A 72,089-nucleotide genomic window follows, 5' to 3' on the forward strand; every position below is an offset into this window, starting at 1 on the left:
GACCCGGGATATGGCCAGACCCTGAAAAACGAGGAAAATTAAAAACTCACACTGAAGGATACCTAATACTGCCAGAAAACCAGAAAAAGGAGGAAAATGAGAATAATCACACTGAAGGACAGAGAATATGCTGATAAAACCTGAAAAAAAACTTGGAAATTTTAAAATACAAGCTGTAGGACCAAGAATATGGCGAGAAACCCTGAAAAGGGTGGAAAATGAGAAAATCAACACTGAAGGACCCAGAATTACGAAAAAACTTGAAAAACGTGGAAAATGAGAAAATCACACTGCAGGACCCAGAATATTGTCAGAAACCCAGAAAAAACGTGAAAATTAAAAATTCACACTGTCGGACACAGAATATGTCGAGAAGCCCTGAAAAAAAGTAGAAAATTAAAAACTCACAGTGAAGGAAAAAATCACAAAAATCACACTGTAGGACCCATAATATGACGAATAAATCTTAAAAGCGTGGAAAATTAAAAATTCACAGTGAAGGGACCAGGAATATGGCAAGAAAACCTGAAAAACGAGGAAAATTAAAAACTTACACTGTAGGACCCAGAATATGGCGAGAAAACCTGAAAAAGGTGAAAATAAGAAAATCACACTGTAGGACCCAGAATTGCTAAAAAACTTGTAAAAAGTGGAAAATGAGAAAATCACACTGTCGGACCCAGAATATTCCGAGAAACCCTGAAAAACGTGAAAATTAAAAATTCACACTGTCGGGCCCAGAATATGGCGAGAAACCATGAAAAAAGTGGAAAATTAAAATTCACACTGTATTACCGAGAATATGGCGAGAAATACTGAAAAACGTGGAAAATTAAAAATTCACACTGAAGTTCCCAGAATATGGCAAGAAAACCTGAAAAAAAGTGGAAAAATAGAAAATCACATGTAGGACCCAGAATTGCGAAAAAAAACTTGAAAAAGTTGGAAAATGAGAAAAATCACACTGTAGGACTTGGAATATGGTGAGAAACCCTGAAATAATCGAAAAATGAGAAAATCACGCAGTAGGACCTGGAATTTGGTGAGAAATACTGAAAAAGGTCTTAAAATAAGAAAATAAGGCTGTAGTACCTGAATACGGTGAGAACCACTGAAAAAGCCTTAAAATGAGAAAATCACACTGTAGGAGATGGAATATGGTGAGAAACCCTGAAAAAGTCAAAAAATGAGAAAAATTCACAGAGGTAGTACATGGAATATGTTGAGAAACTCTGAAAAAGTCGAAAAAAGCAAAAATCACACTCTAGAGACTTGGAATATGGTGAGAAACCCTGACAAATGTCAAAAAATGAGAAAAATCACACTGTAGTACCTGGAATATGGTGAGAAGCACTAAAAAAGTATTAAAATGAGAAAATCACACAGTAGGACCTGGAATATGGTGAGAAAACCCTGAAAAAGTCAAAAAATGAGAAAATCACACTGTAGGACCCAGGAATATGGTGAGGAAACCCTGAAAAAGTCAAAAAAATGAGAAAAATAACACTGTAGTACATGGAATAGAGTGAGATACTCTTAAAACGTCGAAAAATTAGAAAAATCACACTCTAGGAGATGGAATAAAATGAGAATCCCTAAAAAAGTCAAAAAATGAGAAAATCGCACTGTAGGACTTGGAATAAGATGAGAAACCCTGAAAAAGTCAAAAAATGAGAAAATCACACTGTAGGACTTGGAATATGGTGAGAAACCCCTGAAAAAAGTCGAGAAAATGAGAAAATCACACTGTAGGACCTGGAATATGGTGAGAGAAACCCTGAAAAAAGTCTTAAATGAGAAAATCACCCAGTAGGACCTGGAATATGGTGAGAAACTCTGAGAAAGTCGAAAAATAAGTTATTCACACTTGTAGGACCTGCAATATGGTGAGAAACACTGAAAAAGTCAAAAAATGAGAAAATTACACTGGTGGACCTGGAATATGGTGAGAAACCCTTTAAAAGTCGAAAAAAAGAGAAAATCACCCTGTAGGACTTGGAAAATGATGAGAAACCCTGAAAAAAGTCAAAAAATGAGAAAATAACACTGTAGTACCTGGAATATGGTGAGAAAACACTGAAAAAGTCTAAAAATGAGAAAACCACGACAGTCGGACCTGGAATATGGTGAGAAACCCTGAAACAGTCAAAAAATAAGAAAAGCAAACTTGTAAGTACCTGCAATATGGTGAGAAATCCTGAAAAAGTCGAAAAAATGAGAAAATCACACTATAGGACATGGAATAAATGAGAAACCTTGAAAAAGTCAAAAAAATGAGAAAAATACACTGAAGGAGCTGGAATATGGTGAGAAACCCTGAAAAAGTTGAAAAATAAGAAATTCACACTTGTAGGATCTGCAATAGGGGTGAAAAATTTTGAAAAAGTAAAAAAATGAGAAAATCACACTGTAGGACTTGGAATATGGTGAGAAACACTGGAAAAGTCAAAAAATGAGAAAATCACACTCTAGGACTTGGCATATGGTGAGAAACTCTGAAAATGTCGAAAAATGAGAAAATCACACAGTAGGACCTGGAATTTGGTGAGAAACACTGAAAAAGTCTTAAAATAGAAAATCACACTGTAGGACTTGGAATATGGTGAGAAACACTGAAAAAGTCTTAAAATGAGAAAATCACACTGTAGGACCTGGAATATGGTGAGAGAACCCTGAAAAAGTCAAAAAAATGAGAAAAATCACACTGTAGTACATGGAATATGGTGAGAAACTCTGAAAAATTTGCAAATTAGAAAATGACAGTGTGAGGACCTGGAATATGTTGAGAAAACCTTAATATTCAAAAAAATGAGAAAATGACAATGTAGAACCTGGAATACCGTAAGAAACCCAGAAAAAGTTAAAAAATGAGAAAATCACACTCTAGGACCTGGAATATTATGAGAAACACTGAAAAAGTCAAAAAATGAGAATATCACACTCTAGGACTTGGAATATGGTGAGAAACCCTGAAAAAGTCGAAAAATGAGAAAATCATGTAGTAGGACCCAGAATATGGTGAGAAACCCTGAAAAAAGTCAAAAAATAAGAAAATCACGCAGTAGGACCTGGAAGCTGGTGAGAAACCCTGAAAAAGTCGAAAAATGAGAAAATGAAACTGTAGGATCTGGAATATGTTGAGAAACCCTGAAAAATTCGAAAAAAGCAAAAAATCACACTCTAGGACTTGGAATATGGTGAGAAACCCTGAAAATGTCAAAAAATGAGAAAATCACACTGTAAGTACCTGGAATATGGTGAGGAAGCACTAAAAAAGTATTAAAATGAGAAAATCACACAGTAGGACCTGGAATATGGTGAGAAACCCTGAAAAAGTCAAAAAAATGAGAAAATCACACTGTAGGACCAGGAATATGGTGAGAAACCCTGAAAAAGTCAAAAATGAGAAAAATCACGCTGTAGTACATGGAATAGGGTGAGATACTCTTAAAACGTCGAAAAATTAGAAAAATCACACTCTAGGAGTTGGAATAAAATGAGAATCCCTAAAAAAGTCAAAAAATGAGAAAATCGCACTGTAGGACTTGGAATAAGATGAGAAACCCTGAAAAAAGTCAAAAAATGAGAAAATCACACTGTAGGGACTTGGAATATGGTGAGAAACCCTGAAAAAGTCGAAAAATGAGAAAATCACACTGTAGGACCTGGAATATGGTGAGAAACCCTGAAAAAGTCTTAAAATGAGAAAATCACCCAGTAGGACCTGGAATATGGTGAGAAACTCTGAGAAAGTCGAAAAATAAGTTATTCACACTTGTAGGACCTGCAATATGGTGAGAAACACTGAAAAAGTCAAAAAATGAGAAAATTACACTGGTGGACCTGGAATATGGTGAGAAACCCTTTAAAAGTCGAAAAAAGAGAAAATCACCCCTGTAGGACTTGGAAAATGATGAGAAACCCTGAAAAAAGTCAAAAAATGAGAAAATAACACTGTAGTACCTGGAATATGGTGAGGAAAACACTGAAAAAGTCTAAAAATGAGAAAAATCACACAGTCGGACCTGGAATATGGTGAGAAACCCTGAAACAGTCAAAAAATAAGAAAAGCAAACTTGTAGTACCTGCAATATGGTGAGAAATCCTGAAAAAGTCGAAAAATGAGAAAATCACACTATAGGACATGGAATAAATGAGAAACCTTGAAAAAGTCAAAAAATGAGAAAAATACACTGAAGGAGCTGGAATATGGTGAGAAACCCTGAAAAAGTTGAAAAATAAGAAAATCACACTTGTAGGACCTGCAATAGGGTGAAAAATTTTGAAAAAGTAAAAAAATGAGAAAATCACACTGTAGGACTTGGAATATGGTGAGAAACACTGGAAAAGTCAAAAAATGAGAAAATCACACTCTAGGACTTGGCATATGGTGAGAAACTCTGAAAATGTCGAAAAATGAGAAAATCACACAGTAGGACCTGGAATTTGGTGAGAAACACTGAAAAAGTCTTAAAATAGAAAATCACACTGTAGGACTTGGAATATGGTGAGAAACACTGAAAAAGTCTTAAAATGAGAAAATCACACTGTAGGACCTGGAATATGGTGAGAAACCCTGAAACAGTCGAAAAATAAGGAAATCAAACTTGTAGTACAAGCAATATGGTGACAAACCCTGAAAAAGTCGAAAAATGAGAATATCACACTCTAGGACTTGGAATATGATGAGAAACCCTGAAAAAGTCAAAAAATGAGAAAATCACACTGTAGGACTTGGAATATGATGAGAAACCCTGAAAAAGTCGAAAAATGAGGAAATCACAATGTAGGACTTGGAGTATGGTGAGAAACCCAAAAAGTCGAAAAATGAGAAAATTATGCACTAGGACCCAGAATATGGTGAGAAACACAGAAAAAGTCTTAAAATGAGAAAATCACACTGTAGGACCTGGAATATGGTAAGAAACCCTGAAAATGTCGAAATATAGGAAAATGACACTGTAGCAGCTGGAATATGGTGAGAAACTCTGAAAAAGTAAAAAAAAAAAATAAGAAATACACACTTGTAGGACCTGCAATATCGTTAGAGACCCTGAAAAAGTCTTAAAATGAGAAAATCACACTGTAGGACTTGGGATATGGTGAGAAACCGTGAAAAAGTCGAAAAATTAGAAAATCTAACTTTAGGAACTGGAATACACTGAGAATCCCTGAAAAATTCAAAAAATGCGAAAATCACACCCTAGGACTTGGAATATGATGAGAAATGCTGAAAACTTCAAAAAATGAGAAAAATCACACTGTAGTACCAGGAATATGGTGAGAAACACTAAAAAGGTAATAAAATGAGAAAATCACAGAGTAGGACCTGGAATATTACGAGAAACCCTGAAACAGTCGAAAAATAAGAAAATTAAACTTGTAGTACATGCAATATGGCGAGAAACATTGAAAAAGTCGAAAAATGAAAATATCACACTCTAGGACTTGGAATATGATTAGAAACCCAGAAAAAGTCAAAAAATGAGAAAATCACACTGTAGGACTTGGAATATGAGGAGAAACCCTGAAAAAGTAAAAAAATGAGAAAATCACACTGTAGGACTTGGGATAAGGTAAGAAACCCTGAAAAAGTAGAAAAATTAGAAAATCAAACTGTAGGAACTGGAATATGCTGAGAATCCCTGAAAAATTCGAAAAATGCGAAAATCACACTCTAGGACTTGGAATAAGATGAGAAACCCTGAAAAAGTCAAAAAATGAGAAAATCACACTGTAGTACCTGGAATATGGTGAGAAACACTGAAAAAGTCTAAAAATAAGATAAAACTTGTAGTACCTGAAATATGGTGAGAAACCCTGAAAAAGTCGAAAAATGAGAAAATCACACTGTAGGACTAAGAATATGATGAGAAAACGTGAAAAAGTAAAAAAATGAGAAAAATACACTGTAGGAGCTGGAATATGGAGAGAAACCCTGAAAAGGTTAAAAAATTAGAAATTCACACTTGTAGGACCTCCAATATGGTGAGAAACCCTGAAAAACTCGAAAAATGAGAAAATCACACTGTAGGACCTGGAATATGGTGAGAAACACTGAAAAAGTCAAAAAATGAGAAAATCACACAGGAGGACCTGCAATATGGTGAGAAACCGTGAAACAGTCGAAATATAAGAAAATCAAACTTGTAGTACCTGCAATATGGTGAGACACCCTGAAAAAGTCGAAAAATGAAAAAATCACTCTGTAGGATTTGGAATATGATGAGAAACCCTGAAAAAGTCAAAAAATGAGAAAAATATACTGTAGGACCTGGAATGTGGTGAGAAACACTGAAAAAGTCGAAGAATAAGAAAATCACACAAGTAGGACCTCCAATATGGTGAGAAACCCTGAAAAGTCGAAAAATGAGAAAATTACAGAGTAGGACATGGAATATGGTAAGAAACCCTTTAAAAGTCGGAAAAGAAAATCACACTGTAGGATTTGGAATATGATGAGAAAACCTGAAAAAGTCAAAAAATGAGAAAATCATACTGTAGGACCTGCAATAGGGTGAGAAATTCTGAAAAAGTCAAAAAATGAGAAAATCACACTGTAGGACTTGGAATATGATGAGAAAACCTGAAAAAATCGAAAAATGAGAAAATCACACTGTAGGAGCTGGAATATGGTGAGAAACCCTGAAAAGTCAAAAAATGAGAAAAATCACACTGTAGGACCTGGAATATGGTGAGAAAACATGAAAAAGTCAAAAAAGGAGAAAATCACACTCTAGGACTTGGAGTATGATGAGAAAACCTGAAAAAGTCAAAAAATGAGAAAAATCACACTGTAGTACATGGAATATGGTGAGAAACTCTGAAAAAGTCGCAAATTAGAAAATGATAGTGTAGGACCTGGAATATGTTGAGAAAACCTGAAATATTCGAAAAATGAGAAAATGACAATGTAGAACCTGGAGTACGGTAAGAAACCCTGAAAAAGTTTAAAAAAAGAGAAAATCACACTGTAGGACTTGGAATATGGTGAGAAACACTGAAAAAGTCAAAAAATGAGAATATCACACTCTAGGACTTGGAATATGGTGAGAAACGCTGAAAAAGTCAAAAAATGAGAAAATCATGCGGCAGGACCCAGTATATGGTGAGAAACCCTGAAATAAGTCGAAAAATGAGAAAATCACACAGTAGGACCTGGAAGCTAGTGAGAAACCCTGAAAAAGTCGAAAAATGAGAAAAATCCAACTGTAGGACCTGGAATATATTGAGAAACCCTGAAAAATTCGAAAAAAGCAAAAATCACACTCTAGGACTTGGAATATGATGAGAAAACCTGAAAAAGTAAAAAAAAATGAGAAAATCACACTGTAGTACCTGGAATATAGTGAGAAACACTAAAAAAGTATTAAAATGAGAAAATCACACAGTAGGACCTGGAATATGGTGATAAACTCTGAAATAGTCAAAAACATGAGAAAATCACGCAGTAGTACCTGGAATATGGTGAGAAACCCTGAAAAAGTCGAAAAATGAGAAAATCACGCAGTAGGACCTGGAATATGGTGAGAAACTCTGAAAAAGTCGAAAAATAAGAAATTCACACTTGTAGGACCTACAATATTGTGAGAAACCCCGAAAAAGTCCAAAAAAGAGAAAATCACACTCTAGGACTTGGAATATGATGAGAAAACCTGAAAAAGTCAAAAAATGAAAAAATCACACTGTAGTACCTAGAATATGGTGAGAAATACTGAAAAAGTCTTAACGTGAGAAAATCACACAGTAGGACCTGGAATATGGTGAGAAACCCTGAAACATTTGAAAAATAAGAAAATCAAACTTGTAGTACCTGCAATATGGTTAGAAACCCTGAAAAAGTCGAAAAATGAGAAAATCACACTGTTCGACTTTGAATAAGATGAGAGACCGTGAAAATTTTAAAAAATGAATAAAATACACTGTAGTAGTTGGAACATGGTGAGAAACCCTGCAAAAGTCGAAAAATAAGAAATACACACTTGTAGGACCTGCAATATGGTGAGAATCACTGAAAAACTCGAAAAATGAGAAAATCACACTCTAGGACTTGGAATATGATGAGAAACCCTGAAAAAGTCGAAAAATGAGAAAATTACACTGGTGGACCTGGAATATGCTGAGAAACCCTTTAAAAGTCGAAAAAAGAGAAAGTTACCCTGTAGGACTTGGAATATGATGAGAAAACCTGAAAAAGTCAAAAAATGAGAAAATAACACTGTAGTACCTTGAATATTGTGAGAAAACACTGAAAAAGTCGAAAAATGAGAAAATCACACAGTAGGACCTGGAATATGGTGAGAAACCCTGAAGCAGTCGAAAAATAAGAAAATCAAATTTGTCGTATCTGCAATATGGTGAGAAACCCTGAAAAAGTCAAAAAAGAGAAAAATACACTGAAGGAGCTGGAATATGGTGAGAAACCCTGAAAAAGTCAAAAAATAAGAAATTCACACTTGTAGGACCTGCAATAGGGTGAGAATCCCTGAAAAACTCGAAAAATGAGAAAATCACACTCTAGGACTTGGAATATGATGAGAAACCCTGAAAAAGTCGAAAAATGAGAAAATCACACAGTAGGACCTGCAATATGGTGAGAAACCCTGAAACAGTCGAAAAATAAGAAAATCAAACTTGTAGTACCTGCAATATGGTGAGAAACCCTGAAAAATTCGAAAAATGAGAAAATCACACTGTAGTACTTGGAATAAGATGAGAAATCATGAAAAAGTCAAAAAATGAGAGAAATACACTGTTGGAGCTGGAATATGGTGAGAAACCCCGAAAAAGTCGAAAAATAAGAAAATTACACTTGTAGGACCACCAATATGGTGAGAAACACTGAAAAAGTCGAAAAATGAGAAAAATCACACTGTAGTACATGGATAATGGTGATATAATCTGAAGAAGTCAAAAAATTAGAAAAATCACACTCTAGGACTTGGAATAAGATGAGAAACCCCGAAAAGTCAAAAAATGAGAAAATCACACTGTAGGACTTGGAATATGATGAGAAACCCTGAAAAAGTCCAACATTAAGAAATTCACACTTGTAGGACCTGCAATATGGTGAGAAACCCATAAAAGTCAAAAAATGAGAAAATCACACTGTAGGACTTGGAGTAAGATGAGAAAACCTGAAAAAGTCAAAAAATGAGAAAATCACCATATAGGACTTGGAATATGGTGAGAAACCCTGAAAAAGTAAAAAAATGAGCAAAATATGCAGTAGGACCTGGAATATGGTGAGAAACACTGAAAAAGTCTTAACATGAGAACAATCATACTGTAGGACCTGGAATCTGGTCAGAAACACTGAAAATGTCTAAAAATGAGAAAATCACACATTAGGACCTGGAATATGGTGATAAACTCTGAAAAAGTCAAAAAATGAGAAAATTACACTGTAGGACCTGGAATTTTTTTTGAGAAACCCTGAAAAAGTCCGAAAAAGAGAAAATCACACTCTAGGACTTGGAATAGGATGAGAAAACCTGAAAAAGTCAAAAAATGAGAAAATCACAAAAAATGAGAAACACTGAAAAAGTCTTAACGTGAGAAAATCACACAGTAGGACCTGGAATATGGTGAGAAACCCTGAAACATTTGAAAAATAAGAAAATCAAACTTGTAGTACCTGCAAAAGGTCGAAAAATGAGAAAATCACACTGTTCGACTTTGAATAAGATGAGAGACCGTGACAATTTTAAAAAATGAGAAAAATACACTGTAGTAGCTGGAACATGGTGAGAAACCCTGCAAAAGTCGAAAAATAAGAAATTCACACTTTTAGGACCTGCAATATGGTGAGAATCCATGAAAAAGTCGAAAAATGAGAAAATCACACTCTAGGACTTGGAATATGATGAGAAACTCTGAAAAAGTCGAAAAAATGATAAAATCACACAGTAGGACCTGCAATATGGTGAGAAACCCTGAAACAGTAGAAAAATAATAAAATCAAACTTGTAGTACCTGCAATATGGTGAGAAACCCTGAAAAAAGAAAGAAAGAAAGAAAGAAAGAAAGAAAGAAAGAAAGAAAGAAAGAAAGAAAGAAAGAAAGAAACCAAAAAGAATAAAAAGTTTTTATAAAAGTTTTATAAAAAGTGTTAAAGTTTTTAAAAATTAAAAAAAAAAATTACCAGATCACCATCAAGCACACACAGCATTGGCTGTCTTCAGGTGTATCCTTTCAGCCTCCGAAACAAAAAGCAATGGCTGTCTGTCTTCAGGTGTATCCTATTCTCGAGTCTTACTTCCAACCTGAGTGCTGGGCTGAGCTGCCTCATTATGTAATTGTAAACCTTCCTTGGTTTGTCTTTTCCATTTCTAAGACTAACAGGCCTTTTTCTATTTAGAGAATATGCTCATGACTGTCCTTTAGATATAGTAAATATAACTGTTGCTCATAAAACTTGTTTTCTAGGAATTTTTAAAGGGCAATGGCAGAGTTTATTTATAAAAAATATTTTTCATTTATTTATTTGTGTGAGTGATGAAGCTCAGGTCTTCAAACTCGTCAGGAGTTATGATTACCTCCCCTCTCTCTCACCCCCTCTTTCTCCTCTCTCTCAATGATCAATTTTATTTTTAGTGTAAGAATGTTTTGCATGTGTATGCTGTGCCCACAGACTCCAGAACAGAGTATTAGATCCCCTGGAACTGGAGATGGGCCACCATATATATATACTGGTAATTGAGCCCAGGTTCTCTGGAAGAGGAGACAATGCTCTTAATTGTTGAGCCCTCTCTGTAGCCACATCTTTCATTCTTTTTTTTTTTTTTGAGTATATGTGAGGCTGTGTATATATACATCATATGCAGACAATAAGAATGATTTAGATTCTTCAGCATCTGACACACTCTTCTGGAGTGTCTGAACATAGCTACAGCATACTTAAATATAATAAATAAATAAATCTTTAAAAAGAAAAGGAAAAGTAAAAAAAAAAGAACAGGCCTGCCATATGCATATTCATAGAGGAAAATGGAAGAGACCCCAATCTAACCTCAGCAGGGTGCTTCCTTCTGGATGGTAGCTCACAGTTTCATCCCAGCAAGACAGGCAAATCACTGAGTTCAAGGACAGTAAGGTTCAGGACAGCCAAGGTTAGGAAGGAAAAGGGTCTATGTTGAGAATACAAACCGACAAAACAACGACTAGGAAAAAGAAGTGACAATGTAACTTGGGGTAGGGTACCAACAAGAGAAAGCTTTCTGTTACCACTTACAAACACCAGTAGCCTTGCACCCTTCTGCCCAGGTCCCTGCCTTCCTTTCTAGGAATTCTAAGGATGCCAGGGGGTGGGGGAATCCAGATTAACTTTTTAAAAACAAAGACTTGGTCTTTGATGTCTATAGGAAGCCCTTCTCAGTGCCTTTAACTACCACTGAACTTTCAGGGCTGTGACTCAACTGTAACAAGGAACAGGGCTAAGAACCTGCAGCCTTTGAAAACAACTATTTTTTTAAAGAGGGGGACACAAATCAGCAGTAGAACCCCTCAGGTTCAGCCATAATACTTGTTAGGGAAAGAGCCTCAATGTCCGGAGCTGAGGTCTCATGGGTGAACTGCTTCAAGCTCTGATTATCATTGAAAGAAAGAAAAGATATCATGTGGTTGCTTAATTTATTTATTTAATTATTTCTATTTTTTGTTTTCTTTTGTTTTGTTTTAGAAAAGGCCTCAGTCTGTAGCTATGGCTGACCAAGGACAGACTACATGTGTTAATTAGGGTTTCACAGCTGAGAAACAGAGCATACCTATGTAAGACTTAGAAAACCCAACAGTCAGTGGTGGCTCGAGCTCTTAATGAGAGCACTCTGGAGGCAGAGGCAGTCAGTTTCTGAGTTTGAGGCCAGCCTGGTTAAAGACAGGGATAGGCAGAGATAGGCAAGGCAGGGCTAGGCTAGGCAAGGGGCTAGGCTAGGCTAGGCAAGAGGCTAGGCTAGGCTAGGCAAGGGGCTAGGCTAGGCTAGGCTAGGCAAGGGGCTAGGCAAGACAGAAAGACAAGTATGGCAGTCCTGGTGGTTTTTCTTTCTTTCTTATCCCTTTTAAAAAAATGTTTATTTATTTATTTATTTATTTATTTATTTATTTATTTATTTATTTATTTATTTATGTATTAGATATAAGTACACTGTAGCTGTTCAGACACTCCAGAAGAGGGTGTCAGATTCTGGAGAATCTAAATCCCTCTTATGATCTGCATATGATGTACATAAACACAGCCTCACATATACTTCTAAAAATATAAAGAAGGGTGGGGCCACTCTAAAAGCTCAACAATTAACAGCATTGTTTCCTCTTCCAGAGTACCTGGGATCAACTACCAGCAACTATATGGTGGCCCATCTGCAGTTCCAGGGGATCAGACAGACAGACATACAGACAGTGATAAGGATGGCAGGCCTGCCTGGTCTTTCTTTCTTTCTTATCCTTTTTAAAAAAATGTTTATTTATATATTTATTTATGTATTTATTAGATATAAGTACACTGTAGCTGTCTTCAGACACTCCAGAAGAGGGTGTCAGATTCTGGAGAATCTAAATCCCTCTTATGGTCTGCATATGATGTACATAAACACAGCGTCACATATACTTCTAAAAATTTAAAGATGTGTGGGGCCACTGAGAGGGCTAAACAATTAACAGCATTGTCCCCTCTTTCAGAGAACCTGGGATAAACTACCAGCACCTTATGTTGGCCCATCTCCAGTTCCAGTGGATCAGACAGACAGACAGACAGAGAGACAGAGATAAGGATGGCAGGCCTGCCTGGTCTTTCTTTATTTCTTATACTTTTTAAAAAAATGTTTATTTATTTATTTATTTATTTACTTATTTATTTATTAGATATAAGTACACTGTAGCCGTCTTCAGACACTCCAGAAGAGGGTGTCAGATTCTAGAGAATCTAAATCCCTCTTATGGTCTGAATATGATGTACATAAACACAGCCTCACTTATACTTCTAAAAATTAAAAATGGGTGGGGCCACTGAAAGGGCTCAACAATTAACAGCATTGTCTCCTCTTCCAGAGAACCTGGGATCAACTACCAGCACCTACAAGGTGGCCCATCTCCAGTTCCAGGGGATCAGACAGACAGACAGACAGACAGAGATAAGGATGGCAGGCCTGCCTGGTCTTTCTTTCTTTCTTATCCTTTTTAAAAAATATTTATTTATTTATTTATTTATTTATTTATTTATTTATTTATTTATTTATTTATTTCTTAGATATAAGTACACTGTAGCTTTCTTTAGACACTCCAGAGGAGGGTGTCAGATTCTGGAGCATGTAAATCCCTCATATGATCTGCATATGATGTACATAAACACAGCCTCACATATTCTTCTAAAAATTAAAAGATGTGTGGGGCCACTGAAAGGGCTCAACAATTAACAGCATTGTCTCCTCTTATAGAGAACCTGGGATCAACTACCAGCAACTATATGGTGGTCCATCTCCAGTTCCAGGGGATCAGACAGATAGACAGACAGACAGTGATAAGGATGGCAGGCCTGCCTGGTCTTTCTTTCTTTCTTATCCTTTTTTTAAAAAAATGTTTATTTATTTATTTATTTATTTATTTGTTTGTTTGTTTGTTTATTTATTTATTTATGTATGTATTTATTAGATATAAGTACACTGTAGCTGTTCAGACACTCCAGAAGAGGGTGTCAGATTCTGGAGAATCTAAATCCCTCTTATGGTCTGCATATGATGTACATAAACACAGCCTAATATACTTCTAAAAATTAAAAGATGTGTGGGGCCACTGAAAGGGCTCAACAATTAACAGCATTGTCTCCTCTTATAGAGAACCTGGGATCAACTACCAGCAACTATATGGTGGTCCATCTCCAGTTACAGGGGATCAGACAGACAGACAGACAGACAGACAGTGATAAGGATGGCAGGCCTGCCTGGTCTTTCTTTCTTTCTCATCCTTTTTTAAAAATAATGTTTATTTATTTATTTATTTATTTATTTATTTATTTATTTATTTATTTATGTATGTATTAGATATAAGTACACTGTAGCTGTTCAGACACTCCAGAATAGGGTGTCAGATTCTGGAGTATCTAAATCCCTCTTATGGTCTGCATATGATGTACATAAACACAGACTCACATATAGTGAGCTGAGGTGTCACAGGCCAACTGCTGGAATTTCTGAGTACCACCTAGATAGAGAAAAGCTATGCTGTGGTTGCTTAATTTATGTATTTTATTATTTCTATTTGTTGTTTTGTTTTGTTTTATTTGTTTTTAGAGAAGTCCTCAGTCTGTAGCTCTGGCTGACCCAGGACTGCCTACTTGTGTTAATTTGGGTTTCACAGCTGAGAACAGACACCAAGAGCAAGATAAGGCTTAGAAAACCCTACATTCAGTGGTGGCTCAAGCTCTTAATGAGAGCATTCTGTAGGCAGAGGCAATCAGTTTCTGAGTTCGAGGCCACCCTGGTTAAAGACAGGGTTAGGCAGGGCTAGGGTAGGGGCTAGGGTGAGAGAGAGAAAGAGAGAGAGATAGAAAGAAATAAAGAAAGGAGAATAAAAAGTTTTTATAAAAGTTTTATAAAAAGTGTTAAAGTTTTTAAAAATTAAAAAAAAAAATACCAGATCACCATCACACAGCATTGGCTGTCTTCAGGTGTATCCTTTCAGCCTCCAAAACAAAAAACAATGGCTGGCTGTCTTCAGGTGTATCCTATTCTCGAGTCTTATTTCCAACCTTAGAGCTGGGCTGAGCTGCCTCATTATGTAATTGCAAACCTTCCTTGGTTTGTCTTTTCCATTTCTAAGACTAACAGGCCTTTTTCTATTTATTGAATATGCTCATGACTGTCCTTTAGATATAGTAAATATAACTTTTGCTTATAAAACTTGTTTTCTAGGAATTTTTAAAGGGCAATGGCAGAGTTTATTTATAAAAAAATATTTTGCATTTATTTATTTGTGTGAGTGATGAAGCTCAGGTCTTCAAACTCATCAGGAGGTATGATTACCTCCCCTCTCTCTCAACCCCTCTCTCTCCTCTCTCAATGATTGTGTAAGAATGTTTTGCATGTGTATGCTGTGCCCACAGACTCCAAAACAGAGTATTAGATCCCCTGGAACTGGAGATGGGCCACCATATATAATACTGGTAATTGAGCCCAGGTTCTCTGGAAGAGGAGACAATGCTCTTAATTGTTGAGCCCTCTCTGTAGCCACATCTTTCTTTTTCTTTTTCTTTTTTTTTTGAGTATATGTGAGGCTGTGTTTATATACATCATATGCAGACAATAAGAATGATTTAGATTCTTCAGAATCTGACACCCTCTTCTGGACTGTCTGAAGATAGCTACAGCATACTTAAATATAATAAATAAATAAATCTTTAAAAAGAAAAGGAAAAGTAAAAAAGAAAGAACAGGCCTGCCATATGCATGTTCATAGAGGAAAATGGAAGAGACCCCAATCTAACCTCAGCAGGGTGCTTCCTTCTGGATGGTAGCTCACAGTTTCATCCCAGCAAGACAGGCAAATCACTGAGTTCAAGGACAGTAAGGTTCAGGACAGCCAAGGTTAGGAAGGAAAAGGGTCTATGTTGAGAATAAAAACCGACAAAACAACAACTAGGAAAAAGAAGTGACAGTGTAACTTGGGGTAGGGTACCAACAAGAGAAAGCTTTCTGTTACCACTTACAAACACCAGTAGCCTTGCACCCTTCTGCCCAGGTCCCTGCCTTCCTTTCTAGGAATTCTAAGGATGCCAGGGGGTGGGGGAATCCAGATTAACTTTTTAAAAACAAAGACTTGGTCTTTGATGTCTACAGGAAGCCCTTCTCAGTGCCTTTAACTACCACTGAACTTTCAGGGCTGTGACTCAACTGTAACAAGGAACAGGGCTAAGAACCTGCAGCCTTTGAAAACAACTATTTTTTTAAAGTGGGGGACACAAATCAGCAGCAGAACCCCTCAGGTTCAGCCATAATACTTGTTAGGGAAGGAGCCTCAATGTCCGGAGCTGAGGTCTCATGGGTGAACTGCTTCAAGCTCTGAGTATCACTGAAAAAAAGAAAAGATATCATGTGGTTGCTTAATTTATTTATTTTATTATTTCTATTTTTTGTTTTCTTTTGTTTTGTTTTAGAAAAGGCCTCAGTCTGTAGCTATGGCTGACCTAGGACAGACTACATGTGTTAATTACGGTTTCACAGCTGAGAAACAGACCATACCTATGTAAGACTTAGAAAACCCAACAGTCAGTGGTGGCTAGAGCTCTTAATGAGAGCACTCTGGAGGCAGAGGCAGTCAGTTTCTGAGTTCGAGGCCAGCCTGGTTAAAGAAAGGGATAGGCAGGGCTAGGCAAGGCAGGGCTGGGCTAGGCTAGGCTGGCAATGGGCTGGGCTAGGCAAGGCAAGGGGCTAGGCTAGGCTACTCAAGGGGCCAGGCAAGACAGACAGACAGAGAGAAAGACAGACAAGGATGGGAGGCCTGCCTGGTTTTTCTTTCTTTCTTATCCCTTTAAAAAAATGTTTGTTTATTTATTTATTTATTTATTTATTTATTTATTTATGTATTTATTAGATATAAGTACACTGTAGCTGTCTTCAGACACTCCAGAAGAGGGTGTCAGATTCTGGAGAATCTATGTCCCTCTTACGGTCTGCATATGATGTACATAAACACAGCCTCGCATTTACTTCTAAAAATCTAAAGATGTGTGGGGCCAATGAAAGGGATCAACAATTAACAGCATTGTCTCCTCTTATAGAGAACCTGGGATCAACTACCAGCAACTATATGGTGGCCCATCTCCAGTTCCAGGGGATCAGACAGACAAACAGACAGACAGACAGAGATAAGAATGGCAGGCCTGCTGGTCTTTCTTTTTTTCTTATCCTTTTTAAAAAACGTTTATTTATTTATTTATTTATTTATTTATTTATTTATTTATTTATTAGATATAAGTACACTGTAGCTGTCTTCAGACACTCCAGAAGAGGGTATCAGATTCTGGAGAATCTAAATACCTCTTATGGTCTGCATATTATGTACATAAACACAGCCTCACATATATTTCTAAAAATTTAAAGATGTGTGGGGCCACTGAAAGGGCTCAACAATTAACAGCATTGTCTACTCTTCCAGAGAACCTGGATCAACTACCAGCAACTATATGGTGGCCCATCTCCAGTTACAGGGGATCAGACAGACAGACAGACAGACAGAAAGTGATAAGGATGGCAGGCCTGCCTGGTCTTTCTTTCTTTCTTCTCCGTTTTTTAAAAAAAATGTTTATTTATTTATTTATATTTATTTATTTTTTTCATGTATTTATTAGATATAAGTACACAATAGTTGTCTTCAGACACTCCAGAAGAGGTTGTCAGATTCTGGAGAATTTAAATCCCTCTTATGGTCTGCATATGATGTACATAAACACAGCCTCACATATACTTCTAAAAATTTAAAGATGGGTGGGGCCACTAAAAGGGATCAACAATTAACAGCATTGTCTCCTAATCCAGAGAACCTGGGATCAACAACCAGCAATTATATGGTGGCCTATCTCCAGTTCCAGCGGATCAGACAGACACACAGACAGACAGACAAAGATGAGGATGGCAGGCCTGCCTGGTCTTTCTTTCTTTCTTATCATTTTAAAAAAGGTTTATTTATTTATTTATTTATTTATGTATTTATTAGATATAAGTACACTGTAGCTATCTTCAGACACTCCAGAAGAGGGTGTTAAATTCTGGAGAATGTAAATCCCCCTTATGGTCTGCATATGATGAACATAAACACAGCCTCACATATTCTTCTAAAAATTTAAAGATGGTTGGGGCCACTGAAAGGAACCAACAATTAACAGCATTGTCACCTCTTCCAGAGAACATGGGATCAACTACCAGCAACTATATGGTGGCCCATCTCCAGTTACCTGGGATCAGACAGACAGAGAGATAGACAAGGATAAGGATGGCAGACATGCCTGGTCTTTCTTTCTTTCTTATCCTTTTTAATAAATGTTTATTTAATTATTTATATATTTATTTATTTATTTATTTTATGTATTTATTAGATATAAGTACACTGTAGCTGTCTTCAGACACTCTAGAAGAGGGTGTCAGATGCTGGAGAATTTAAATCCCTCTTATGGTCTGCATATGATGTACATAAACACAGACTCACATATACTTCTAAAAATTTAAAGATGGGTGGGGCCACTGAAAGGGCTCAACAATTAACAGCATTGTCTCCTCTTTCAGAGAACCTGGGATCAATTACCAGCAACTATATGTTGGCCCATCTCCAGTTACAGGGGATGAGACAGACCGACAGACAGACAGAAAGTGATAAGGATGGCAGGCCTGCCTGGTCTTTCTTTTTTTATTCTCCGTTTAAAAAAAAATGTTTATTTATTTATTTATTTATATTTATTTTTTTCATGTATTTATTAGATATAAGTACACAATAGTTGTCCTCAGACACTCCAGAAGAGGGTGTCAGATTCTGGAGAATCTAAATCCCTCTTATGGTCTGCATATGATGTACATAAACACAGCCTCACATATACTTCTAAAAATTTAAAGATGGTTGGTGCCACTAAAAGGGATCAACAATTAACAGCATTGTCTCCTCTTCCAGAGAACCTGGGATCAACAACCAGCAATTATATGGTGGCCCATCTATAGTTCCAGGGGATCAGACAGACACACAGACAGACAGACAGAGATAAGGATGGCAGGCCTGCCTGGTATTTCTTTCTTTCTTATCCTTTTTAAAAAATGTTTATTTATTTATTTATTCATTTATTAGATATAAGTACACTGTAGCTGTCTTCAGACACTCCAGATGAGGGTGTTAGATTCTGGAGAATCTAAATCCCCCTTATGGTCTGCATATAATGTACATAAACACAGCCTCACATATACTTCTAAAAATTTAAAGATGGTTGGGGCCACTGAAAGGTACCAACAATTAACAGCATTGTCTCCTCTTCCAGAGAACATGGGATCAACTACCAGCAACTATATGGTGGCCCATCTCCAGTTACCGGGGATCAGACAGACAGACAGACAGACAGACAGACAAGGATAAGGATGGCAGACATGCCTGGTCTTTCTTTCTTTCTTATACTTTTTAAAAAATGTTTATTTATTTATATTTATTTATTTATTTATTTATTTATTTACTTTTTTATGTATTTATTAGATATAAGTACACTGTAGCTGTCTTCAGGCACTCCAGAAGAGGGTGTCAGATTCTGGAGAATCTAAATCCCTCTTATGGTCTGCATATGATGTACATAAACACAGCCTCACATATACTTCTAAAAATTTAAAGATGTGTGGGGCCACTGAAAGGGCTCATCAATTAACAGCATTGTCTCCTCTTCCAGATAACCTGGGATCAACTACCATCACCTATATGGTGGCCCATATCCAGTTCCAGGGGATCAGACTGACAGACAGACAGACAGAGATAAGGATGGCAGGCCTGCCTGGTCTTTCTTTCCTTCTTATCCTATTTAAAATATGTTTATTTATTTGTTTATTTATTTGTTTATTTATTTATTTATTTATTTATTTATTTATTTATTTATTTATTAGATATAAGTACACTGTAGCTGTCTTCAGACACTCCCGAAGAGGGTGTCTGATTCTTGAGACTCTAAATCATTCTAATGGTCTGCATATGATGTACATAAACAGAGACTCACATATACTTCTAAAAATTTAAAGATGGGTCAGGCCACTGAAAGGGCTCAACAATTAACAACATGGTCTCCTCTTCCAGAGAACCTGGGATCAACTACCAGCAAATATATGGTGGCCCATCTCAAGTTGTATGGGATCAGACAGACAGACAGTCAAACAGACAGACAAGGATGGCAGGCCTGCCTGGTCTTACTTTCTTTCTTATCCTTTTTAAAAAATGTTTATTTAATAATTTATTTATTACATATAAGTACACTGTAGCTGTCTTCAGACACTCTACAAGAGGGTGTCAGATTCTGGAGAATCTATATCCCTCTTATGGTCTGCATATGATGTACATAAACACAGCCTCACATATACTTCTAAAAATTTAAAGATGTGTGGGGCCACTGAAACGGCTCAACAATTAACAGCATTGTCTCCTCTTCCAGAGAACCTGGGATCAACTACCAGCAACTATATGGTGGCCCATCTCCAGTTACAGGGGATCAGACAGACAGACAGACAGACAGACAGAAAGTGATAAGGATGGCAGGCCTGCCTGGTCTTTCTTTCTTTCTTCTCCGTTTTTTAAAAAAAAATGTTTATTTATTTATTTATATTTATTTATTTTTTTTCATGTATTTATTAGATATAAGTACACAATAGTTGTCTTCAGACACTCCAGAAGAGGTTGTCAGAATCTGGAGAATCTAAATCCCTCTTATGGTCTGCATATGATGTACATATACACAGCCTCACATATACTTCTAAAAATTTAAAGATGGGTGGGGCCACTAAAAGGGATCAACAATTAACAGCATTGTCTCATCTTCCAGAGAACCTGGGATCAACAACCAGCAATTATATGGTGGCCTATCTCCAGTTCCAGCGGATCAGACAGACACACAGACAGACAGACAAAGATGAGGATGGCAGGCCTGCCTGGTCTTTCTTTCTTTCTTATCATTTTAAAAAAGGTGTATTTATTTATTTATGTATTTATTAGATATAAGTACACTGTAGCTGTCTTCAGGCACTCCAGAAGAGGGTGTCAGATTTGGAGAATGTAAATCCCCCTTATGGTCTGCATATGATGTACATAAACACAGCCTCACATATTCTTCTAAAAATTTAAAGATGGTTGGGGCCACTGAAAGGAACCAACAATTAACAGCATTGTCTCCTCTTCCAGAGAACATGGGATCAACTACCAGCAACTATATGGTGGCCCATCTCCAGTTACCTGGGATCAGACAGACAGAGAGATAGACAAGGATAAGGATGGCAGACATGCCTGGTCTTTCTTTCTTTATTATCCGTTTTAATAAATGTTTATTTAATTATTTATATGTTTATTTATTTATTTATTTATTTTATGTATTTATTAGATATAAGTACACTGTAGCTGTCTTCAGACACTCCAGAAGTGGGTGTCAGATGCTGGAGAATCTAAATCCATCTTATGGTCTGCATATAATGTACATATACACAGCCTCACATATACTTCTAAAAATTTAAAGATGGGTGGGGCCACTAAAAGGGATCAACAATTAACAGCATTGTCTCATCTTCCAGAGAACCTGGGATCAACAACCAGCAATTATATGGTGGCCTATCTCCAGTTCCAGCGGATCAGACAGACACACAGACAGACAGACAAAGATGAGGATGGCAGGCCTGCCTGGTCTTTCTTTCTTTCTTATCATTTTAAAAAAGGTTTATTTATTTATTTATGTATTTATTAGATATAAGTACACTGTAGCTGTCTTCAGGCACTCCAGAAGAGGGTGTCAGATTCTGGAGAATCTAAATCCCTCTTATGGTCTGCATATGATGTACATAAACACAGCCTCACATATACTTCTAAAAATTTAAAGATGTGTGGGGCCACTGAAAGGGCTCATCAATTAACAGCATTGTCTCCTCTTCCAGATAACCTGGGATCAACTACCATCACCTATATGGTGGCCCATATCCAGTTCCAGGGGATCAGACTGACAGACAGACAGACAGAGATAAGAATGGCAGGCCTGCCTGGTCTTTCTTTCCTTCTTATCCTATTTAAAATATGTTTATTTATTTGTTTATTTATTTATTTATTTATTTATTTATTTATTTATTTATTTATTTATGTATTTATAAGATATAAGTGCACTGTAGCTGTCTTCAGACACTTCCGAAGAGGGTGTCTGATTCTGGAGACTCTAAATCATTCTTATGGTCTGCATATGATGTACATAAACAGAGACTCACATATACTTCTAAAAATTTAAAGATGGGTCAGGCCACTGAAAGGGCTCAACAATTAACAACATGGTCTCCTCTTCCAGAGAACCTGGGACCAACTACCAGCAACTATATGGTGGCCCATCTCAAGTTGTATGGGATCAGACAGACAGACAGTCAAACAGACAGACAAGGATGGCAGGCCTGCCTGGTCTTTCTTTCTTTCTTATCCTTTTTAAAAAATGTTTATTTAATTATTTATTTATTACATATAAGTACACTGTAGCTGTCTTCAGACACTCTACAAGAGGGTGTCAGATTCTGGAGAATCTAAATCCCTCTTATGGTCTGCATATGATGTATATAAACACAGCCTCACATATACTTCTAAAAATTTAAAGATGGGTGGGTTCACTGAAAGGGCTCAACAATTAACAGCATTGTCTCCTCTTCCAGAGATCCTGGGATGAACTACCAGCAACTATATGGTGGCCCATCTTCAGTTCCAGGGGATCAGACAGACAGACAGACAGACAGAATAAGGATGGCAGGCCTGCCTGGTCTTTCTTTCCTTCTTATCCTATTTAAAATATGTTTATTTATTTATTTATTTATTTATTTATTTATTTATTTATTTATTTATTTATGTATGTATGTATTTATTAGATATAAGTACACTGTAGCTGTCTTCAGACACTCCTGAAGAGGGTGTCTGATTCTGGAGACTCTAAATCATTCTTATGGTCTGCATATGATGTACATAAACAGAGACTCACATATACTTCTAAAAATTTAAAGATGGTTCGGGCCACTGAAAGGGCTCAACAATTAATAGCATTTTCTCCTCTTCCAAAGAACCTGGGATCAACTACCAGCAACTATATGGTGGCCCATCTCCAGTTCCAGGGGATCAGACAGACAGACAGACATACAGAGATAAGGATGGCAGGCCTGTTGGTCTTTCTTTTTTTCTTATCCTTTTTAAAAAATGTTTATTTATTTATTTATTTATTTATTTATTTATTTATTTATTTATTTATTTATTTATTAGATATAAGTACACTGTAGCTGTTTTCAGACACTCCAAAAGAGGGTGTCAGATTCTGGAGAATCTAAATACGTCTTATGGTCTGCATATGATGTACATACACACAGCCTCACATATATTTCTAAAAATTAAAAGATGTGTAGCGCCACTGAAAGGGCTCAACAATTGACAGCATTGTCTCCTCTTCCAGAAAACCTGGGATCAACTACCAGCAACTATATGGTGGCCCATCTCCAGTTCCAGGGGATCAGCAGACAGACAGACAGAGATAAGGATGGCAGGCCTGCCTGGCCTTTCTTTCTTTCTTATCGTTTTAAAAAATGTTTATTTATTCATTTATGTATTTATTAGATATAAGTACACTGTAGCTGGATCAGACACTCCAGAAGAGGGTGTCAGATTCTGGAGTATCTAAATCCCTCTTATGGTATGCATATGATGTACATAAACACAGCCTCACATTTACTTCTAAAAATTTAAAGATGGGTGGGGCCAATGAGAGGGCTCAACAATTAACAGCATTGTCTCTTCTTCCAGAGAATCTAGGATCAACTACCATCAACTATATGGTGACCCATCTCCAGTTCCAAGGGATCAGATAGACAGACAGACAGACATACAGACAGACAGAGATAAGGATGGCAGGCCTGCCTGGTCTTTCTTTCTTTCTTATCCTTTTTTAAAAATGTTTATTAATTTAAGTATGTATTTATTACATATAAGTACACTGTAGCTGTCTTCAGACACTCCCGAAGAGGGTGTCAGATTCTGGAGAATCTATAATCCCTCTTATGGTCTGCCTATGATGTACATGAACACAACCTCACATATACTTCTAAAAATTTAAAGATGGGTGGGGCCACTGAAAGGGCTCAACAATTAACAGCACTGACTCCTCTTCCAGAGAACCTGGGATCAACTACCAGCATTTATATGGTGGCCCATCTCCAGTTCCAGGGGATCAGACAGACAGACAGACAGACAGACAAGGATGGCAGGCCGGCCTGGTCTCTCTTTCTTTATTATCCTTTTTTAAAAATGTTTATTTGTTTATTTATCAATTTATTAGATATAAGTACACTGTAGCTGTCTTCAGACACTCCAGAAGAGGGTGTCAGATTCTGGAGAATCTAAATCCCTCTTATGGTCTGCATATTCGGTACATAAACACAGCCTCGCATATACTTCTAAAATTTTAAAGATGGGTGGGGCACTGAAAGGGCTCAACAATTAACAGCATTGTCTCCTCTTCCAGAGAACCTGGGATCAACTACAAGCAACTCTATGGTGGCCCATCTTCAGTTCCAGAGTATCCGACAGACAGACAGACAGACAGAGATAAGGATGGCATGCCTACCTGGTCTTTCTTTCTTTCTTATCGTTTTTAAAAAATGTTTATTTATTTATTTATGTATTTATTAGTTATAAGTACACTGTATCCGTCATAGACACTCCAAAAGACGGTTTCAGATTCTGGAGAATATAAATCCCTCTTATGGTCTGAATATGATGTACATAAACACAGCATCACATTTACTTCTAGAAATTTAATGATGGGTGGGGCCACTGAAAGGGCTGAACAATTAACAGCATTGTCTCCTCTTCAGAAGACATGGGATCAACTACCAGCAACAAAATGGTGGCCCATCTCCAGTTCCAGGAGATCAGACAGACAGACAGAGATACAGACAGACAGACAAAGTTAAGGATGGCAGTCCTGCCTGGTTTTTCTTTCTTTCTTATCCTTTTTAAAAAATGTTTATTTATTTATTTATTTATTTATTTATTTATTAGATATAAGTAAACTGTAGCTGTCTTCAGACACTCCAGAAGAGGGTATCAGATTCTGGAGAATATAAATCCCTCTTATGGTCTACATACAATGTACATAAACACAGCCTCACATATACTTCTAAAAATTTAAAGATGGGTGGGTCCACTGAAATGGCTCAACAATTAACAGCATTGTCTCCTCTTCCAGAGAGCCTGGGATCAACTACCAGCAACTATATGGTGGCCCATCTCCAGTTCCAGGGTATCAAACAGACAGACAGACAGACAGAGTTAAGGATGGAGGCCTGCCTGGTTTTTCTTTCTTTCTTAACCTTTTTATAAATATTTATTTTTTATATATGTATTTATTAGATATAAGTACACTGTATCTGTCTTCAGACACTGCAGAAGAGGGTGTCAGATTCTGGAGAATCTAAATCCCTCTTAGGGTCTGCATATAATGTACATATATACAGCCTCACATATACTTCTATAAATTTAAAGATGTGAGGGGCCACTGAAAGGGCTCAACAATTAACAGCATTGTCTCCTCTTCCAGAGAACCTGGGATAAACTACCAGCAACACTATGGTGGCCCATCTCCAGTTCCAGGGTATCAGACAGACAGACAGACAGACAGACAGACAGAGATAAGGGTGGCAGGCCTGCCTGGTCTTTCTTACTTTCTTATCCTATTTTAAAAAATGTTTATTTATTTATTTATTTATTTATTTATTTATTTATTTATTTATTTATTTATGTATTTATTAGATATAAGTACACTGTAGCTGTCTTCAGACACTCCAGAAGAGGGTGTCAGATTCTAGAGAATCTAAATCCCTCTTATGGTCTGCATATGATGTACATAAACACAGCCTCACATTTTCTTCTAAAAATTTAAAGATGGGTGGGGCCCCAGAAATGTCTCAACAATTAACAGCATTGCCTCCTCTTCCAGAGAACCTTGGATAAACTACCAGCAACTATATGGTGGCCCATCACCAGTTCCAGGGTATCAGACAGTCACACAGAGAGACAGAGATAAGGATGGAGGCCTGCCTGTTCTTTCTTTCTTTCTTATACTTTTAAAAAATATTTATTTATTTATTTATTTATTTATTTATTTATGTATTTATTAGATATAAGTACACTGTAGCTGACTTCAGACACTCTAGAAGAGGGTGTCATCTTCTTGAGAATCTAAATCCCTATTATGGTCTGCATATGATGTACATATATCTGACAGACAGACAGAGATAAGGATGGCAGTCCTGCCTGATTTTTCTTTCTTTCTTATCCTTTTAATAAATGTTTATTTATTTATTTATTCATTTATTCATTTATTTATTTATTTATTTATTTATATATTTATTACATATAAGTACACTGTAGCTGTCTTCAGACTCTCCAGAAGAGGGTGTCAGATTCTGGAGAATCTATATCCCTCTTATGGTCTGCATATGATGTACATAAACTCAGCCTCACATATACTTCTAAAAATTTAAAGATGGGTGGGGCCACTGAAAGGGCTCAACAATTAACAGCATTGTCTCCTCTTCCAGAGGACCTGGGATCAACTACCAGCAACTATATTGTGGCCCATCTCCAGTTCCAGGGGACCTGACAGACATACGTACAGACAGACAGACAAGGATTGCAGGACTGCCTGGTTTTTCTTTCTTTCTTATACATTTTAAAAATTTTTATTTATTTATTTATGTATTTATTAGATATAAGTACACTGTAGCTGTCTTCAGACACTCCAGAAGAGGGTGTCAGATTCTGGAGAATATAAATCCCTCTTATGGTCTGCATATGATGGACATAAACACAGATTCACATACACTTCTAAAAATTTAAAGATGGGTGGGGCCACTGAAAGGGCTCAACAATTAACAGCATTGTCTCTTCTTCCAGAGAACCTGGGATCAACTACCAGCAACTATATGTTGGCCCATCTCCAGTTCCAGGGGATCAGACAGACAGACAGACAGACAGAGATAAGGAGGTCAGGCCTGCCTGGTCTTTCTTTCTTTCTTATCCTTTTAAAATAATGTTTATTTATTTATTTAGTTATTTATTTATGTATTTATTTATTTATGTATTTATTAGATATAAGTACACTGTAGCTATCTTCAGACACTCCAGAAGAGGGTGTCAGATTCTGGAGAATCTATATCCCTCTTATGGTCTGCATATGATGTACATAAACACAGCCTCACATATACTTCTAAAAATTTATAGATGTGTGGGGCCACTTAAAGGGCTCAACAATTAACAGCATTGTCAACTCTACCAGAGATCCTGGGATCAACTACCAGCAACTATATGGTGGCCCATCTCCAGTTCCAGGTGATCAGACAGACAGACAGACAGACAAGGATAAGGATGGCAGGCCTACCTGGTCTTTCTTTCTTTCTTATCTTTTTAAAAAAATGTTTATTTATTTATTTATGTATTTATTAGTATAAGTAAAATGTAGCTGTCTTCAAACAATCCAGGAGAGGGTGTCAGATTCTGGAGAATCTAAATCCCTCTTATGGTCTGCATATGATGTACATAAACACAGCCTCAACTTTACTTCTAAAAATTTAAAGATGGGTGGGGCCACTGAAATGGCTCAACAATTAACAGCATTGTCTCCTCTTCCAGAGAACTTGGGATCAACTACCAGCAACTATATGGTGGCCCATCTCCACTTCCAGGGTATCAAACAGACAGATAGACAGACAGAGTTACGGATGGAGGCCTGCCTGGTCTTTCTTTCTTTCTTATCCTTTTTAAAAATATTTATTTCTTATATATGTATTTATTAGATATAAGTACACTGTATCTGTTTCAGACACTGCAGAAGAGGGTGTCAGATTCTGGAGAATCTAAATCCCTCTTAGGTTCTGCATATAATGTACATAAATACAGCCTCACATATACTTCTAAAAATTTAAAGATGTGTGGGGCCACTGAAATAGATCAACAATTAACAGCATTGTCTCCTCTTCCAGAGAACCTGGGATAAACTACCAGCAACTATATGGTGGCCCATCTCCAGTTCCAGGGTATCAGACAGACAGACAGACAGACAGATAGAGATAAGGGTGGCAGGCCTGCCTGGTCTTTCTTACTTTCTTATCCTTTTAAAAAAATGTTTATTTATTTATTTATTTATTTATTTATTTATGTATGTATTTATTAGATATAAGTAAACTTTAGCTGTCTTCAGACACTCCAAAAGAGGGTGTCAGATTCTGGAGAATCTAAATCCCTCTTATGGTCTGCATATGATGTACATAAACACAGCCTCACATATACTTCTAAAAATTTAAAGATGGGTGGGCCCACTAAAAGGGCTCAACAATTAACATGATTGTCTCCTCTTCCTGACAACGTGGGATCAACTACCAGCAACTATATGGTGGCCCATCTCAAGTTGCAGGGGATCAGACAGACAGATAGACAGACAAAGATAAGGATGGCAGGACTGCCTGATTTTTCTTTCTATCTTATCCTTTTTAAAAATGTTTATTTATTTATTTATTTATTTATTTATTTATTTATTTATTTATTAGATATAAGTACACTGTAGCTGTCTTCAGACTCTCCAGAAGAGGGTGTCAGATTCTGGAGAATCTATATCCCTCTTATGGTCTGCATATGATGTACATAAACACAGCCTCACATATACTTCTAAAAATTTAAAGATGGGTGGGGCCACTGAAAGGGCTCAACAATTAACAGCATTGTCTCCTCTTCCAGAGGACCTGGGATCAACTACCGTCAACTATATTGTGGCCCATCTCCAGTTCCAGGGGATAAGACAGACATACAGACAGACAGACAGACAAGGATTGCAGGCCTGCCTGGTTTTTCTTTCTTTCTTATACATTTTAAAAATGTTTATTTATTTATATATGTATTTATTAGATATAAGTACACTGTAGCAATCTTCAGACACTTCAGAAGTGGGTGTCGTATTCTGGAGAATCTAAATCCCTCTTATGGTCTACATATGATGTACATAAACACAGCCTCACATATACTTGTAAAAATTTAAAGATGTGTGGGGCCACTGAGAGGGCTCAACAATTAATAGCATTGTCTCCTATACCAGAGAACCTGGGATCAACTATCAGCAACTATATGGTGGCCCATCTCCAGTTCCAGGGGATCAGACAGACAGACAGACAGACAAGGATTGCAGGCCTGCCTGGTTTTACTTTCTTTCTTATCCCTTTAAAAAAATGTTTATTTATTTATTTATTTATTTATTTATTTATTTATTTATTTATGTATTTATTATATATAAGTACACTGTAGCTGTCTTCAGACACTCCAGAAGAGGGTGTCAGATTCTGGGGAATCTAAATCCCTCTTATGGTCTGCATATGATGTACATAAACACAGCCTCACATATACTTCTAAAAATTTAAAGATGTGTTGGGCCACTGAGAGGGCTCAACAATTAACAGCATTGTCTCCTCTACCAGAGAACCTGGGATCAACTACCAGCAACTATATTGTGGCCCATCTCCAGTTCCAGGGGATCAGACAGACAGACAGACAGACAGACAGAGATCAGGAGGGCAGGCCTGCCTGGTTTTTCTTTCTTTCTTATCCTTTTAATATAATGTTTATTTATTTATTTATTTATTTATTTATTTATTTATTTATTTATGTATTTATTAGATATTAGTACACTGTAGTTGTCTTCAGACACTCCAGAAGAGGGTGTCAGATTCTGGAGAATCTAAATCCCTCTTATGGTCTGCATATGATGTACATAAACACAGCCTAACATATACTTCTAAAAATTTAAAGATAGGTGGAGCCACTGAAAGGGCTCAACAATTAACAGCATTGTCTCCTCTTCCAGAGAACCTGGAATCAACTAACAGCAACTATATGGTGGCCCATCTTCAGTTCCCAGGGATCAGACAGACAGACAGACAGACTGAAAGAGATAAGGATGGAGGCCTGCCTGGTCTTTCTTTCTTTCTTATATTTTTAAAAAATGTTTAATTATTTATTTATTTATTTATTTATTTATTTATTTATTAGATAAAAGTACACTGTAGCTGTCTTCAGACACGATAGAAGAATGTGTCATCTTCCGGAGAATCTAAATCCCTCTTATGGTCTGCATATGAGGTACATAAACACAGCCTCACATATACTTCTAAAAATTTTAAGATGGGTGGGCCCTCTGAAAGGGCTCAACAATTAACAGCATTGTCTCTTCTTCCAGAGAACGTGGGATCAACTACCAGCAACTATATGGTGGCCCATCTCAAGTTCCAGGGGATAAGACAGACAGACAGACAGACAGACATAAGGATGGCAGGCCTGCCTGATTTTTCTTTCTTTCTTATCCTTTTTAAAAAATGTTTATTTATTTATTTATTTATTTATTTATTTATTTATTTATGTATGTATTAGATATAAGTACCCTGTACCTATCTTCAGACTCTCCAGAAGAGGGTGTCAGATTCTGGAGAATAAATATCACTCTTATGGTCTGCATATGATGTACATGAACACAGCCTCACATATACTTCTAAAAATTTAAAGATGGGTGGGGCCACTGAAAGGGCTCAACAATTAACAGCATTGTCTCCTCTTCCAGAGAACCTGGGAACAACTACCAGGAACTATATGGTGGCCCATCTCCAGTTCCAGGGTATCTGACAGATGGACAGACAGACAGACAGACAGACAGACAGACAGACAGACAGACAAGGTGGCAGGCCTGCCTGGACTTTCTTTCTTTCTTATTCTTTTTAAAAAATGTTTATTTATTTATTCATGTATTTATTAGATATAAGTGCACTGTAGCTGTCTTCAGACACTCTAGAAGAGGGTGTCATATTCTGGAGAATCTAAATCCCTCTTATGGTCTACATATGATGTACATAAACACAGCCTCACATATACTTCTAAAAATTTAAAGATGGGTGGGCCCACTGAAAGGGCTCAACAATTAACACCATTGTCTCCTCTTCCGGAAAACTTGGGATCAACTACCGGGAACTATATGGTGGCCCATCTCAAGTTGCAGGGGATCAAACAGACAGACAGACAGACAGAGATAAGGATGGCAGGCCTGCCTGATTTTTCTTTCTTTCTTATCCTTTTAAAAAATGTTTATTTATTCATTTATTCATTCATTTATTTATTTATTTATTTATTTATTTATTTATTAGATATAAGTACACTCTAGCTGTCTTCAGACTCTCCAGAAGAGGGTGTCAGATTCTGAAGAATCTAAATCCCTCTTATGGTCTGCATATGATGTACATAAACACAGCCTCACATATACTTCTAAAAATTTAAAGATGGGTGGGCCCACTGAAAGGGCTCAACTATTAACAGCATTGTCTCTTCTTCCAGAGAACGTGGGATCAACTACCAGCAACTATATGGTGGCCCATCTCAAGTTCCAGGGGATAAGACAGACAGACAGACAGACAGACAGAGATAAGGATGGCAGGCCTGCCTGATTTTTCTTTCTTTCTTATCCTTTTAAAAAATGTTTATTTATTTATTTATTTATTTATTTATCCATTTATTCATTTATTTATTTATTTATGTATTTATTAGATATAAGTACACTGTAGCTGTCTTCAGACACTTCAGAAGAGGGTGTCATATTCTGGAGAATCTAAATCCCTCTTATGGTCTGCATATGATGTACATAAACACAGCCTCAACTTTACTTCTAAAAATTTAAAGATGGGTGGGGCCACTGAAATGGCTCAACAATTAACAGCATTGTCTCCTCTTCCAGAGAACTTGGGATCAACTACCAGCAACTATATGGTGGCCCATCTCCACTTCCAGGGTATCAAACAGACAGATAGACAGACAGAGTTACGGATGGAGGCCTGCCTGGTCTTTCTTTCTTTCTTATCCTTTTTAAAAATATTTATTTCTTATATATGTATTTATTAGATATAAGTACACTGTATCTGTTTCAGACACTGCAGAAGAGGGTGTCAGATTCTGGAGAATCTAAATCCCTCTTAGGTTCTGCATATAATGTACATAAATACAGCCTCACATATACTTCTAAAAATTTAAAGATGTGTGGGGCCACTGAAATAGATCAACAATTAACAGCATTGTCTCCTCTTCCAGAGAACCTGGGATAAACTACCAGCAACTATATGGTGGCCCATCTCCAGTTCCAGGGTATCAGACAGACAGACAGACAGACAGATAGAGATAAGGGTGGCAGGCCTGCCTGGTCTTTCTTACTTTCTTATCCTTTTAAAAAAATGTTTATTTATTTATTTATTTATTTATTTATTTATTTATTTATGTATTTATTAGATACAAGTAAACTTTAGCTGTCTTCAGACACTCCAAAAGAGGGTGTCAGATTCTGGAGAATCTAAATCCCTCTTATGGTCTGCATATGATGTACATAAACACAGCCTCACATATACTTCTAAAAATTTAAAGATGGGTGGGCCCACTAAAAGGGCTCAACAATTAACACGATTGTCTCCTCTTCCAGACAACGTGGGATCAACTACCAGCAACTATATGGTGGCCCATCTCAAGTTGCAGGGGATCAGACAGACAGATAGACAGAAAAAGATAAGGATGGCAGGCCTGCCTGATTTTTCTTTCTATCTTATCCTTTTTAAAAATGTTTATTTATTTATTTATTTATTTATTTATTTATTTATTTATTTATTTATTTATTTATTAGATATAAGTACACTGTAGCTGTCTTCAGACTCTCCAGAAGAGGGTGTCAGATTCTGGAGAATCTATATCCCTCTTATGGTCTGCATATGATGTACATAAACACAGCCTCACATATACTTCTAAAAATTTAAAGATGGGTGGGGCCACTGAAAGGGCTCAACAATTAACAGCATTGTCTCCTCTTCCAGAGGACCTGGGATCAACTACCGTCAACTATATTGTGGCCCATCTCCAGTTCCAGGGGATAAGACAGACATACAGACAGACAGACAGACAAGGATTGCAGGGCTGCCTGGTTTTTCTTTCTTTCTTATACATTTTAAAAATGTTTATTTATTTATATATGTATTTATTAGATATAAGTACACTGTAGCTATCTTCAGACACTTCAGAAGTGGGTGTCGTATTCTGGAGAATCTAAATCCCTCTTATGGTCTACATATGATGTACATAAACACAGCCTCACATATACTTGTAAAAATTTAAAGATGTGTGGGGCCACTGAGAGGGCTCAACAATTAATAGCATTGTCTCCTATACCAGAGAACCTGGGATCAACTATCAGCAACTATATGGTGGCCCATCTCCAGTTCCAGGGGATCAGACAGACAGACAGACAGACAAGGATTGCAGGCCTGCCTGGTTTTACTTTCTTTCTTATCCTTTTAAAAAAATGTTTATTTATTTATTTATTTATTTATTTATTTATTTATTTATTATATATAAGTACACTGTAGCTGTCTTCAGACACTCCAGAAGAGGGTGTCAGATTCTGGGGAATCTAAATCCCTCTTATGGTCTGCATATGATGTACATAAACACAGCCTCACATATACTTCTAAAAATTTAAAGATGTGTGGGGCCACTGAGAGGGCTCAACAATTAACAGCATTGTCTCCTCTACCAGAGAACCTGGGATCAACTACCAGCAACTATATTGTGGCCCATCTCCAGTTCCAGGGGATCAGACAGACAGACAGACAGACAGACAGACAGACAGAGATCAGGAGGGCAGGCCTGCCTGGTTTTTCTTTCTTTCTTATCCTTTTAATATAATGTTTATTTATTTATTTATTTATTTATTTATTTATTTATGTATTTATTAGATATTAGTACACTGTAGTTGTCTTCAGACACTCCAGAAGAGGGTGTCAGATTCTGGAGAATCTAAATCCCTCTTATGGTCTGCATATGATGTACATAAACACAGCCTAACATATACTTCTAAAAATTTAAAGATAGGTGGAGCCACTGAAAGGGCTCAACAATTAACAGCATTGTCTCCTCTTCCAGAGAACCTGGAATCAACTAACAGCAACTATATGGTGGCCCATCTTCAGTTCCCAGGGATCAGACAGACAGATAGACAGACTGAAAGAGATAAGGATGGAGGCCTGCCTGGTCTTTCTTTCTTTCTTATATTTTTAAAAAATGTTTAATTATTTATTTATTTATTTATTTATTTATTTATTTATTTATTAGATAAAAGTACACTGTAGCTGTCTTCAGACACGATAGAAGAATGTGTCATCTTCCGGAGAATCTAAATCCCTCTTATGGTCTGCATATGAGGTACATAAACACAGCCTCACATATACTTCTAAAAATTTTAAGATGGGTGGGCCCTCTGAAAGGGCTCAACAATTAACAGCATTGTCTCTTCTTCCAGAGAACGTGGGATCAACTACCAGCAACTATATGGTGGCCCATCTCAAGTTCCAGGGGATAAGACAGACAGACAGACAGACAGACATAAGGATGGCAGGCCTGCCTGATTTTTCTTTCTTTCTTATCCTTTTTAAAAAATGTTTATTTATTTATTTATTTATTTATTTATTTATTTATTTATTTATGTATGTATTAGATATAAGTACCCTGTACCTATCTTCAGACTCTCCAGAAGAGGGTGTCAGATTCTGGAGAATAAATATCACTCTTATGGTCTGCATATGATGTACATGAACACAGCCTCACATATACTTCTAAAAATTTAAAGATGGGTGGGGCCACTGAAAGGGCTCAACAATTAACAGCATTGTCTCCTCTTCCAGAGAACCTGGGAACAACTACCAGGAACTATATGGTGGCCCATCTCCAGTTCCAGGGTATCTGACAGATGGACAGACAGACAGACAGACAGACAGACAGACAGACAGACAGACAAGGTGGCAGGCCTGCCTGGACTTTCTTTCTTTCTTATTCTTTTTAAAAAATGTTTATTTATTTATTCATGTATTTATTAGATATAAGTGCACTGTAGCTGTCTTCAGACACTCTAGAAGAGGGTGTCATATTCTGGAGAATCTAAATCCCTCTTATGGTCTACATATGATGTACATAAACACAGCCTCACATATACTTCTAAAAATTTAAAGATGGGTGGGCCCACTGAAAGGGCTCAACAATTAACACCATTGTCTCCTCTTCCGGAAAACTTGGGATCAACTACCGGGAACTATATGGTGGCCCATCTCAAGTTGCAGGGGATCAAACAGACAGACAGACAGACAGACAGAGATAAGGATGGCAGGCCTGCCTGATTTTTCTTTCTTTCTTATCCTTTTAAAAAATGTTTATTTATTCATTTATTCATTCATTCATTTATTTATTTATTTATTTATTTATTTATTTATTTATTTATTTATTAGATATAAGTACACTCTAGCTGTCTTCAGACTCTCCAGAAGAGGGTGTCAGATTCTGAAGAATCTAAATCCCTCTTATGGTCTGCATATGATGTACATAAACACAGCCTCACATATACTTCTAAAAATTTAAAGATGGGTGGGCCCCCTGAAAGGGCTCAACTATTAACAGCATTGTCTCTTCTTCCAGAGAACGTGGGATCAACTACCAGCAACTATATGGTGGCCCATCTCAAGTTCCAGGGGATAAGACAGACAGACAGACAGACAGACAGAGATAAGGATGGCAGGCCTGCCTGATTTTTCTTTCTTTCTTATCCTTTTAAAAAATGTTTATTTATTTATTTATTTATTTATCCATTTATTCATTTATTTATTTATTTATGTATTTATTAGATATAAGTACACTGTAGCTGTCTTCAGACACTTCAGAAGAGGGTGTCATATTCTGGAGAATCTAAATCCCTCTTATGGTCTGCATATGATGTACATAAACACAGCCTCACATATACTTATAAAAATTTAAAGATGGGTGGGGCCACGGAAAGGGATCAACAATTAACAGCATTGTCTCCTCTTCCAGAGGACATGGGATCAACTAGCAGCAACTATATTGTGGCCCATCTCCAGTTCCAGGGGATAAGACAGACATACAGACAGACAGACAGACAAGGATTGCAGGCCTGCCTGGTTTTTCTTTCTTTCTTATACATTTTAAAAATGTTTATTTATTTATATATGTATTTATTAGATATAAGTACACTGTAGCTATCTTCAGACACTTCAGAAGTGGGTGTCGTATTCTGGAGAATCTAAATCCCTCTTATGGTCTGCATATGATGTACATAAACACAGCCTCACATATACTTCTAAAAATTTAAAGATGGGTGGGCCCACTAAAAGGGCTCAACAATTAACACGATTGTCTCCTCTTCCAGACAACGTGGGATCAACTACCAGCAACTATATGGTGGCCCATCTCAAGTTGCAGGGGATCAGACAGACAGATAGACAGACAAAGATAAGGATGGCAGGCCTGCCTGATTTTTCTTTCTATCTTATCCTTTTTAAAAATGTTTATTTATTTATTTATTTATTTATTTATTTATTTATTTATTTATTTATTTATTTATTAGATATAAGTACACTGTAGCTGTCTTCAGACTCTCCAGAAGAGGGTGTCAGATTCTGGAGAATCTATATCCCTCTTATGGTCTGCATATGATGTACATAAACACAGCCTCACATATACTTCTAAAAATTTAAAGATGGGTGGGGCCACTGAAAGGGCTCAACAATTAACAGCATTGTCTCCTCTTCCAGAGGACCTGGGATCAACTACCGTCAACTATATTGTGGCCCATCTCCAGTTCCAGGGGATAAGACAGACATACAGACAGACAGACAGACAAGGATTGCAGGCCTGCCTGGTTTTTCTTTCTTTCTTATACATTTTAAAAATGTTTATTTATTTATATATGTATTTATTAGATATAAGTACACTGTAGCTATCTTCAGACACTTCAGAATTGGTTGTCGTATTCTGGAGAATCTAAATCCCTCTTATGGTCTACATATGATGTACATAAACACAGCCTCACATATACTTGTAAAAATTTAAAGATGTGTGGGGCCACTGAGAGGGCTCAACAATTAATAGCATTGTCTCCTATACCAGAGAACCTGGGATCAACTATCAGCAACTATATGGTGGCCCATCTCCAGTTCCAGGGGATCAGACAGACAGACAGACAGACAAGGATTGCAGGCCTGCCTGGTTTTACTTTCTTTCTTATCCTTTTAAAAAAATGTTTATTTATTTATTTATTTATTTATTTATTTATTTATTTATTTATTATATATAAGTACACTGTAGCTGTCTTCAGACACTCCAGAAGAGGGTGTCAGATTCTGGGGAATCTAAATCCCTCTTATGGTCTGCATATGATGTACATAAACACAGCCTCACATATACTTCTAAAAATTTAAAGATGTGTGGGGCCACTGAGAGGGCTCAACAATTAACAGCATTGTCTCCTCTACCAGAGAACCTGGGATCAACTACCAGCAACTATATTGTGGCCCATCTCCAGTTCCAGGGGATCAGACAGACAGACAGACAGACAGACAGACAGACAGAGATCAGGAGGGCAGGCCTGCCTGGTTTTTCTTTCTTTCTTATCCTTTTAATATAATGTTTATTTATTTATTTATTTATTTATTTATTTATTTATTTATTTATGTATTTATTAGATATTAGTACACTGTAGTTGTCTTCAGACACTCCAGAAGAGGGTGTCAGATTCTGGAGAATCTAAATCCCTCTTATGGTCTGCATATGATGTACATAAACACAGCCTAACATATACTTCTAAAAATTTAAAGATAGGTGGAGCCACTGAAAGGGCTCAACAATTAACAGCATTGTCTCCTCTTCCAGAGAACCTGGAATCAACTAACAGCAACTATATGGTGGCCCATCTTCAGTTCCCAGGGATCAGACAGACAGACAGACAGACTGAAAGAGATAAGGATGGAGGCCTGCCTGGTCTTTCTTTCTTTCTTATATTTTTAAAAAATGTTTAATTATTTATTTATTTATTTATTTATTTATTTATTTATTAGATAAAAGTACACTGTAGCTGTCTTCAGACACGATAGAAGAATGTGTCATCTTCCGGAGAATCTAAATCCCTCTTATGGTCTGCATATGAGGTACATAAACACAGCCTCACATATACTTCTAAAAATTTTAAGATGGGTGGGCCCTCTGAAAGGGCTCAACAATTAACAGCATTGTCTCTTCTTCCAGAGAACGTGGGATCAACTACCAGCAACTATATGGTGGCCCATCTCAAGTTCCAGGGGATAAGACAGACAGACAGACAGACAGACATAAGGATGGCAGGCCTGCCTGATTTTTCTTTCTTTCTTATCCTTTTTAAAAAATGTTTATTTATTTATTTATTTATTTATTTATTTATTTATTTATGTATGTATGTATTAGATATAAGTACCCTGTACCTATCTTCAGACTCTCCAGAAGAGGGTGTCAGATTCTGGAGAATAAATATCACTCTTATGGTCTGCATATGATGTACATGAACACAGCCTCACATATACTTCTAAAAATTTAAAGATGGGTGGGGCCACTGAAAGGGCTCAACAATTAACAGCATTGTCTCCTCTTCCAGAGAACCTGGGAACAACTACCAGGAACTATATGGTGGCCCATCTCCAGTTCCAGGGTATCTGACAGATGGACAGACAGACAGACAGACAGACAGACAGACAGACAGACAGACAAGGTGGCAGGCCTGCCTGGACTTTCTTTCTTTCTTATTCTTTTTAAAAAATGTTTATTTATTTATTCATGTATTTATTAGATATAAGTGCACTGTAGCTGTCTTCAGACACTCTAGAAGAGGGTGTCATATTCTGGAGAATCTAAATCCCTCTTATGGTCTACATATGATGTACATAAACACAGCCTCACATATACTTCTAAAAATTTAAAGATGGGTGGGCCCACTGAAAGGGCTCAACAATTAACACCATTGTCTCCTCTTCCGGAAAACTTGGGATCAACTACCGGGAACTATATGGTGGCCCATCTCAAGTTGCAGGGGATCAAACAGACAGACAGACAGACAGACAGAGATAAGGATGGCAGGCCTGCCTGATTTTTCTTTCTTTCTTATCCTTTTAAAAAATGTTTATTTATTCATTTATTCATTCATTCATTTATTTATTTATTTATTTATTTATTTATTTATTTATTAGATATAAGTACACTCTAGCTGTCTTCAGACTCTCCAGAAGAGGGTGTCAGATTCTGAAGAATCTAAATCCCTCTTATGGTCTGCATATGATGTACATAAACACAGCCTCACATATACTTCTAAAAATTTAAAGATGGGTGGGCCCACTGAAAGGGCTCAACTATTAACAGCATTGTCTCTTCTTCCAGAGAACGTGGGATCAACTACCAGCAACTATATGGTGGCCCATCTCAAGTTCCAGGGGATAAGACAGACAGACAGACAGACAGACAGAGATAAGGATGGCAGGCCTGCCTGATTTTTCTTTCTTTCTTATCCTTTTAAAAAATGTTTATTTATTTATTTATTTATTTATCCATTTATTCATTTATTTATTTATTTATGTATTTATTAGATATAAGTACACTGTAGCTGTCTTCAGACACTTCAGAAGAGGGTGTCATATTCTGGAGAATCTAAATCCCTCTTATGGTCTGCATATGATGTACATAAACACAGCCTCACATATACTTATAAAAATTTAAAGATGGGTGGGGCCACGGAAAGGGATCAACAATTAACAGCATTGTCTCCTCTTCCAGAGGACATGGGATCAACTAGCAGCAACTATATTGTGGCCCATCTCCAGTTCCAGGGGATAAGACAGACATACAGACAGACAGACAGACAAGGATTGCAGGCCTGCCTGGTTTTTCTTTCTTTCTTATACATTTTAAAAATGTTTATTTATTTATATATGTATTTATTAGATATAAGTACACTGTAGCTATCTTCAGACACTTCAGAAGTGGGTGTCGTATTCTGGAGAATCTAAATCCCTCTTATGGTCTACATATGATGTACATAAACACAGCCTCACATATACTTGTAAAAATTTAAAGATGTGTGGGGCCACTGAGAGGGCTCAACAATTAATAGCATTGTCTCCTATACCAGAGAACCTGGGATCAACTATCAGCAACTATATGGTGGCCCATCTCCAGTTCCAGGGGATCAGACAGACAGACAGACAAGGATTGCAGGCCTGCCTGGTTTTACTTTCTTTCTTATCCCTTTAAAAAATGTTTATTTATTTATTTATTATTTATTTATTTATTTATTTATTTATGTATTTATTATATATAAGTACACTGTAGCTGTCTTCAGACAATCCAGAAGAGGGTGTCAGATTCTGGGGAATCTAAATCCCTCTTATGGTCTGCATATGATGTACATAAACACAGCCTCACATATACTTCTAAAAATTTAAAGATGTGTGGGGCCACTGAGAGGGCTCAACAATTAACAGCATTGTCTCCTCTACCAGAGAACCTGGGATCAACTACCAGCAACTATATTGTGGCCCATCTCCAGTTCCAGGGGATCAGACAGACAGACAGACAGACAGACAGACAGACAGAGATCAGGAGGGCAGGCCTGCCTGGTTTTTCTTTCTTTCTTATCCTTTTAATATAATGTTTATTTATTTATTTATTTATTTATTTATTTATTTATTTATGTATTTATTAGATATTAGTACACTGTAGTTGTCTTCAGACACTCCAGAAGAGGGTGTCAGATTCTGGAGAATCTAAATCCCTCTTATGGTCTGCATATGATGTACATAAACACAGCCTAACATATACTTCTAAAAATTTAAAGATAGGTGGAGCCACTGAAAGGGCTCAACAATTAACAGCATTGTCTCCTCTTCCAGAGAACCTGGAATCAACTAACAGCAACTATATGGTGGCCCATCTTCAGTTCCCAGGGATCAGACAGACAGACAGACAGACTGAAAGAGATAAGGATGGAGGCCTGCCTGGTCTTTCTTTCTTTCTTATATTTTTAAAAAATGTTTAATTATTTATTTATTTATTTATTTATTTATTTATTTATTAGATAAAAGTACACTGTAGCTGTCTTCAGACACGATAGAAGAATGTGTCATCTTCCGGAGAATCTAAATCCCTCTTATGGTCTGCATATGAGGTACATAAACACAGCCTCACATATACTTCTAAAAATTTTAAGATGGGTGGGCCCTCTGAAAGGGCTCAACAATTAACAGCATTGTCTCTTCTTCCAGAGAACGTGGGATCAACTACCAGCAACTATATGGTGGCCCATCTCAAGTTCCAGGGGATAAGACAGACAGACAGACAGACAGACATAAGGATGGCAGGCCTGCCTGATTTTTCTTTCTTTCTTATCCTTTTTAAAAAATGTTTATTTATTTATTTATTTATTTATTTATTTATTTATTTATGTATGTATGTATTAGATATAAGTACCCTGTACCTATCTTCAGACTCTCCAGAAGAGGGTGTCAGATTCTGGAGAATAAATATCACTCTTATGGTCTGCATATGATGTACATGAACACAGCCTCACATATACTTCTAAAAATTTAAAGATGGGTGGGGCCACTGAAAGGGCTCAACAATTAACAGCATTGTCTCCTCTTCCAGAGAACCTGGGAACAACTACCAGGAACTATATGGTGGCCCATCTCCAGTTCCAGGGTATCTGACAGATGGACAGACAGACAGACAGACAGACAGACAGACAGACAGACAGACAAGGTGGCAGGCCTGCCTGGACTTTCTTTCTTTCTTATTCTTTTTAAAAAATGTTTATTTATTTATTCATGTATTTATTAGATATAAGTGCACTGTAGCTGTCTTCAGACACTCTAGAAGAGGGTGTCATATTCTGGAGAATCTAAATCCCTCTTATGGTCTACATATGATGTACATAAACACAGCCTCACATATACTTCTAAAAATTTAAAGATGGGTGGGCCCACTGAAAGGGCTCAACAATTAACACCATTGTCTCCTCTTCCGGAAAACTTGGGATCAACTACCGGGAACTATATGGTGGCCCATCTCAAGTTGCAGGGGATCAAACAGACAGACAGACAGACAGACAGAGATAAGGATGGCAGGCCTGCCTGATTTTTCTTTCTTTCTTATCCTTTTAAAAAATGTTTATTTATTCATTTATTCATTCATTCATTTATTTATTTATTTATTTATTTATTTATTTATTTATTAGATATAAGTACACTCTAGCTGTCTTCAGACTCTCCAGAAGAGGGTGTCAGATTCTGAAGAATCTAAATCCCTCTTATGGTCTGCATATGATGTACATAAACACAGCCTCACATATACTTCTAAAAATTTAAAGATGGGTGGGCCCACTGAAAGGGCTCAACTATTAACAGCATTGTCTCTTCTTCCAGAGAACGTGGGATCAACTACCAGCAACTATATGGTGGCCCATCTCAAGTTCCAGGGGATAAGACAGACAGACAGACAGACAGACAGAGATAAGGATGGCAGGCCTGCCTGATTTTTCTTTCTTTCTTATCCTTTTAAAAAATGTTTATTTATTTATTTATTTATTTATCCATTTATTCATTTATTTATTTATTTATGTATTTATTAGATATAAGTACACTGTAGCTGTCTTCAGACACTTCAGAAGAGGGTGTCATATTCTGGAGAATCTAAATCCCTCTTATGGTCTGCATATGATGTACATAAACACAGCCTCACATATACTTATAAAAATTTAAAGATGGGTGGGGCCACGGAAAGGGATCAACAATTAACAGCATTGTCTCCTCTTCCAGAGGACATGGGATCAACTAGCAGCAACTATATTGTGGCCCATCTCCAGTTCCAGGGGATAAGACAGACATACAGACAGACAGACAGACAAGGATTGCAGGCCTGCCTGGTTTTTCTTTCTTTCTTATACATTTTAAAAATGTTTATTTATTTATATATGTATTTATTAGATATAAGTACACTGTAGCTATCTTCAGACACTTCAGAAGTGGGTGTCGTATTCTGGAGAATCTAAATCCCTCTTATGGTCTACATATGATGTACATAAACACAGCCTCACATATACTTGTAAAAATTTAAAGATGTGTGGGGCCACTGAGAGGGCTCAACAATTAATAGCATTGTCTCCTATACCAGAGAACCTGGGATCAACTATCAGCAACTATATGGTGGCCCATCTCCAGTTCCAGGGGATCAGACAGACAGACAGACAAGGATTGCAGGCCTGCCTGGTTTTACTTTCTTTCTTATCCCTTTAAAAAATGTTTATTTATTTATTTATTATTTATTTATTTATTTATTTATTTATGTATTTATTATATATAAGTACACTGTAGCTGTCTTCAGACAATCCAGAAGAGGGTGTCAGATTCTGGGGAATCTAAATCCCTCTTATGGTCTGCATATGATGTACATAAACACAGCCTCACATATACTTCTAAAAATTTAAAGATGTGTGGGGCCACTGAGAGGGCTCAACAATTAACAGCATTGTCTCCTCTACCAGAGAACCTGGGATCAACTACCAGCAACTATATTGTGGCCCATCTCCAGTTCCAGGGGATCAGACAGACAGACAGACAGACAGACAGACAGAGATCAGGAGGGCAGGCCTGCCTGGTTTTTCTTTCTTTCTTATCCTTTTAATATAATGTTTATTTATTTATTTATTTATTTATTTATTTATTTATTTATTTATGTTTTTATTAGATATTAGTACACTGTAGTTGTCTTCAGACACTCCAGAAGAGGGTGTCAGATTCTGGAGAATCTAAATCCCTCTTATGGTCTGCATATGATGTACATAAACACAGCCTAACATATACTTCTAAAAATTTAAAGATAGGTGGAGCCACTGAAAGGGCTCAACAATTAACAGCATTGTCTCCTCTTCCAGAGAACCTGGAATCAACTAACAGCAACTATATGGTGGCCCATCTTCAGTTCCCAGGGATCAGACAGACAGACAGAAGGACTGAAAGAGATAAGGATGGAGGCCTGCCTGGTCTTTCTTTCTTTCTTATATTTTTAAAAAATGTTTATTTATTTATTTATTTATTTATTTATTTATTTATTTATTTATTAGATAAAAGTACACTGTAGCTGTCTTCAGACACGATAGAAGAATGTGTCATCTTCCGGAGAATCTAAATCCCTCTTATGGTCTGCATATGAGGTACATAAACACAGCCTCACATATACTTCTAAAAATTTTAAGATGGGTGGGCCCTCTGAAAGGGCTCAACAATTAACAGCATTGTCTCTTCTTCCAGAGAACGTGGGATCAACTACCAGCAAATATATGGTGGCCCATCTCAAGTTCCAGGGGATAAGACAGACAGACAGACAGACAGACAGACATAAGGATGGCAGGCCTGCCTTATTTTTCTTTCTTTCTTATCCTTTTTAAAAAATGTTTATTTATTTATTTATTTATTTATTTATTTATTTATTTATGTATTAGATATAAGTACCCTGTACCTATCTTCAGACTCTCCAGAAGAGGGTGTCAGATTCTGGAGAATAAATATCACTCTTATGGTCTGCATATGATGTACATGAACACAGCCTCACATATACTTCTAAAAATTTAAAGATTGGTGGGGCCACTGAAAGGGCTCAACAATTAACAGCATTGTCTCCTCTTCCAGAGAACCTGGGAACAACTACCAGGAACTATATGGTGGCCCATCTCCAGTTCCAGGGTATCTGACAGATGGACAGACAGACAGACAGACAGACAGACAGACAGACAAGGTGGCAGGCCTGCCTGGACTTTCTTTCTTTCTTATTCTTTTTAAAAAATGTTTATTTATTTATTCATGTATTTATTAGATATAAGTGCACTGTAGCTGTCTTCAGACACTCTAGAAGAGGGTGTCATATTCTGGAGAATCTAAATCCCTCTTATGGTCTACATATGATGTACATAAACACAGCCTCACATATACTTCTAAAAATTTAAAGATGGGTGGGCCCACTGAAAGGGCTCAACAATTAACACCATTGTCTCCTCTTCCGGAAAACTTGGGATCAACTACCGGGAACTATATGGTGGCCCATCTCAAGTTGCAGGGGATCAAACAGACAGACAGACAGACAGAGATAAGGATGGCAGGCCTGCCTGATTTTTCTTTCTTTCTTATCCTTTTAAAAAATGTTTATTTATTCATTTATTCATTCATTTATTTATTTATTTATTTATTTATTTATTTATTTATTTATTAGATATAAGTACACTCTAGCTGTCTTCAGACTCTCCAGAAGAGGGTGTCAGATTCTGAAGAATCTAAATCCCTCTTATGGTCTGCATATGATGTACATAAACACAGCCTCACATATACTTCTAAAAATTTAAAGATGGGTGGGCCCCCTGAAAGGGCTCAACTATTAACAGCATTGTCTCTTCTTCCAGAGAACGTGGGATCAACTACCAGCAACTATATGGTGGCCCATCTCAAGTTCCAGGGGATAAGACAGACAGACAGACAGACAGACAGAGATAAGGATGGCAGGCCTGCCTGATTTTTCTTTCTTTCTTATCCTTTTAAAAAATGTTTATTTATTTATTTATTTATTTATCCATTTATTCATTTATTTATTTATTTATGTATTTATTAGATATAAGTACACTGTAGCTGTCTTCAGACACTTCAGAAGAGGGTGTCATATTCTGGAGAATCTAAATCCCTCTTATGGTCTGCATATGATGTACATAAACACAGCCTCACATATACTTATAAAAATTTAAAGATGGGTGGGGCCACGGAAAGGGATCAACAATTAACAGCATTGTCTCCTCTTCCAGAGGACATGGGATCAACTAGCAGCAACTATATTGTGGCCCATCTCCAGTTCCAGGGGATAAGACAGACATACAGACAGACAGACAGACAAGGATTGCAGGCCTGCCTGGTTTTTCTTTCTTTCTTATACATTTTAAAAATGTTTATTTATTTATATATGTATTTATTAGATATAAGTACACTGTAGCTATCTTCAGACACTTCAGAAGTGGGTGTCGTATTCTGGAGAATCTAAATCCCTCTTATGGTCTACATATGATGTACATAAACACAGCCTCACATATACTTGTAAAAATTTAAAGATGTGTGGGGCCACTGAGAGGGCTCAACAATTAATAGCATTGTCTCCTATACCAGAGAACCTGGGATCAACTATCAGCAACTATATGGTGGCCATCTCCAGTTCCAGGGGATCAGACAGACAGACAGACAGACAAGGATTGCAGGCCTGCCTGGTTTTACTTTCTTTCTTATCCCTTTAAAAAATGTTTATTTATTTATTTATTTATTTATTTATTTATTTATGTATGTATTATATATAAGTACACTGTAGCTGTCTTCAGACACTCCAGAAGAGGGTGTCAGATTCTGGGGAATCTAAATCCCTCTTATGGTCTGCATATGATGTACATAAACACAGCCTCACATATACTTCTAAAAATTTAAAGATGTGTGGGGCCACTGAGAGGGCTCAATAATTAACAGCATTGTCTCCTCTACCAGAGAACCTGGGATCAACAACCAGCAACTATATTGTGGCCCATCTCCAGTTCCAGGGGATCAGACAGACAGACAGACAGACAGACAGACAGACAGAGATCAGGAGGGCAGGCCTGCCTGGTTTTTCTTTCTTTCTTATCCTTTTAATATAATGTTTATTTATTTATTTATTTATTTATTTATTTATTTATTTATTTATGTTTTTATTAGATATTAGTACACTGTAGTTGTCTTCAGACACTCCAGAAGAGGGTGTCAGATTCTGGAGAATCTAAATCCCTCTTATGGTCTGCATATGATGTACATAAACACAGCCTAACATATACTTCTAAAAATTTAAAGATAGGTGGAGCCACTGAAAGGGCTCAACAATTAACAGCATTGTCTCCTCTTCCAGAGAACCTGGAATCAACTAACAGCAACTATATGGTGGCCCATCTTCAGTTCCCAGGGATCAGACAGACAGACAGAAGGACTGAAAGAGATAAGGATGGAGGCCTGCCTGGTCTTTCTTTCTTTCTTATATTTTTAAAAAATGTTTAATTATTTATTTATTTATTTATTTATTTATTTATTTATTTATTAGATAAAAGTACACTGTAGCTGTCTTCAGACACGATAGAAGAATGTGTCATCTTCCGGAGAATCTAAATCCCTCTTATGGTCTGCATATGAGGTACATAAACACAGCCTCACATATACTTCTAAAAATTTTAAGATGGGTGGGCCCTCTGAAAGGGCTCAACAATTAACAGCATTGTCTCTTCTTCCAGAGAACGTGGGATCAACTACCAGCAAATATATGGTGGCCCATCTCAAGTTCCAGGGGATAAGACAGACAGACAGACAGACAGACATAAGGATGGCAGGCCTGCCTGATTTTTCTTTCTTTCTTATCCTTTTTAAAAAATGTTTATTTATTTATTTATTTATTTATTTATTTATTTATTTATTTATTTATGTATGTATTAGATATAAGTACCCTGTACCTATCTTCAGACTCTCCAGAAGAGGGTGTCAGATTCTGGAGAATAAATATCACTCTTATGGTCTGCATATGATGTACATGAACACAGCCTCACATATACTTCTAAAAATTTAAAGATGGGTGGGGCCACTGAAAGGGCTCAACAATTAACAGCATTGTCTCCTCTTCCAGAGAACCTGGGAACAACTACCAGGAACTATATGGTGGCCCATCTCCAGTTCCAGGGTATCTGACAGATGGACAGACAGACAGACAGACAGACAGACAGACAGACAAGGTGGCAGGCCTGCCTGGACTTTCTTTCTTTCTTATTCTTTTTAAAAAATGTTTATTTATTTATTCATGTATTTATTAGATATAAGTGCACTGTAGCTGTCTTCAGACACTCTAGAAGAGGGTGTCATATTCTGGAGAATCTAAATCCCTCTTATGGTCTACATATGATGTACATAAAAACAGCCTCACATATACTTCTAAAAATTTAAAGATGGGTGGGCCCACTGAAAGGGCTCAACAATTAACACCATTGTCTCCTCTTCCGGAAAACTTGGGATCAACTACCGGGAACTATATGGTGGCCCATCTCAAGTTGCAGGGGATCAAACAGACAGACAGACAGACAGAGATAAGGATGGCAGGCCTGCCTGATTTTTCTTTCTTTCTTATCCTTTTAAAAAATGTTTATTTATTCATTTATTCATTCATTTATTTATTTATTTATTTATTTATTTATTTATTTATTAGATATAAGTACACTCTAGCTGTCTTCAGACTCTCCAGAAGAGGGTGTCAGATTCTGAAGAATCTAAATCCCTCTTATGGTCTGCATATGATGTACATAAACACAGCCTCACATATACTTCTAAAAATTTAAAGATGGGTGGGCCCACTGAAAGGGCTCAACTATTAACAGCATTGTCTCTTCTTCCAGAGAACGTGGGATCAACTACCAGCAACTATATGGTGGCCCATCTCAAGTTCCAGGGGATAAGACAGACAGACAGACAGACAGACAGAGATAAGGATGGCAGGCCTGCCTGATTTTTCTTTCTTTCTTATCCTTTAAAAATTGTTTATTTATTTATTTATTTATTTATTTATTTATTTATTTATCCATTTATTCATTTATTTATTTATTTATGTATTTATTAGATATAAGTACACTGTAGCTGTCTTCAGACACTTCAGAAGAGGGTGTCATATTCTGGAGAATCTAAATCCCTCTTATGGTCTGCATATGATGTACATAAACACAGCCTCACATATACTTATAAAAATTTAAAGATGGGTGGGGCCACGGAAAGGGATCAACAATTAACAGCATTGTCTCCTCTTCCAGAGGACATGGGATCAACTAGCAGCAACTATATTGTGGCCCATCTCCAGTTCCAGGGGATAAGACAGACATACAGACAGACAGACAGACAAGGATTGCAGGCCTGCCTGGTTTTTCTTTCTTTCTTATACATTTTAAAAATGTTTATTTATTTATATATGTATTTATTAGATATAAGTACACTGTAGCTATCTTCAGACACTTCAGAAGTGGGTGTCGTATTCTGGAGAATGTAAATCCCTCTTATGGTCTACATATGATGTACATAAACACAGCCTCACATATACTTGTAAAAATTTAAAGATGTGTGGGGCCACTGAGAGGGCTCAACAATTAATAGCATTGTCTCCTATACCAGAGAACCTGGGATCAACTATCAGCAACTATATGGTGGCCCATCTCCAGTTCCAGGGGATCAGACAGACAGACAGACAGACAAGGATTGCAGGCCTGCCTGGTTTTACTTTCTTTCTTATCCCTTTAAAAAATGTTTATTTATTTATTTATTTATTTATTTATTTATTTATTTATGTATTTATTATATATAAGTTCACTGTAGCTGTCTTCAGACACTCCAGAAGAGGGTGTCAGATTCTGGAGAATCTATATCCCTCTTATGGACTGCATATGATGTACATAAACACAGACTCACATTTTCTTCTAAAAATTTAAAGATGGGTTGGGCCCCAGACATGGCTCAACAATTAACAGCATTGCTTCCTCTCCCAGAGAACCTTGGATAAACTACCAGCAACTATATGGTGGCTCATCTCCTGTTCCAGGGTATCAGAGAGTCAGACAGAGAGACAGAGATAAGGATGGAGGCCTGCCTGGTCTTTCTTTCTTTCTTATACTTTTAAAAAATATTTATTTATTTATTTATTTATTTATTTATTTATTTATTAGATATAAGTACACTGTAGCTGTCTTCAGACTCTCTAGAAGAGGGTGTCATCTTCTGGAGAATCTAAATCACTCTTATGGTCTGTATATGATGTACATAAACACAGCCTCACATATACTTCTAAAAATTTAAAGATGGGTGGGCCCACTGAAAGGGCTCAACAATTAACACCATTGTGTCCTCTTCCAGAGAACGTGGGATCAACTACCAGCAACTATATGGTGGCCCATCTCAAGTTGCAGGGGATCAGACAGACAGACAGACAGACAGAGATAAGGATGGCAGTCCTGCCTGATTTTTCTTTCATTCTTATACATTTTAAAAATGTTTATTTATTTATTTATTCATTTATTCATTTATTTATTTATTTATTTATTTATTTTTATGTATTTATTAGATATAAGTACACTGTAGCTGTCTTCAGACTCTCCAGAAGAGGGTGTCAGATTTTGGAGAATCTATATCCCTCTTATGGTCTGCATATGATGTACATAAACACAGCCTCACATATACTTCTAAAAATGTAAAGATAGGTGGGGCCACTGAAACGGCTCAACAATTAACAGCATTGTCTCCTCTTCCAGAGGACCTGGGATCAACTACCAGCAACTATATTGTGGCCCATCTCCAGTTCCAAGGGATCTGACAGACATACATACAGACAGACAGACATGGATTGCAGGACTGCCTGGTTTTTCTTTCTTTCTTATACATTTTAAAAATGTTTATTTATTTATATATGTATTTATTAGATATAAGTACACTGTAGCTGTCTTCAGACACTTCAGAAGAGGGTGTCATATTCTGGAGAATCTAAATCCCTCTTATGGTCTGCATATGATGTATATAAACACAGCCTCACATATACTTCTAAAAATTTAAAGATGTGTGGGGCCACTGAAACGGCTCAACAATTAAACAATTAACAGCATTGTCTCCTCTACCAGAGAACCTGGGATCAACTAGCAGCAACTATATTGTGGCCCATCTCCAGTTCCAGGGGATCAGACAGACAGACAGACAAGGATTGCAGGCCTGCGTGGTTTTACTTTCTTTCTTATCCTTTTTAAAAAATGTTTATTTATTTATTTATTCATTTATTTATTTATTTATTTATGTATTTATTATATATAAGTACACTGTAGCTGTCTTCAGATACTCCAGAAGAGGGTGTCAGATTCTGGAGAATCTAAATCCCTCTTATGGTCTGCATATGATGTACATAAACATAGCCGCACATATACTTTTAAAAATTTAAAGATGTGTGGGGCCACTGAAAGGGCTCAACAATTAACAGCATTGTCTCCTCTACCAGAGAACCTGGGATCAAATACCAGCAACTGTATGGTGGCCCATCTCCAGTTCCAGGGGATCAGGCAGACAGACAGACAGACAGAGATAAGGATGGCAGGCCTGCCTGGTCTTACTTTCTTTCTTATTCTTTTAAAAAAATGTTTATTTATTTATTTATTTATTTATTTATTTATTTATTTATTAGATATAAGTACACTGTAGCTGTCTTCAGACACTCCAGAAGAGGGTGTCAGATTCTGGAGAATATAAATCCCTCTTATTGTCTGCATATGATGTACATAAACACAGCCTAACATATACTTCTAAAAATTTAAAGTTAGGTGGAGCCACTGAAAGGGCTCAACAATTAACAGCATTGTCTCCTCTTCCAGAGAACCTGGGATCAACTAACAGCAACTATATGGTGGCCCATCTCCAGTTCCAAGGGATCAGACAGACTGACAGACAGACAGACTGACAGAGATAAGGATGGCAGGCCTGCCTGGTGTTTCTTTCTTTCTTATCCTTTTTAAAAAATGTTTATTTATTTATTTATATGTTTATTAGATGTAAGTACACTGTAGCCGTCTTCAGACACTCCAGAAGAAGGTGTCAGATTCTGGAGAATCTAAATCCCTCTTATGGTCTGCATATGATGTACATAAACACAGCCTCACATTTACTTATTAAAATTTAAAGGTGGGGGGGCAATGAAAGGGCTCAGCAATTAACAGCATTGTCTCCTCTTCCAGAGAACCTGGGATCAACTACCAGCACCTATATGGTGGCCCATCTCCAGTTCCAGGGGATCAGAACGACAGACAGACAGAAGACAGACAGAGTTAAGGATGGCAGGCCTGCCTGGTATTTCTTTCTTTCTTATCTGGTTTAAATAATGTTTATTTATTTATTTATTTATTTATTTATTTATTTATTTATGTATTTATTAGATATAAGTACACTGTAGCTGTCTTCAGACACTCCAGAAAAGGGTGTCAGATACTGATGAATCTAAATCCCTCTTCTGGTCTGCATATGATGTACATAAACACAGCCTCACATACACTTCTAAAAATTTAAAGATGGGTAGGGCCACAAATAGGGGTCAACAATTAACAGCATTGTCTCCTCTTCCAGAGAACCTGGTATCAACTACCAGCAACTATATGGTAGCCTGTCTCCAGTTCCAGGGGATCAGAAAGACAGACAGACAGACAGACAAGGCTAAGGATGGCAGGCCTGCCTGGTCTTACTTTCTTTCTTATCGTTTTTAAAAAATGTTTATTTATTTATTTATTTATTTATTTATTTATTTATTATATATAAGTACACTGTAGCTGTCTTCAGACACTCCAGTAGAGGGTGTCAGATTCTGGAGCATCTAAATCCTCTTATAATCTGAATATGATGTACATAAACACAGCCTCACATATACTTCTAAATATTCAAAGAAGTGTGGGGCCACTGAAAGGGCTCAACAATTAACAGCATTGTCTCCTCTTCCAGAGAACGTTGGATCAACTACCAGCAACTATATGGTGGCCCATCTCCAGTCCAGGGGATCAGACAGACAGACAGACAGACAGACAGAGATAAGGAGGGCAGGCCTGCCTGGTCTTACTTTCTTTCTTATCCTTTTTAAAAAATGTTTATTTATTTATTTATTTATTTATTTATTTATTTATTTATTTATTTATGTATTTATTATATATAAGTACACTGTAGCTGTCTTCAGACACTCCAGTAGAGGGTGTCAGATTCTGGAGAATCTAAATCCTCTTATAATCTGAATATGAGGTACATAAAAAGGCCTCAGATATACTTCTAAATATTTAAAGAAGTGTGAAGCCACTGAAAGGGCTCAACAATTAACAGCATTGTCTCCTCTTCCAGACAACCTTGGATCAACTACCAGCAAATATATGGTGGCACATCTCCAGTTCCCGGGGATCAGATAGACAGACAGACAGACAGACAGAGATATGGATGGCAGGCCTGCCTGGTCTTTCTTTCTTTCTTATCCTTTTTAAAAAATGTTTATTTATTTATTTATTTATTTATTTATTTATTTATTTATTTATCTATTTATTTATTAGATATAAGTACACTGTAGCTGTCTTCAGACACTCCAGAAGAGGGTGTCAGATTCTGGAGAATCTAAATTCCTCTTATGGTCTGCATATGATGTACATAAACACGGCCTCACATATACTTCTAAATATTTAAAGATGGGTGGCGACACTGAAAGGGCTCAACAATTAACAGCATTGTCTCCTCTTCCAGAGAACCTGGGATCAACTACCAGCAACTATTCTTGGCCCATCTCCAGTTCCCAGGTATCAGATTGACAGACAGACAGACAGAGATATGGATGGCAGGCCTGCCTGGTCTTTCTTTCTGTCTTATCCTTTTTTAAAAATGTTTATTTATTTATTTATTTATTTATTTATTTATTTATTTATTTATGTATTTATTATATATAAGTACACTGTAGCTGTCTTCAGACACTCCAGTAGAGGGTGTCAGATTCTGGAGAATCTAAATCCTCTTATAATCTGAATATGATGTACATAAAAAGGCCTCACATATACTTCTAAATATTTAAAGAAGTGTGAGGCCACTGAAAGGGCTCAACAATTAACAGCATTGTCTCCTCTTCCAGAGAACCTTGGATCAACTACCAGCAACTATATGGTGGCCCATCTCCAGGTCCCGGGTATCAGATAGACAGACAGACAGACAGACAGAGATATGGATGGCAGGCCTGCCTGGACTTTCTTTCTTTCTTATCCTTTTTTAAAAATGTTTAATTAATTATTTATTTATCTATTTATTTATTAGATATAAGTACACTGTAGCTGTCTTCAGACACTCCAGAAGAGGGTGTCAGATTCTGGAGAATCTATATCCCTCTTATGGACTGCATATGATGTACATAAACACAGACTCACATTTTCTTCTAAAAATTTAAAGATGGGTTGGGCCCCAGACATGGCTCAACAATTAACAGCATTGCTTCCTCTTCCAGAGAACCTTGGATAAACTACCAGCAACTATATGGTGGCTCATCTCCAGTTCCAGGGTATCAGAGAGTCAGACAGAGAGACAGAGATAAGGATGGAGGCCTGCCTGGTCTTTCTTTCTTTCTTATACTTTTAAAAAAATATTTATTTATTTATTTATTTATTTATTTATTTATTTATTTATTAGATATAAGTACACTGTAGCTGTCTTCAGACTCTCTAGAAGAGGGTGTCATCTTCTGGAGAATCTAAATCACTCTTATGGTCTGTATATGATGTACATAAACACAGCCTCACATATACTTCTAAAAATTTAAAGATGGGTGGGCCCACTGAAAGGGCTCAACAACTAACACCATTGTCTCCTCTTCCAGAGAACGTGGGATCAACTACCAGCAACTATATGGTGGCCCATCTCAAGTTGCAGGGGATCAGACAGACAGACAGACAGACAGAGATAAGGATGGCAGTCCTGCCTGATTTTTCTTTCATTCTTATACATTTTAAAAATGTTTATTTATTTATTTATTCATTTATTCATTCATTTATTTATTTATTTATTTATTTATTTTTATGTATTTATTAGATATAAGTACACTGTAGCTGTCTTCAGACTCTCCAGAAGAGGGTGTCAGATTTTGGAGAATCTATATCCCTCTTATGGTCTGCATATGATGTACATAAACACAGCCTCACATATACTTCTAAAAATGTAAAGATAGGTGGGGCCACTGAAACGGCTCAACAATTAACAGCATTGTCTCCTCTTCCAGAGGACCTGGGATCAACTACCAGCAACTATATTGTGGCCCATCTCCAGTTCCAGGGGATCTGACAGACATACATACAGACAGACAGACAAGGATTGCAGGACTGCCTGGTTTTTCTTTCTTTCTTATACATTTTAAAAATGTTTATTTATTTATATATGTATTTATTAGATATAAGTACACTGTAGCTGTCTTCAGACACTTCAGAAGAGGGTGTCATATTCTGGAGAATCTAAATCCCTCTTATGGTCTGCATATGATGTACATAAACACAGCCTCACATATACTTCTAAAAATTTAAAGATGTGTGGGGCCACTGAAACGGCTCAACAATTAAACAATTAACAGCATTGTCTCCTCTACCAGAGAACCTGGGATCAACTAGCAGCAACTATATGGTGGCCCATCTCCAGTTCCAGGGGATCAGACAGACAGACAGACAAGGATTGCAGGCCTGCGTGGTTTTACTTTCTTTCTTATCCTTTTTAAAAAATGTTTATTTATTTATTTATTCATTTATTTATTTATTTATTTATTTATTTATTTATTTATTTATTATATATAAGTACACTGTAGCTGTCTTCAGATACTCCAGAAGAGGGTGTCAGATTCTGGAGAATCTAAATCCCTCTTATGGTCTGCATATGATGTACATAAACATAGCCGCACATATACTTTTAAAAATTTAAAGATGTGTGGGGCCACTGAAAGGGCTCAACAATTAACAGCATTGTCTCCTCTACCAGAGAACCTGGGATCAAATACCAGCAACTGTATGGTGGCCCATCTCCAGTTCCAGGGGATCAGGCAGACAGACAGACAGACAGAGATAAGGATGGCAGGCCTGCCTGGTCTTACTTTCTTTCTTATTCTTTTTAAAAAATGTTTATTTATTTATTTATATTTATTTATTTATTTATTTATTTATTTATTTATTTATTTATTTATTAGATATAAGTACACTGTAGCTGTCTTCAGACACTCCAGAAGAGGGTGTCAGATTCTGGAGAATATAAATCCCTCTTATTGTCTGCATATGATGTACATAAACACAGCCTAACATATACTTCTAAAAATTTAAAGATAGGTGGAGCCACTGAAAGGGCTCAACAATTAACAGCATTGTCTCCTCTTCCAGAGAACCTGGGATCAACTAACAGCAACTATATGGTGGCCCATCTCCAGTTCCAAGGGATCAGACAGACTGACAGACAGACAGACTGACAGAGATAAGGATGGCAGGCCTGCCTGGTGTTTCTTTCTTTCTTATCCTTTTTAAAAAATGTTTATTTATTTATTTATATGTTTATTAGATGTAAGTACACTGTAGCCGTCTTCAGACACTCCAGAAGAAGGTGTCAGATTCTGGAGAATCTAAATCCCTCTTATGGTCTGCATATGATGTACATAAACACAGCCTCACATTTACTTATTAAAATTTAAAGGTGGGGGGGGCAATGAAAGGGCTCAGCAATTAACAGCATTGTCTCCTCTTCCAGAGAACCTGGGATCAACTACCAGCACCTATATGGTGGCCCATCTCCAGTTCCAGGGGATCAGAACGACAGACAGACAGAAGACAGACAGAGATAAGGATGGCAGGCCTGCCTGGTATTTCTTTCTTTCTTATCTGGTTTAAATAATGTTTATTTATTTATTTATTTATTTATTTATTTATTTATTTATGTATTTATTAGATATAAGTACACTGTAGCTGTCTTCAGACACTCCAGAAAAGGGTGTCAGATACTGATGAATCTAAATCCCTCTTCTGGTCTGCATATGATGTACATAAACACAGCCTCACATACACTTCTAAAAATTTAAAGATGGGTAGGGCCACAAATAGGGGTCAACAATTAACAGCATTGTCTCCTCTTCCAGAGAACCTGGTATCAACTACCAGCAACTATATGGTAGCCTGTCTCCAGTTCCAGGGGATCAGAAAGACAGACAGACAGACAGACAAGGCTAAGGATGGCAGGCCTGCCTGGTCTTACTTTCTTTCTTATCGTTTTTAAAAAATGTTTATTTATTTATTTATTTATTTATTTATTTATTTATTATATATAAGTACACTGTAGCTGTCTTCAGACACTCCAGTAGAGGGTGTCAGATTCTGGAGCATCTAAATCCTCTTATAATCTGAATATGATGTACATAAACACAGCCTCACATATACTTCTAAATATTCAAAGAAGTGTGGGGCCACTGAAAGGGCTCAACAATTAACAGCATTGTCTCCTCTTCCAGAGAACCTTGGATCAACTACCAGCAAATATATAGTGGCACATCTCCAGTCCAGGGGATCAGACAGACAGACAGACAGACAGACAGAGATAAAGAGGGCAGGCCTGCCTGGTCTTACTTTCTTTCTTATCCTTTTTAAAAAATGTTTATTTATTTATTTATTTATTTATTTATTTATTTATTTATGTATTTATTATATATAAGTACACTGTAGCTGTCTTCAGACACTCCAGTAGAGGGTGTCAGATTCTGGAGAATCTAAATCCTCTTATAATCTGAATATGAGGTACATAAAAAGGCCTCAGATATACTTCTAAATATTTAAAGAAGTGTGAAGCCACTGAAAGGGCTCAACAATTAACAGCATTGTCTCCTCTTCCAGACAACCTTGGATCAACTACCAGCAAATATATGGTGGCACATCTCCAGTTCCCGGGGATCAGATAGACAGACAGACAGAAAGACAGAGATATGGATGGCAGGCCTGCCTGGTCTTTCTTTCTTTCTTATCCTTTTTAAAAAATGTTTATTTATTTATTTACTTATTTATTTATTTATTTATTTATTTATCTATTTATTTATTAGATATAAGTACACTGTAGCTGTCTTCAGACACTTCAGAAGAGGGTGTCAGATTCTGGAGAATCTAAATCCCTCTTATGGTCTGCATATGAGGTACATAAACACGGCCTCACATATACTTCTAAATATTTAAAGATGGGTGGCGACACTGAAAGGGCTCAACAATTAACAGCATTGTCTCCTCTTCCAGAGAACCTGGGATCAACTACCAGCAACTATTCTTGGCCCATCTCCAGTTCCCAGGTATCAGATTGACAGACAGACAGACAGAGATATGGATGGCAGGCCTGCCTGGTCTTTCTTTCTGTCTTATCCTTTTTTAAAAATGTTTATTTATTTATTTATTTATTTATTTATTTATTTATTTATTTATTTATGTATTTATTAGATATAAGTACACTGTAGCTGTCTTCAGACACTCCAGTAGAGGGTGTCAGATTCTGGAGAATCTAAATCCCTCTTATGGTCTGCATATGATGTACATAAACACAGCCTCACATATACTTCTAAAAATTTAAGATGGGTGGGGCCACTGAAAGGGCTCAACATTTAACAGCATTGTCTCTTCTTCCAGAGAACCTGGGATCAGCTACCAGCAACTATATGGTGGCCCATCTCCAGTTCCAGGGGATCAGACAGACAGACAGACAGACAGAGATAAAGAGGGCAGGCCTGCCTGGTCTTTCTTTCTTTCTTATCCTTTTAAAATAATGTTTCTTTATTTATTTATTTATTTATTTATTTATTTATTTATTTATGTATTTATTAGATATAAGTACAATGTAGTTGTCTTCAGACACTCCAGAAGAGGGTGTCAGATTCTGGAGCATCTAAATCCCTCTTATGTTCTGCATATGATGTACATAAACACAGCCTCACAATTACTTCTTAAAATTTAAAGGTGGGGGGGGGCACTGAAAGGGCTCAGCAATTAACAGCATTGTCTCTTCGTCCAGAGAACCTGGGATCAACTACCTGCAACTATATGGTGGCCCATCTCCACTCACACGGGATCAGACAGACAGACAGACAAACAAGGATAAGGATGGCAGGCCTTCCTGGTCTTTCTTTCTTTCTTATCCATTTTAAAAAATGTTTATTTATTTATGTATTTATTAGATATAAGTACACTGTAGCCGTCTTCAGACACTCCAGAAGAGGGTGTCAGATTCTGGAGAATCTGAATCCCTCTTATGGTCTGCATATGAGGTACATAAACACAGCCTCACATATACTTCTAAATATTTAAAGATGGGTGGCACCACTGAAAGGGCTCAACAATTAACAGCATTGTCTCCTCTTCCAGAGAACCTGGGATCAACTACCAGCAACTATTCGTGGCCCATCTCCAGTTCCCATGTATCAGATTGACAGACAGACAGACAGACAGAGATATGGATGGCAGGCCTGCCTGGTCTTTCTTTCTGTCTTATCCTTTTTAAAAAATGTTTATTTATTTATTTATTTATTTATTTATTTATTTATCTATTTATTTATTAGATATAAGTACACTGTAGCTGTCTTCAGACACTCCAGAGGAGGGTGTCAGATTCTGGAGAATCTAAATCCCTCTTATTGTCTGCATATGATGTACATAAACACAGCCTCACATATACTTCTAAAAATTTAGATGGGTGGGGCCACTGAAAGGGCTCAACATTTAACAGCATTGTCTCTTCTTCCAGAGAACCTGGGATCAGCTACCAGCAACTATATGGTGGCCCATCTCCAGTTCCAGGGGATCAGACAGACAGACAGACAGACAGACAGAGATAAAGAGGACAGGCCTGCCTGGTCTTTCTTTCTTTCTTATCCTTTTAAAATAATGTTTATTTATTTATTTATTTATTTATTTATTTATGTATTTATTAGATATAAGTACAATGTAGTTGTCTTCAGACACTCCAGAAGAGGGTGTCAGATTCTGGAGCATCTAAATCCCTCTTATGTTCTGCATATGATGTACATAAACACAGCCTCACAATTACTTCTAAAATTTAAAGGTGGGGGGGGGCACTGAAAGGGCTCAGCAATTAACAGCATTGTCTCTTCTTCCAGAGAACCTGGGATCAACTACCTGCAACTATATGGTGGCCCATCTCCACTCACAGGGGATCAAACAGACAGACAGACAGACAAGGATAAGGATGGCAGGCCTTCCTGGTCTTTCTTTCTTTCTTATCCATTTTAAAAAATGTTTATTTATTTATGTATTTATTAGATATAAGTACACTGTAGCCGTCTTCAGACACTCCAGAAGAGGGTGTCAGATTCTGGAGAATCTAAATCCCTCTTATGGTCTGCATATGATGTACATAAACACAGCCTCACATATACTACTAAAAATTTAACGATGGGTGGGGCCACTGAAAGGGCTCAACAATTAACAGCATTGTCTCCTCTTCCAGAGAACCTGGGATCAACTACCAGCACCTATATGGTGGCTCATCTCCGGTTCCAGGGGATCAGAACGACAGACAGACAGACAGACAGACAGACAGAGATAAGGATGGCAGGCCTGCCTGGTCTTTCTTTCTTTCTTATCCGGTTTAAATAATGTTTATTTATATATTTATTTATTTATTTATTTATTTATTTATTTATTATATATAAGTACACTGTAGCTGTCTTCAGACACTCCAGTAGAGGGTGTCAGATTCTGGAGAATCTAAATCCTCTTATAATCTGAATATGATGTACATAAACACAGCCTCACATATAATTCTACATATTTAAAGAAGAGTGGGGCCACTGAAAGGGCTCAACAATTAACAGCATTGTCTCCTCTTCCAGAGAACCTTGGATCAACTACCAGCAAATATATGGTGGTCCATCTCCAGTTCCAGGGGATCAGATAGACAGACAGACAGACAGACAGAGATATGGATGGCAGGCCTGCTTGGTCTTTCTTTCTTTCTTATCCTTTTAAAAAAATGTTTATTTATTTATTTATTTATTTATCTATCTATTTCTTAGATATAAGTACACTGTAGCTGTCTTCAGACACTCCAGAAGAGGGTGTCAGATTCTGGAGAATCTAAATCCCTCTTATGGTCTGCATATGATGTACATAAACACAGCCTCACATATACTTCTAAATATTTAAAGATGGGTGGCACCACTGAAAGGGCTCAACAATTAACAGCATTGTCTCCTCTTCCAGAGAACCTGGGATCAACTACCAGCAAATATTCGTGGCCCATCTCCAGTTCCCAGGTATCAGATTGACAGACAGACAGACAGACAGAGATATGGATGGCAGGCCTGCCTGGTCTTTCTTTCTGTCTTATCCTTTTTAAAAAATGTTTATTTATTTATTTATTTATTTATTTATCTATTTATTTATTTATTTATTTATTTATTTATTTATTAGATATAAGTACACTGTAGCTGTTCAGACACTCCAGAAGAGGGTGTCAGATTCTGGAGAATCTAAATCCCTCTTATGGTCTGCATATGATGTACATAAACACAGACTCACATATACTTCTAAAAGTTTAAAGAAGGGTGGGGCCACTCTAAAAGCTCAACAATTAACAGCATTGTCTCCTCTTCCAGAGTACCTGGGATCAACTACCAGCAACTATATAGTGGCCCATCTCCAGTTCCAGGGGATCATACAGACAGACATACAGACAGTGATAAGGATGGCAGGCCTGCCTGGTCTTTCTTTCTTTCTTATCCTTTTTAAAAAAATGTTTATTTATATATTTATTTATATATTTTTTAGATATAAGTACACTGTAGCTGTCTTCAGACACTCCTGAAGAGGTTGTCAGATTCTGGAGAATCTAAATCCCTCTTATGGTCTGCATATGATGTACATAAACACAGCCTCACATATACTTCTAAAAATTTAAAGATGTGTGGGGCCACTGAGAGGGCTCAACAATTAACAGCATTGTCTCTTCTACCAGAGAACCTGGGATCAACTACCAGCAACTATATGGTGGCCCATCTCCAGTTCCAGGGGATCAGGCAGACAAAGAGACAGACAGACAAGGGTGGCAGGCCTCCCTGGTTTTTCTTTCTTTCTTATCCTTTTTAAAAAATGTTTATTTATTTATTTATGTATTTATTAGATATAAGTACACTGTAGCAGTCTTCAGACATTCCAGAAGAGGGTGTCAGATGGAGAATATAAATCCCTCTTATGGTCTGCATATGATGGACATAAACACAGATTCACATACACTTCTAAAAATTTAAGATGGGTGGGGCCACTGAAAGGGCTCAACATTTACCAGCATTGTCTCTTCTTCCAGAGAACCTGGGATCAGCTACCAGCAACTATATGGTGGCCCATCTCCAGTTCCAGGGTATCAGACAGACAGACAGACAGACAGAGAGACAGAGATAAGGATGGCAGGCCTGCCTCGTCTTTCTTTCTTTCTTATCCTTTTAAAATAATGTTTATTTATTTATTTATTTATTTATTTATTTATTTATTTATGTATTTATTAGATATAAGTACAATGTAGTTATCTTCAGACACTCCAGAAGAGGGTGTCAGATTCTGGAGAATCTAAATCCCTCTTATGGTCTGCATATGATGTACATAAACATAGCCTCACATATACTTTTAAAAATTTAAATATGTGTGGGGCCACTGAAAGGGCTCAGCAATTAACAGCATTGTCTCCTCTTCCAGAGAACCTGGGATCAACTACCTGCAACTATATGGTGGCCCACCTCCACTGCCAGGGGATCAGACAGACAGACAGACAGACAAGAATAAGGATGGCAGGCCTGCCTGGTCTTTCTTTCTTTCTTATCGTTTTTAAAAAAATGTTTATTTATTTATTTATTTATTTATTTATTTATTTATTTATGTATTTATTAGATATAAGTACACTGTAGCTGTCTTCAGACACTCCAGAAAAGGGTGTCAGATTCTGGAGAATCTAAATCGTCTTATAATCTGAATATGATGTACATAACACAGCCTCACATATACTTCTAAATATTTAAAGAAGTGTGGGGCCACTGAAAGGGCTCAACAATTAACAGCATTGTCTTCTTGTACTGGCTATTTTTGTGTCAACTTGACACAGCTGGAGTTATCACAGAGAAAGGAGCTTAAGTTGAGGACATGCCTCCATGAGATCTAGCTGTAAGGCATTTTCTCAATTAGTGATCAAGGGGGAAAGGCCCCTTGTGGGTGGGACCATCCCTGGGCTGGTAGTTTCGGTTCTATAAGCGAGTAGGCTGAGCAAGCCAGAGGAGGCAAGCCAGTTAAGAACATCACTCCATGGCCTCTGTATCAGCTCCTGCTCCCTGACCTGTCTGAGTTCCAGTCCTGACTTCCTTTGGTTATGAACAGCAGCATGGAAGTGTAAGATGAATAAACCCTTTCCTCCCCAACTTGCTTCTTGGTCATGATGTTTGTGCAGGAATAGAAACCCTGACTAAGACAAATTGGTACCAGCAGAGTGGGGTATTCCTGTGACAACCTGACCATGTTTTGGGGAGGACTGTGGAAGGACTTTGGAACTTTGGGCTTGAAGATCCATTTGTTGTTAAGAGCTCTGTCAGATGTTGTGTAGGAGCTTGGAAGATAATGTTGAAAACAGTGCAGAAGATGGAGGCCTGGTTTGTGAAATTTCAGGGGGGAAATTAAAGACTCTCTTCAGGGCCATTGCTGTTTTTATTGTGAAGATTTTGTAGTTCTGGTTAGCTGGGGCTGAAGAATCAGCTGTGATTAACAAGATACCAGAACTACTAAAGCAAAAACTTTGCATTACTGGGACTATTGATGCTGGTTAGCTGGAGCTAAGAAATTAGCGGTGATTAAGAAGAGACCAGCATAATTGAGGTGACATCTTCTGGGAAGTGTTTTCTGAAAGCACAAAGAGGCTGTGTTCCAGAGATAGCCAAGGTTGTACTCCTTCTGCAGCGGGACTTGGTAATGTGTAAGGGTCACCCAGGTGGTACTGGTTTTGAAGGCATGAAGGGGTCATGCAGAGTAGCTGAGGCTCGGCACTGTGAGAGGCCATGGAAGGCCATTGGTGAAGGTCCAGCCCCAGTTGTAATTGAAGGCCCAGGACTGAAGGGGTCACGCAGTGTTTTGGAGATGCCAGTACCATGAGATGACCACCAAGAGCAGCAGCAGCAGTGGAGTACAGGCATCTGGAGCCCAGAGGACGACATGTGTGCTACAAAGGGCATGGCTGGAGAAGTGACCCCAAGCCCTTGGAGGAGCCCAGAAGATCGTGAGTTGGATCCCAGACGTTGGACAGTTGGAGATTGATTTTTGCTTTGATTGTGACTGTGCCCTGATATTTTCCCTCTTTAAGGAAGAAACTGTTTTAGTGGAGCCCACAGTTAAGAGACTTTTAATTGTAAAAAGACTTTGGATTTTAAAAGAGATGGATATTTTAAAGAGATTGAAATTTTAAGAATATGTAAAGACTGTGGGACTTTTAAAGTTATTTAGATCTTGGGGATGAATAAGAATGTAAGGGTTGAGGCTTACTAGTGATGTGTTTGTGTGTCAAGTTGACAAGGGGTCAATTGTACTGGCTATTTTTGTGTCAACTTGACACAGCTGGAGTTATCACAGAGAAAGGAGCTTAAGTTGAGGACATGCCTCCATGAGATCTAGCTGTAAGGCATTTTCTCAATTAGTGATCAAGAGAGAGATATAGAGAGAGACAGAGAGAGACATAGAGAGAGTGAGAGAGACAAAAAGAGAGACAGAGAGAGACACAGAGAGAGAAAGAGAAAGACAAAGAGAGAGACAGAGAGAGAGAGACAGAGAGAGACAGAGAGAGAGACACAGAGAAACACAGAGAGACACAGAGAGAGGAAGAGAGAGACAGAGAGAGAGAGACAGAGATAAAGAGAGAGACAGAGAGAGACAGAGAGATTCAGAGAAAGAGACAGAGAGAGATATAGAGAGACAGAGAGAGACAGAGAGTGAGAGAGACAGAAAGAGAGACAGAGAGAACAGAGATAGGGATAGAGAGAGACATACAGAGAGACAGAGAGAGACAGAGACATAGTGAGATAGACTGAGTGAGACAGAGAGAGAGACAGAAAGAGACAGAGATAGAGACAGAGAGACAGAGAGAGACACAGAGAGATACATAAAAAGAGTGAGAGATACAGAAAGTGAGAGAGTGAGACAGAGAGAGACAGTGATGGAGACAGAGGGAGACAGAGAGAGACACAGAGAGAGACAGAGAGAGACAGAGAGAGAGACAGAGAGAGACAGAGACAAAGAAAGACACAGAGAGAGACAGAGAGAGACAGAGAGATACAGAGAGAGAGAGACAGAGAGAGACATAGAGAGACAGAGAGAGACAGAGAGAGACACAGAGAGAGACAGAGAGAGAGTGAGAGAGACATAAAGAGAGACAGAGAGAGACACAGAGAGAGAAAGAGAGAGACAGAGAGAGAGACAGAGAGAGACAGAGAGAGACAGAGAGAGTGACAGAGAGAGACAGAGAAAGACAGAGATAGAGAGCGAGACAAAGGGAGACACAGAGAGAGACAGAGCAAGACAGAGAGATACAGAGAGAGATACAGAGAGAGACATAGAGAGACTGAGAGACAGAATGAGACAGGGAGAGACAGAGAGAGAGACAGAGAAAGACAGAGAGAGAGACAGAGAGAGAGAGAGAGAAAGAGAGTGACAGAGACACAGAGATTGACAGAGAGAGAGACAGAGAGAGACAGAGAGAGAGACAGAGAGAGACAGAGATAGACACAGAGAGAGGAAGAGAGGGACAGAGAGAGAGAGACAGAGACAAAGAGAGAGACAAAGAAAGAGACAGAGAGATATAGAGAGACAGAAAGAGACACAGAGTGAGACAAAGAGAGAGACAGAGAGAGATAGAGAGTGAGAGAGACAGAAAGAGAGACAGAGAGAGAGAGACAGAGAGAGACAGAGATAGAGACAGAGACAGAGAGAGACACAGAGAGAGACAGAGAGAGACAGAGAGAGAGACAGAGAGGGACAGAGAGAGAAAGAGAGACAGGGAGAGACAGGGAGAGACAGAAAGAGAGACAGAGAGACAGAGATAGAGACAGAGAGACACAGAGAGAGACACAGAGAGAGACAGAAAGAGACAGAGAGAGACACAGAGAGAAAGAGAGAGAGACACAGAGAGACACAGAGAGAGACAGAGAGAGATAAAGAGATACAGAGAGAGAGACAGAGAGAGACAGAGAGAGACAGGGAGAGACAAAGAGAGAGACAGAGAGAGACAGAGATAGAGACAAAGAGAGACAGAGAGACAAAGAGAGAGACAGAGAGAGAGAGACAGAGAGAAAGAGAGAGAGAGACAGAGAGAGACAGAGAGAGAAACAGAGAGAGACAGAAAGAGACAGATATAGAGAGGGAGACAGTGAGACACAGAGAGAGACAGAGCTACACAGAGAGATACAGAGAGAGACACACAGAGAGACATAGAGAGACAGAGAGACAGAGAGACACACAGAGAGAGACAGAGAGAGACAGAGAGACCGAGAGAGACAGAGATAGGGATAGAGAGAGACATAGAGAAAGACAGAGAGTGACAGAGAGAGAGACAGAGAGAGACAGAGAGAGAGACATAGAAATACAGAGAGAAACAAAGAAAGACAGAGAGAGACAGAGAGATACAGAGAGAGAGACAGAAATAGACAAAGAGAGAGAGACAGATCGAGACAGAGAAAGACAGAGAGCGACAGAGAGAGACAGAAAGAGACTTACAGAGAGAATCAAAGAGAGACAGAGAGAGATATAGAAAGAGACATAGAGAAACAGATTGAGACAAATAGAGAAACAGAGAGAGACAGAGATTGAGACAGAGAAAGATAGAAAGAGACAGAGAGAGACATAGAGAGACAAAGAGACAGACAGAGACAGGGAGAGACAGAGAGAGACACAGAGAGAGACAGAGAGAGACAGAGAGAGAGAGACAAAGAGAGACAGAGAGTGAGACATAGTGAGACATTGAAATAAAGAGAGAGACAATGAAAGACAGAGAGAGGACAGAGAGAGACAGAGAGAGAGAGACAGAGACAGAAAAGAGACAAAGATAGAGAGACAGAGAGAGACACAGAGAGAGGAAGAGAGAGACAGAGAGTCAGAGACAAAGAGAGAGACAGAGAGAGACCGAGAGAGACAGAAAAAGAGACAGAGAGAGATATAGAGAGACAGAGAGAGACACAGAGAGAGACAGAGAGAGACAGAGACAAAGAGAGAGACAGAGAGAGACAGAGAGAGAGTGAGATAGTCAGAAAGAGAGACAGAGAGAGACTGAGATAGGGATATAGAGAGACAGAGAGAGAGAGACAGAGAGAGACATAGAGAGTGAGAGAGAAAGAAAGTGAGAGAGTGAGACAGAGAGAGACAGTGATGGAGACAGAGAGAGACAGAGAGAGACACAGAGAGAGACAGAGAGAGATAAAGAGATACAGACAGAGAGACAGAGAGAGACAGAGAGAGATAGAGAGAGACAGGGAGAGACAAAGAGAGAGACAGAGAGAGACAGAGATAGAGACAAAGAGAGACAAAGAGAGACAAAGAGAGAGACAGAGAGAGACAGAGAGAGAGACAGAGAGAGACAGAGAGAGAGACAGACAGAGACACAGAGAGAGACAGAGAGAGACACAGAGAGAGACAGAGAGAGACACAGAGAGAGACAGAGAGAGACAGAGATAGGGATAGAGAGAGATATAGAGAGAGACAGAGAAAGACATAGAGAGAGTGAGAGAGACAAAAAGAGAGACAGAGAGAGACACAGAGAGAGAAAGAGAAAGACAAAGAGAGAGACAGAGAGAGAGGCAGAGAGAGACAGAGAGGGAGACACAGAGAAACACAGAGAGACACAGAGAGAGGAAGAGAGAGACAGAGACAAAGAGAGAGACAGAGAGATTCAGAGAAAGAGACAGAGAGAGATATAGAGAGACAGAGAGAGACAGAGAGTGAGAGAGACAGAAAGAGAGACAGAGAGAGACAGAGATAGGGATAGAGAGAGACATAGAGAGAGACAGAGACATAGTGAGATAGACTGAGTGAGACAGAGAGAGAGACAGAAAGAGACAGAGATAGAGACAGAGAGACAGAGAGAGACACAGAGAGATACATAGAAAGAGTGAGAGAGACAGAAAGTGAGAGAGTGAGACAGAGAGAGACAGTGATGGAGACAGAGGGAGACAGAGAGAGACACAGAGAGAGACAGAGAGAGACAGAGAGAGAGACAGAGAGAGACAGAGACAAAGAAAGACACAGAGAGAGACAGAGAGAGACAGAGAGATACAGAGAGAGAGACAGAGAGAGACAGAGAGAGACAGAGAGAGACACAGAGAGAGACAGAGAGAGAGACAGAGAGAGACACAGAGAGAGACAGAGAGAGATACAGAGAGAAACAGAGAGAGACAGAGAGAGTGACTGAGAGAGACAGAGAAAGACAGAGATAGAGAGCGAGACAAAGGGAGACACAGAGAGAGACAGAGCTAGACAGAGAGATACAAAGAGAGATACAAAGAGAGACATAGAGAGACTGAGAGACAGAATGAGACAGGTAGAGACAGAGAGAGAGAAAGAGAAAGACAGAGAGAGAGAAAGAGAGAGACAGAGACACAGAGATTGACAGAGAGAGACAGAGAGAGAGACAGAGAGAGAGACAGAGAGAAGAAGAGAGAGACAGAGAGAGAGAGACAGAGACAAAGAGAGAGACAAAGAAAGAGACAGAGAGATAGAGAGAGACAGAAAAGACAGTGAGAGAGACAGAAAGAGAGACAGAGAGAGACAGTGATAGGTATAGAGAGAGACATAGAGAGAGACAGAGAAAGACATAGAGAGAGTGAGACAGACAGAAAGAGAGACAGAGAGAGAGACAGAGAGAGACAGAGACAGAGTGAGATAGACTGAGTGAGACAGAGAGAGAGACAGCGAGAGACAGAGATAGAGACAGAGACAGAGAGAGACACAGAGAGAGACAGAGAGAGACACAGAGAGAGACAGAGAGGGACAGAGAGAGAAAGAGAGACAGAGAGAGACAGGGAGCAACAGAGAGAGAGACAGAGAGACAGAGATAGAGACAGAGAGACACAGAGAGAGACACAGAGAGAGACAGAAAGAGACAGAGAGAGACACAGAAAGAAAGAGAGAGAGACACAGAGAGACACAGACAGAGACCTAGAGAGAGAGCCATAGAGAGACACAGAGAGAGACAGAGAGAAAGAGAGAGAAATACAGAGAGAGACAGAGAAAGGGATATAGAGAGACATAGAGAGAAACATAGAGAGAGTGAGAGAGACAGAAAGAGAGACAGAGATAGAGACAGAGAGAGAGAGAGCCACAGAGAGGGACAGAGAGAGAGACAGAGAGAGAGACAGAGACAGAGGGAGAGAAAGAGAGAGACAGAGAGAGAAAGAGAGAGAGAGAAAGAGACAGAGATAGAGAGGGAGACACAGTGAGACACAGAGAGAGACAGAGCTACACAGAGAGATACAGAGAGAGAGACAGAGAGATACATAGAGAGACAGAGAGACACACAGAGAGAGACAGAGAGAGACTGAGAGACCGAGAGAGACAGAGATAGGGATAGAGAGAGACATAGAGAGAGACAGAGAGTGACAGAGAGAGAGACAGAGAGAGACATAGAAATACAGAGAGAAACAAAGAAAGACAGAGAGAGACAGAGAGAGACAGAGAGAGACAGACAGAGACAGAAAAGAGACAAAGAGAGAGAGACAGATCGAGGCAGAGAAAGACAGAGAGCGACAGAGAGAGACAGAAAGAGACCTACAGAGAGAAACAAAGAGAGACAGAGAGAGATATAGAGAGAGACAGAGAGAAACAGATTGAGACAAATAGACAAACAGAGAGAGACAGAGATTGAGACAGAGAGAGACAGAAAGAGACAGAGAGAGACATACAGAGACAAAGAGACAGAGAGAGACAGGGAGAGACAGAGAGAGACACAGAGAGAGACAGAGAGAGACAGAGAGAGACAGAGAGAGACAGAGAGAGAGAGACAAAGAGAGACAGAGAGAGAGACATAGTTAGACATTGAAATAAAGAGAGTGACAATGAAAGACAGAGAGAGGGACAGAGAGAGACAGAGAAAGACACAGAGAGAGACAGAGAGAGACAGAGAGAGACATAGAGAGAGTGAGAGAGACAGAGAGAGAGTCAGAGACAAAGAGAGAGACAGAGAGAGACAGAGAAAGAGACAGAGAGAGATATAGAGAGACAGAGAGAGACACAGAGAGAGACAGAGAGAGAGACAGAGACAAAGAGAGAGACAGAGAGAGACAGAGAGAGAATGAGAGAGTCAGAAAGAGAGACAGAGAGAGACTGAGATAGGGATATAGAGAGACAGAGAGAGAGACAGAGAGAGACATAGAGTGAGTGAGAGAGACAGAAAGTGAGAGAGTGAGACAGAGAGAGACAGTGATGGAGACAGAGAGAGACAGAGAGAGACATAGAGAGAGACAGAGAGAGACATAGAGATAGACAGAGAGAGACAGAGACAAAGAAAGACACAGAGAGAGACAGAGAGAGATAAAGAGATACAGAGAGAGAGACAGAAAGAGACAGAGAGAGACAGAGGGAGTGACAGAGAGAGACAGAGAGAGACAGAGAGAGAGAGAGACAAAGAGAGACAGAGAGAGAGACAAAGTGAGACATTGAAATAAAGAGAGAGACAATGAAAGACAGAGAGAGGGACAGAGAGAGACAGAGAGAGAGACAGACAGAGACAGAAAAGAGACAAAGAGAGAGAGACACAGAGAGACACAGAGAAAGGAAGAGATAGACAGAGAGATACAGAGAGAGAGACAGAGAGAGACATAGAGAGACAGAGAAACAGAGAGAGACAGGGAGAGACAGAGTGAGAGACAGAGAGAGACATAGAGAGAGACAGAGAGAGACACAGAGAGAGAAAGAGAAAGACAAAGAGAGAGACAGAGAGAGAGACAGAGAGAGACAGAGAGAGACAGAGAGAGACAGAGAGAGTGACAGAGAGAGACAGAGAAAGACAGAGATAGAGAGCGAGACAAAGGGAGACACAGAGAGAGACAGAGCTAGACAGAGAGATACAGAGAGAGAGACAGAGAGAGACAGAGAGAGACAGAGAGAGACAGAGAGAGACAGAGAAAGACAGAGATAGAGAGCGAGACAAAGGGAGACACAGCGAGAGACAGAGCTAGACAGAGAGATACAGAGAGAGAGACAGAGAGAGACAGAGAGAGACAGAGAAAGACAGAGATAGAGAGCGAGACAAAGGGAGACACAGCGAGAGACAGAGCTAGACAGAGAGTGACACAGAGAGAGACAGAGAGAGACAGAGAGAGACAGAGAAAGACAGAGATAGGGATAGAGAGAGACATAGCGAGAGACTGAGAGCGAAGAAGAGAGACAGACAGAGAGAGACAGAGAGAGACACAGAGAGAGACAGAGAGAGACACAGAGAAAGACAGAGAGAGACACAGAGAGAGACAGAGATAGGGATAGAGAGAGACATAGAGAGAGACAGAGAGAGACAGAGAGAGAGTGAGAGAGACATAAAGAGAGACAGAGAGAGACACAGAGAAAGAGAAAGACAAAAAGAGAGACAGAGAGAGAGACAGAGAGAGACAGAGAGAGAGAGAGTGACAGAGAGAGACAGAGATAGAGAGCGAGACAAAGGGAGACACAGAGAGAGACAGAGCTAGAGAGAGAGATACAGAGAGAGAGACAGAGAGAGACATAGAGACTGAGAGACAGAATTATACAGGGAGAGACAGAGAGAGAGACAGAGAGAGAGACAGAGAGAGACAGAGATAGAGACAGAGACAGAGAAAGACACAGAGAGAGACAGAGAGGGACAGAGAGAGAGACAGAGAGGGACAGAGAGAGAAAGAAAGACAGAGAGAGACAGGGAGAGACAGAGAGAGAGAGACAGAGAGACAGAGATAGAGACAGAGAGACACAGAGAGAGATACAGAGAGAGAGCCATAGAGAGACACAGAGAGAGACAGAGAGAAAGAGAGAGAAATACAGAGAAAGAGAAAGTGATATAGAGAGACATAGAGAGAAACATAGAGAGAGTGAGAGAGACAGAAAGAGAGACAGAGATAGAGACAGAGAGACACAGAGAGAGACACAGAGAGAGACAGAGAGAGAGACAGAGAGAGAGACAGAGAGAGAGAAAGAGAGAGACAGAGAGAGACAGAGAGAGAAAGAGAGAGAGAGAAAGAGACAGAGATAGAGAGGGAGACACAGTGAGACACAGAGAGAGACAGAGCTACACAGAGAGATACAGAGAGAGAGACAGAGAGATACATAGAGAGACAGAGAGACACTCAGAGAGAGACAGAGAGAGACAGAGAGAGAGACAGAGAGAGACAGAGAGAGATATAGAAATACAGAGAGAAACAAAGAAAGACAGAGAGAGACAGAGAGAGAGACATAGAAATACAGAGAGAAACAAAGAAAGACAGAGAGAGACAGAGAGAGACAGAGAGAGAGACAGAAAATAGACAAAGAGAGAGAGACAGATCGAGACAGAGAAAGACAGAGAGCGACAGAGAGAGACAGAAAGAGACTTACAGAGAGAAACAAAGAGAGACAGAGAGAGATATAGAGAGAGACAGAGAGAAACAGATTGAGACAAATAGAGAAACAGAGAGAGACAGAGATTGAGACAGAGAAAGACAGAAAGAGACAGAGAGAGACATAAAGAGACAAAGAGACAGACAGAGACAGGGAGAGA

The sequence above is a fragment of the Mus caroli genome, unplaced genomic scaffold, assembly GCF_978045245.1.
Source record: "Mus caroli unplaced genomic scaffold, Mus_caroli_1 scaffold_21, whole genome shotgun sequence".
Taxonomy (NCBI): Eukaryota; Metazoa; Chordata; class Mammalia; order Rodentia; family Muridae; genus Mus; species Mus caroli.